This window comes from Thamnophis sirtalis, unplaced genomic scaffold, assembly GCF_051295495.1.
Source record: "Thamnophis sirtalis isolate CommonGarterSnake01/CBP01778 unplaced genomic scaffold, rThaSir2_p1.2 scaffold_1, whole genome shotgun sequence".
NCBI lineage: Eukaryota > Metazoa > Chordata > Lepidosauria > Squamata > Natricidae > Thamnophis > Thamnophis sirtalis.
The window spans coordinates 132,453,621-132,525,709 of NW_028261381.1; the positions used below are offsets into that span (position 1 = coordinate 132,453,621).

General features: G+C 36.1%; 1 long non-coding RNA gene across 1 annotated transcript; it reads right to left on the bottom strand.

The window, feature by feature from the left end:
- Positions 1–9,054: 9,054 nt before the first annotated feature.
- On the bottom strand, positions 9,055–41,995 carry LOC148049737 (uncharacterized). Its single transcript, XR_015698239.1, has 3 exons — positions 41,862–41,995; positions 40,973–41,052; positions 9,055–9,129 (listed from the first exon to the last, which is right to left on the bottom strand). It is a non-coding gene; the product is annotated as an uncharacterized LOC148049737 (long non-coding RNA).
- Between the last annotated feature and the right edge of the window lie 30,094 nt (positions 41,996–72,089).

Sequence of the window (72,089 nt, forward strand, 5' to 3'; positions counted from 1 at the left end):
TGTTCCAAATATCTGAACTGTCACCCATTTTACTTTTATAAAAATGAAGGGAAAGAAATACATTGCAGTGCTTTCCAGCTGGTCTTTGTTTTATGCACATGTTCAGTCAAAATATCGATGTTATTGCTTTCTTTCTCCAATATTTATGGAAAATTCATAAAGGGACTAGCAACAAGCTGTGAAGAAAAATTGAAAACATAATATAAAACAATTCCAAACACTGCTATGATATAAAGCACTCGCCTAAAAAATGTGTGCTTTGTTTGTGACAACCCTCTGCTTGGTAATGGCTGCTTAATTCTCATACAAATCAATTGGACATGTGTGAACAACAAAGGCTGTGAGCTTTGAGGTGGATGGAAAGAAATTAAAAGCTTCATTCAGAAATAAATTGGTATATCTGATACATAAATCAACCAGTTGTTGGGTGGGCACTCAGCTGCTTTCTGCAAGGCAGCGATAACAACCTTGAAGTTGATTTTATCAGTATGCAGGAAAGTGATAAAACTGAAAAAATGTGAAGATTTAGCTGGGTTTTTTTTCCCTGCTTAAACTTCTGCTATATATAGGTTTCATAATTCACAATCTGGGAAGCCACACCACCTGAACCATAACACTTTTTGACCCTCTCCAAATTATCTATTCAATTGAGTGTAGCTACATAATATTCAGTTATCAATGTCATCAAACATAATAAGATTTAAATTGTATCCAAACTTTGTTCCCAACTCTATCCTCCTTTAGAATGTAACTCTTATACCTCATGCCACTTAAAGGCCAAGTCCCCCCAATTTTTTGTAATATAAATATGTCATCAGGGAATTATAAAAAGAAATCAAGGCCAAAGCAATGCTGGTTTAATTGAACATCTCTTTGTTTATATGCTTCCATGCCATCATGGATAGGACGCTATACCCGTGGAATACCTTTTCATCTAAGTTAAAACTGTATGTTCTATTGGAGAGAAACTGCATATGGTATTGTTCTCTGATACAACTATTGTTAGTTGCAAGGCCCACATGCTCTTTGTTCCCTATTCATTTTGAACATTTTTAAGAACATAAAAACGAAGGAATGAAGCAAAGCTATGAATCTCTACCACCTTCCAAATAAAAATGGCAGAAGAACATAAGAACAAAGTAATCAAGCTAAAGTTATGAATCTCTACCACATTCCAAATAAAAATTGCAGATGAAGAATCAGAATCAGGGGAGAGAGGGAGGGAGGAAGGAAGGAAGGAAGGAAAATGAAGCAACTGGGTAGATGTGAGTGTGGCAGAGAAACAACAACCTTTCTTCCTTGATGGGGATGGGAGGCAAAAAGCAGGACTTTCTCATTTTTCTAGTGTAAAGAGCTGCATTGTGCTATAAGCCAAATGTGTGTTATACTGCTGAGTTACATCCTGAAAAATGGGAAATAAACCAGGACCAAAGCAGGGAAATCACCAAGCCTTGACCATTACAGATTGGCAAAAGATACTCTCAAGTTTCTATAGCAAAAAAAAAAAAGGGGGGGGGGCTTAATTATGCTATTTAGAAGGCTTCCAGCCCAATATTCTATTTAGTGAGTTGCCAATATTTCTTCCATATTTTCTGAAGTACCCAAGCCCTTAGCACCTTGGCACACTTAGGGCATCCTGTCAATCTGCACATTGAAACCATGACAGAGCTATAACAAGGATCCATGAGGCAAAACAGCCATGCATTAACTTCCTGCCAAGCAGAGCAGCTTTGAGCTAGATAATTCTGAAAGCTTCCATGTATTTCTGGAAGGGAAATTAAAGTTTAATTTGACCAAAGGAAATTGCACACAGTTTAGCAAGATGCGAAATTCTAAAGGCCAGATGGGAACAAAAAGAGAAGAAATACAATAGAGAGAAAAGTCTAAAAACAGAAACGAAACCTGAGAAACAGAAGCTTGAGATGTAGATTGCTGCAGAGAAACAGATTAGTAGAAAAAGAAGAAACTTATTAAATAATAATGCAAGATTCTACAATGAAAAACAAAAGAAAAGGGAAAAAAGGGTTCATAGCAGGGTTTGTAAGGAATGTCTGAAGGTTCGTGCGCATAGAATTGGCATTGAAATAACCAAAAAAGGTAATTTATCAACAGGAGGTTGACCAGTTCAGGATGATTTTACTTAAAGATGAGGACTAGGGCTTTGAGATATACAAATTTCATACCTCTTTCTTTCTCTCTGCTTTTTGAGAAATCTTTACAATCTGGTCCATTCTGATTCAGACTGTTTATTATAAGTATGTTAGAAAATTTGCCAGATTCAATATGTGAGTATGGTAAGAAGAATTAAGAGTTCATTATAAATTTCATGAGACACATATAAGCTTTTTTTTAAAAAAAAAACTTTAATTTGCTGTCTAAAGAAGAAAAACATCTCCCTACCTCCAGTTTTTTTCTCGTTACCCATCTCAAATCTCAAGGGAAGAATAAATGCTACATAGACTATGGAGATTCTCAATCATCCAGATCATGGTTTTCCCAAAGGTGTTGTTTCAAAAGACAACTTGAGTTTCTTTATTTTTCCTTGAAGATATTTCTCTTTTCATCCAAGGAGCTTCCTCAGTTCTGGCTGAATGGTGGAGTTTGGAAGGATTTCTTTGCCTTGGGGTCATATGGTCCTTAGCACTCTTTCTGAGAGACATGGAGGCCACCTGGAGGTTTATCTGTGACCTCAGGATCACCTGAATAGTTCAAATAGTGTGGAACCCTCTTGGAACTTGTTATAAACAGGACTGTGTTATAAACAGGAGATAGGTGTAGATAAGATACCATTAAGATTGAATAGTCCTCTCTCAACAGAAGGAAAGGGATTCAACACAATCCTTTCAGCTATTCTAGAATGAGCCTAGAAAAGCATTCTTTACCTGGATGTACATGCAACTATAGTTTATTTTAGAACTTCTAAAATTATATGTGTGCTGTTTGGATGTCTTAGTTCCTTAGAATCAGTATGGCTGTAGCAGTTAAGATATCTGAGTAGGACCAAATTCAAATTCAAAACCAAATTCAAATTCAAAACCAGCTAGGTAAACTCACTGCTTGACCTTAGGTCAGATACTCTTTGTACCTAATACATTGTGTCTAGTGTCAGGAGAAAAATGGAAGAAGGGATACTAAACATGCCACATTAATTTTATGAAGGAAAGAGGGGATGTAGTCCTACCAAAAAAACCACATAAAAAGTTGCATCTGATTTATCTGGATTCACCCATCCAGCTACTGTTGTAATATCTATAGAGCTTTCATTGGTGTTGTTTCAACAAATCATACATGGCTATACATCCAATGGAATAATTTCTACTTTTAATGTTAGATTTCTTTTGAAGTGGGTTGATAGGAAATATGGGCAGTCTTACTGAAAAAAAATACATTATTTCTAACACTGTAATGCTGCCTAGTATTAGTATTACCAAATTTTATTTCTACATAGTACAGTATTTGATATTATTGGATTACTTTCACATACTCTTAACACTACAGAATTAAATAATGACTCTTAATCATAATTGTTACTTTATATCAGTAATAAACATAGATTTTTACTCTAAATGGGCTTTGGTCATTTCTACTGCAAGTATAAAAAAATCATGGAGAAATTTAAATATGCCTTGGTCTAGGATTTAGTTAATAGAGCATAATAAGGCTCGTCTGCTATTAATGTGACATACCAGACACCATAAAGTACTGCATGATAATGAACAATATTTATTTGTATGTCAGTTATATTAATCTTACAATAAAACAGTCAAATTTAAAGTATACCCCGGCTGTAATTAACTCCATTTAAGAAACAGTAATGCTGATATCTAGCGATAGTAGTATAGCTGGAACCCTGGTATATAAGATAACATCATATCTTCTTTTTTTTTTTTTTGCTTGTTATTGTCGTGTACTCTTTGGTAAGTAGGAACAGTGCCTGGTAGTCTGATATCCAGAGCCAAGAGAACTGTTGGACTGTGTCATACTTCTCTTCTTCCACAGTACCTCGAAGCAGATTATAAAAATAATCTCTAAAGTTGCTTTATTGGTACCTTTGTTGTAGTAGTTATAGTGCTGGACTAGAAACAAAGAGACTGAGTCCTATTCCTTACTTAAGCTCAGAAACCACCCAGGTAACTTTGGACTCACTCACTCACTCACTCACTCACTTATTCCAAGGATTTGTCAGGGTTCCAACTGATACCCTAATAAAAGCAGGAGTATCAAGCCAGGTTTCAAGAGAAAATCCAGTTGTTTATTATGAGTGCCATGTCGGCACAAACCTAGTGAAGCCAGCTTTGACCCCATGCAGTTCGAGCCTTGGCTCTGACCCTGTTTCCCACCCCCAATGTGTATCATCACTCACATTCTCCAACAAAGGAATGTCATCGGTCATAGAAATCACGCCATCTAGCTCTTACTAGTTCCTGTGGAGATGGTCTTGATATTGGCCAGGATGTGCATTGCTTTGACTGATGTGCAAATTCTTTGATGCAGCTGTGAGGCTCAATTCCCTATCCCCCTGCCTATGGCAACTCAGGAGCAAGTTAGGGAAGCTTTGTGAGTTGAAGGGTTATTGTCAATAAAATATAAATTGAGTGTAGGAAAAGAGTAGGCAGAGCTGAGGAGTAGAGATCAACAGCTTAGATTCCTTATACTTCCACAAACAATATAAGTCCAATCCTTTTTGAGTTCCATTGACTTTATTTAGCACCAATATAATATTGAAATTTAATTGACTAAATTCTTGTGTAGAGACTTGAATAAATCTTCTGTATTAAAACTTAAGGAATGATCATGTTCCTTTACACCTGAAGTGAAAGTATTATGTATGCTGCATATATTATACAAAATAAAGTTGGGTTATACATTCAATAAAGAAATAAAATATTTCACGATAGAAGAGTTTTACAGAATATAGAATAATAAAATAATATCAAATGTGGATCTACCTAAATTGTGAATAATATTTCTTCGTATCATTGAAGTTCTAAATGATTACATTTTAAAGTACATCTCTACCAATGGAATTGGAATAAATATATCTTCTTTCAAAAATGAATTTTAGCACAATGTCTTCTTAAAATTAGAAGATCAGAAATTCAGAATAATCTGTATGATTTCAGTGTTGTTGTCATCCTGCATGGGGCAATTTCTTCTCCTTGGAAAATCACACAGATTTCTCTTATCACACAGATTTTTTTTTAAAGTACATATTTTGTACTTTTTGGGGTTTTGGAGTTTGACATCGTTGGAAAAAATCTGCTTTTATCACTGCAAGGTCATTGTGAGCTGCTAGGCCAATGGTTTTGAATGCAAATTTACAAAATGCAAAACATTTTATGTTTTGTACTCTGGCATCAGTTCACTTTTTCGTGGCATTGTTTCTCTAGTAGAATAATGTTCACAGTATAAACCTAATGGTTGCTTTTGATTTGTACACAATATTAAATTCAGACTTTAAAAAATTGTTCAAAATCATGCTTCTTAAGCATTATTGCAATATAAACACATTTGAATATATCAGCAAAAAGGTTGTGATGGCATATGCCTTCATTGCTAAAACTATGCTATAAACTTATTAGATATCAACTACAGTAATGTGTTTTTCCTTATTCAAGTTTCAAGAGATTTTAAGTATCAAAATAGCAATTGGTTAGTTCCAGAGACCTTTGACTATTGTTCCCAGCATTCCCTCTTTATTTTTTTTATTTTTTTTAAGAAAAATGACACTTCATTTTGGGCTGTTCCATACTTCCCATAGTCACAGATTTCACTCTGGCATGCAATAATAACATGCATATCTAAAAAGGGTGCATGGGAACAAGGAAACAACACATACATATGTGAAATTTGTATAGCAGACACTATACAGCTGGAATAATTACTTTTAAAGAAATGTTTATTCTGTGTAAGATTATCACCAAAAATGCCCTCAGCAAAGTACTTTTCTAATATCCAACAATTTCCAATTTGTACCATGATTTTCCGTTGTGGAAAAAACAGATTGGGAACTCTAAATATCTGAGCAATAATAGTTTACCCTTCAGATATGCCTAGATTCCATCCTACATTTTTCCCTTAATAAGGCTGAGGAAAAAAATAATTCAGCCACTCCATACTTGATGTTATAAGAGCCATGGTAGTGTAGTGGTTAGAATGCAGTATTGTAGGCTACTTCTGCTGATCGGTGACTGCCAGCAGTTTTACACTTTGAGTCTCACCGGTTCAAGGTTTACTCAGCCTTCCATCCTTCAGAGGTCAGTAAAATGAAGACCCAGATTATTGGGGGCAATATGCTGACTCTGTAAACAGCTTACAATGGTTGTAAAGCTCTGTGAAGTGGTGTATAAATCTAAGTGCTATTGCTACTACTACTTAAAAGATCATGCAATCATCCAGTTGAGTAAAGGATGGAAATATAATTTACATGCATCTAAATCTTACCCACCATTATTGTGTGCATTATTAAGATAAGAAATATTTCAAGATAGATACTAGTAGATTCCATAAATCATCCATACATTTGTATGTCAACAGGTTTCATTTTGATGGATTGTGTCATTTTCCCTGAAAATATACCTGTGATGGATTTATCTTATATTTCTTGCCACCATTTCAGGAAAAAAAATGAATTAATGTAAGAAAAATGATACAAAACCTGCCCAAAGGATTTCAACATTATGCCATGTTAAATTTAAATATAGAAACAAGTCAGAAATAATGTAGCTTTATATTGAGAGTATGTGTAGTGAATAGACTTGAATTTAATTTATCATCAGTGTGACCTGCAGTGATTTCTATATAAGCAATAAGTTTAATATTTACTTAGTCAATTTGTAATGTTCAAACGAAGCATATTGATGCATATTCTAAGTATTTTGTAACAGAGTTCACAACTAAAAATGAGATTCTTTTTTTTAAAAAAATACAAATTGATATGGAAATAGAATGAAATAAGATAATAAGAAAGATGTAGAGAAACTCAGTGAAATTGGATATGATATATTCTATAAACTTGATAAATACATCTGTTTAGCAAAATTGAAAATGCAAGCCTTCTGCAGAGATCCTGATGGCTGGGGAGAAAAAGAAATCTCTAAAATTGTCTGGCATGTGTAGATATTGCTTATGATATTCTGACTTTTTAATTACGAAACAAACACTGTGAGCCACTTGTAGTCTATGAAGCAAGGCAACAGAGCATGACTTGCAAGGGGACCACATTATTAAAGTTATTCTGTGTATATTTGGATTTTCTATTTGAAAGAAGCTTTTTTTTAAAAAAAATATTGCTGGGCTTATTCTTGGCTCTGAAGTGGTAACTGGGTCATGTCCTTATGTAAGAAAGAAGAATTTCTTATGACTAATTTATTTGTTTTTAACTGAAAATTTACTAAACAAGTCACCATACAGAATGACTGCCTCTCCTGGCAATAATATGTTACTTTTCATGAGAAATTGGCTCTTCAAATATAGTGAGATAGGAAAGAATACCCATGCCATATTTCTCCATTAACACCCAGAAGCCAATATTGATCACTCTGGTTTCTACTTCCAGTTTAAATAGGTAAATAAATAAAATTAGCCTTTTTTGCTTTAAATTATCATTTATTTCTTAATACATTTTGTATTACAAGATTCAAAAAGCCCTGTGAAAAACTACAAGAGGAAAATGAACAAAAAGAAAAAGAAAAAGAAAAACCTCTATCTGTCGGTCTGTCGGTCTGTCGGTCTGTCTATATATCAGAAATGAAACAAATGTTTAAATCTACCTCACAGAAAAAATAACAATTAATGATTATCTCATTAGTTATAAAGTATCATAAAATGTATGCCATGGAATAATATAAATAGCATTAGCCATGTGGCATTAGACATTATCTATAGTAATATTGATATGCAGATAGGTCTGAAAAAGAGGATGAATAAATAGAAATAGCTCTAAAGTCCTAGAGATTTCAGCAGCATTATTCATCAGCCTTAGTTAACATCTATTTGTCAGGATTACCCAACACCAAACTTGAGAACATCCTTATTATTATATGGATATATTTGATCACTTATTTTAACCAGTGCTAACAGCCAATGAATAAAAAGATAAAAGCACAATAAACAAACTAGAACTAATGAAGGGTTTAGTATTACATAGGTTGGATGATTATATCGATGAGGGAAACTTTTGATCCAAATTATTCAGAGCATTCCCAGCTTCTCTTCTCATCTTTAAGTGGAATGACATTTAAGCACTTTCTCTCCCATTACAAGAAACTATTTGGATTTGGAACAATTTGTAAAATAGAAAAGCAAAAAAATGTGGACATCTACATTTTCCCCAGTAGGACCTGTCAGAATGCTCTGAGTCTGTCAATGTGATATTTAAGCCTAACTAAGGTGGGATTCAGCTAACTAACTAACTAACCTAGAGATCTACCATCAAATTAACCTGTTAGTTTTACCATTCTGACTTTTATAGAGCAGCTGCCAAATTCTGCCTGAACTAAATTGGCGAAGACAACTGAGATTTCTTCTAGAGTCAAATGTCAAAGAACATTCAACAGGGACCAAGGCAAATCTAAGTAGGTTTTGGAAATTTCCCAGAGAGGAATTCCCAAGGAGGTTCCATATATTCTTATTTGCGATACACTGAAAATTTTATTGGAATTTCTTAATTGGCTTATGCTTTGGATATTTCGTGATAGCATGTCTATCTTAAAGACAAAAGTTTGAAAGTAACAATTGTCCATTTCATTCCTTTTCGTAGTAGTTATTAGAATCTCATGATTGTCAAATGGAAGCTTGTGCCCATATGTATCTGGGAGGTTGGTGGGGGGTTAATCCACTGATAAATTGGAATGTGTATTTGCTTTCAAAATGAATGAAAGCAATGAAAAGCCCCTCTTGAATAATAAAATCCAATCCCCATTTTTTTTACATTAAAGCAATTGTAAAAACAAATTGAATGTGAACTGTAAAAACAAATTGAATTTGATGCATTCATTTTCATGTTTGATACTTGTTTTCATTTTCAACTTGTTTCAACTTGTTAGACTCTTCATCCAATCTGTTTGAATTGTTGCAAAGACAGACATCCCCTAACTCTTGCAAGATAGTTGTAGAAGAAAATGTGAGCTGTTGGGTAAAAATAGTAAAGTTACAATGCATTCAGATAAAAGCAATTGGGAACTTATTGGAATCTCTAACTGAGGTTTTAATAATAACTTAGGTTAGGTGGGATATGGAAAAGACAAGAGCAGTATTATTTGGATGAAAAATTAAGAGTGGCAGAAGATAGGATAGAAACATGGGGAAAGTGTAATTAATATTTTTTAATGAAGAAACAAGCATGTTTGACAATAAAATTAATACTATTTCATATCTCTAAAGGCATGTTGCAAGGTCCAATCTAGTCTTGGATCCACCAATCTTTATTATGTATAAAGATTGCTGTCTATTTTTATCTTGTGGAAATTTTAAAATGAATCTTTGGGCATTCTAAGGAAAGCTAGTAAGGTTAGTGGGAGTTCTGATAAGCATTTCATTATTTCTATTTTGCTTTTAATTTTAAGTATGCAAATTTGTAATTGTTTTTCTGTTTTTATGCTTTTTATTATTGTGATATTGTTTATTGTTTGGATTGAGTTGAAAAGCTATAAAATTTAATTAATAAATATGATTTATTTAACAATTTAAGAATCTGAATAAGACTGGTTTTTGCATGGAGATTAAGCCAAAGTTAAATTCAGTAGGTATCTGCCTCAGTTGGGCTCATATACCATCAACCAACTTATACTGGTAGCTTGAGAAATAATGCTTTCTTTGGTGGTTAGCATAGGTCAGGGCTGTCAAACTCCTAGCCCACTGGCCAGATGCGTCACATGCTGCCCACTCCCATACCCAGTTTAGCAAAGGGGAAAAAAGTCCCAATACCTCATGTGATGCCACCAAGACAATGTGAGTTTGACACCCCTGAGATAGGAGAACAAACAGAAAACCTCATTTGTACCTTGAGGGTACCTTCTTGGAAGTGAGAGAATTACTTTTTTCTTCCTATAATCCTGTCAGAAAAAGAACAAAGTAGCAGGTATTTTTTCCATCTAGGATTAATTGAGTTACAACTTAATTACAACTCCGATGAACAATTCCAATAGAAAAAATTATTACACCAAATCCAATTTTTCCCTTAAATAAATTGGTTTTCAAGCAGTTTGCCCCAAATGTATTTTTACTTTTTATTCTTTTTGTCTGCATTTCATCAGCATTTGCAAAATTCATTCTTTAATACATTCTTGTGAGTATAAACATCTCATATTCAGTGTTACATACCTGATGGTAGTATGTACATTGACATGGATAATATAGTTGTAGGGAAGCCAAAAGATCTTAAATTTATCTGCTATAAGTGTGTAATTCTGTGAATTAGTTCATTCTACTTAAAACAATGAAATTCATGTGTTTTTGAGAACTTGCTTTAGGAGCTTTTGTTTTCAGACAGATTTTTTTTCTGTATATCACAAAGCTGTCTCCATGCTGATAATGTATTAATGTAAATCTAGTTTAATATTCCTGGAGACACCAGGAGCAACTTCTGCCTTCTAGATCTTAGTCTAACCATTGAAACACCAATAGTTTAGTGGAGGAGCCAACATTGCAACATGACATCATGCGGACTCGTCAGTCCAAGTCCGCCGATGGCACTTTTGCCCTGGATGGTCCGGCAGGACCTAAACCATCCCGAAGAGATGATGACTGGGAAAACAAGACCTTGCTGGTCGCAGGGACACCACAAAGTCTCTGATCGACCCAAGGGAAGCGCTTCTAACCAGCAGCAAACAGGCAGCCCCCAGGCTGACATAGTCAGACACGACTCTGGAAAGAAAGAAGAAGTGAAAGTGTTCCATCTGGTGGGGTTCTTTTTTTTTACTTTTAGAAGATTGCACTAAGAAACTTTTTTAAAGCTAAATTAGCTCTTTAAGCAAGAACAAAGAAGCAAATTTAATCTCTATTGGACTGCCTTAGAAAGTTTTTTGCTCTTGCTTGTAACAATGCTTTGTGGATTGAAGTGATTGCAATGTTTCCTATTTTTCCGCTTGAGGTGAATGGACTGACCTTTTTTCCTCTATTTCTTTTTACTACTTTAATTTTTTTTGGCTTAAACTATTTTTTAAACTTCTCCTTCTACTTGTTATAAAATTATTTTAAAGATACTTAAGGAAAAAGTATTAAAAATAGTTGAATCTGCCACTTGGAAGCCTAAGTTTGATGTTTTTTCCTCGTTGAAACAATGTATCCTGTGTTCATTCCTATTTGACTACATTGACTTTGCAACAGAAGGGTCTGGAACTTATTTTTAAAACCTGATAAAGGCTTATAAAAAAAGACTCAAGGACACAAAAACAAAGATAAGACGTCAGATGAACTTACTAATGGAGTAAATGTGAGCAAAGGCAAAAAGAAGGTAAGCTGGAAAAGTGACTTTGATAATTTGGTGCTTCATTCCAAATTCCAGGATACAGGAGAAAAAGAAAGAGTGAAAAAAGATGGAGTTAATAAGACAAATCTATCCAGAAATAAGTTTGACAACCAAAGTTAAGCTTACATTAATAACAATTCAAGGGCAACAAAACTACATGAGAGCTCTTTTAAACTACAAAGTGTGGAAAGAAGCCTTAAACTCTGGAAAGGTCCTGAAAAGAAAATTGACACAACAGCTGACAAGAGAGGAAATACCATTTTGTTACTGGAAAGACACTGGTTAATAATGCTAATTGATGAAAAAAGTTAGGTAATTATTTATGATTAATAAGTAGAGATTTTAGTACTTTGTAGACTGTTCTAGATTATCATTGAATCTTTATTCATTAACATATAATTTACTATGATACTAATAGTGAAATGATAACCTTAATTAGGATAAATAACTGGACCATAAATTGCAATTTGGGATTTGGCGAAAAGATGTACAAATCTTACAAATATTTGTTTAGATCTCGTTATGAAGATATAAATAATTTGAGTCAGAGGAGAGGAGATGTGATATAAACAAGGAAATGCTAATGTATACTTTTGGTGATTATTAAGTAGAAATGTTAACATCTCTTAGATTGTTCTAGATTTTTAATGTTTATTTTCTTAACACGTAATTAACTAATTTGGGACTAAGGGAAAAGACCCATAAATCCTATTAATAAACCTTTGTTTAAAGATGGTTATAAAGGTATAATCTCGTATGGGCCTGTGGAGAGGAGAGGTGAGATAAACAGTAAATAATCTTTAGTTAACTACAATAATAACAGAGAAATGTTAATGGATAATATTTAATGATACATACAGGTGTGTTATGGGGGGGATGCTTAGATATTTTACTGAACTGAATTTGTTTCAGAATATGTCATAAAGGGGTAATGTTATTGGAGGTTTATTGAAACTGCAAATGAATGCCAGTAGGTGGTTGTGTCTTTAAATACAAATGATATTAGATAAAAACATGTTTAAATAATTGTAACTAAATGAGAATTGTGGTACAGTGATACATAAATTTTCTTTTTTGATTTAAAATGTACAATTCAATTTGAATGAAGTATATGTAAGGATTGTGGGATACACACGAAATGTATTTGTAAACAATCTATACATTTTCTACAAGATGTAATGAAAGAGGATTCTTTTTTGTGTTTTTGTTTAATTAAAACAATAAAAAATGTTTTAAAAAAAGAAACACCAATAGTTTAAAATATAAAATTTTAAACACACTGCATCAATTCAGTCATTTATTTATGCCTTCACCATTGTTCGTTGATTACTAGCTCCTTGATGAGGGTTTCCTGGTAAGAAGCCTACTTCCTTTTACACATGCCACATCACATTGTTTATTTTCACTTATACTCTTCCAGATCTCCCATATATTTTGACTGTACATCCTTCCTTCTTCACTTACCACTGGTTGAACTGGACAATTATATTTTCTTGGCATATAATAACTGTAACTGCTCAGTTGAAGTGTCAGCCAAAAATCGGAAGAGAAAAGCCGGTTCAGCTGGGAGGAAAACAGGGCTTAGAGATATAGGTTGTTACAAGAATGGAGCAGGTCAAAGAAGGATGAACTGATCAAAGGAGGAAAAGGAAAATAACTAGGAAGTAGAAAATGATGATGTTGTGGTTTAGCTAATCTAAATTACAGGTAAGCAAGCTGATATGTGTGTGGGAGCTGCAGTCTTGTGATTTTTATCCTAATATCACACTGCTTTAGTAAAATACCAATGTACAAGATTGCCAATCAACTGTCTTGAGTAGTATGGCTCCAGGACATGTGGCTCCAGGACATGTGAACTTTGGCTCTCCTCTGAAATAGACTATCAACATTTAAATACAATAACTCAATAATCAATAATCTTTCTACAATTTTTGATTCAATCACTGTGAATTTGGAGGATAGGGATGTGGCTTTCCTGCTTCTTTGGTAAATGAACTTTATTTTCTGGTAGTGAATGACTAAGCAACAAACTTAATTTGAGCTTTTTAGTGGAATAAGAGATTTAAAAGGGGAAATGAACATAATAATGAAACAAAGAATAAAGCAGTTCTGAAAATTAACATAGGAAGGCCAAGATAAATGTGTTTCATATTGACCTGTTTGATTAGAGAAAAAACAATATCTATATTTATTGCTATCTAGAAACAACTTATGGACTTTTTGAGCAATAGAAGAAAAAATGAACATATATGATCTATGACATTGACAATTAGATATGGTAGATTATAGGAAGAAGAGAGTCAGATGTAACTTTGGAGAAATTGGTAACTCTACAATTATACTTATAACTGCTATAAAGAAGATCAGAAGGCACTTCTTTATAACTTTTTTCTTTTCTATTTTTCTTCTGTCTTTTCCTTCTGCACTTTAACTTTCTTTTTTATTTCACCTTTTTATTCTTACTGTATTTTAGTTTATTTTCATTTTTACTCATTTCCCAAAACTTATAATAAAATTATATAAAAATAAAATAAAAATATTTAAAAAGTTTGCCTTAAGTAAATACATTTTTTTTTACTTTTTTTATTCCCAAATGTCAACTGAGTTAACTTCATTCATCATTACCTTTTGCTTTACTACACTCTAAGCACCCATAGCAAGTTTCTGCATGGAATGATTAGACAGAAGAACTATACTATTTCCCACTCTCCTGCATTCTAAGTTTTAATTTGCCAAAGATATGAGGACAGATAAAAATAATCAAGTTTCCAATGCCCCCACAAACATATTTTCATAGTTCTCATTACAATATCATTTTCTCAAGCTTCCTTTTTAATAAGACTCTTCTTCCCTTCTTTCTAGGTAATTGCACCACAGCTGTACATATGTAGGAACATAGATCTACAATTTAACACATCACAGACCAAGGAAGTTGCATTGGACAAAAAAATAGAGCACATATGTGTGTGCCCTGGAAGGATGGTTGTTTAAGATAGGAAAATTGAGAATTTCTAGGATGTACAAATAATGATAAAAAAGGTAAACAACATGTGGTCAGCTACAATGAATTACACTGCTAATACAATGAAGGGATAGAGAAAGTGTGCCTATAAATCAGACCTTAGCCTTCAACTTTTCTGCAAAAATAGTCATTCATACTGAATACACTTATAGCCTGCTGGAATTCCTATTATATTAAATAAAAGAGAAGTACACTGATTGCTTATTTATTGACAAGATTAGTTCAAAATGGTGGTGCACACCTTTAAAACCTGAAATGATCTGGTGCAGAAATATTTCAAAAAGTGGGCTTTGCTAATATCAGATTGTCCATAACTTCACAATGAGAACAAGGCTTCCTTCCACCCAAAGTTTTGAGCCATTGGGTACTATAAGCTGTGACACACACATCAGAGGTAGTATTCGGCTGGTTTACCCTGGTGCAGGCGAACCAGTAGTGGCATGTCATCAAGGATGCTCTGCATATGCACAGAACCACCACATGCACACGTTCCTGGTTCTGAACTGGTAGCAAAGATGAGAGGATACCATTATTGATTACCATTATACTACAGATTTGTCCACAAGATGTGATCCACTGGAGAAGGAAATGGCAACTCACTCCAGTATTTTTGCCATGAAAACTCCATGGACAAGGTTGTCCATAGGATCCCAATGGGTTGGAATGACTTCGCAACTAACAACAACAACAACAACAATAACAACAACATAGGTTTGTCCAACTATTTTAAAGATGTTTATGATTTCAATCGTTTATTTTTATCTAGGTGTTCTACTATGGTTTATCCATCTAGCTAGCAGAAAATTAAAGGCAATATAAGCAAGAAAGTAACTTGATAATAAATGAACAGGCTGTGCCTTGTTCTCTGCATTTTAAAGAGAGGTTATAGAAAAAGAAACAAAAAACTGAAAAAGAAACCACAAAAATTGTATCTGTCTTGGGAGGGTTAGGGGGTAGGGAAATCCTAATAAGTGTTTTTTTTTTTAAATAATCCCATGAAGCAGAGAAAGCCTGCTTTGTTTGAAGAGCAAGAAAACAATATTTTCAGAAAATGAACAAAGTTCTATTCACATAGAATTCTATTGCATTAATACATACAGTATAAATGACTTGCAAGATTCACTATTTATTTTTTATTTTTGAGTAATTGTTCCTAATCTCAGGGGGGGGGGGAACTAGAAATGGATAAATACAATGTAATTTATAAATAATATTAGCTATCTAAAAGAAATCTTGCTGCCAGTATAAAAAGTAAATTGTTCCATGCACTGAGCTGCTTTACATAAACAAGTCATTGCATGTCACCTACAGAGATGGCAACTTGGGCTGTTGTATGTAAGAGATGCATGCTAATAATCTCACTTATATACTGTGCGGAATTATTTGAAAATGATGACCAGGGAATAATGGAAGTTGGAAGTCCGCTCTTCCTAAACTTGCTGAGATTGAGAAACACTGAATAATATAAGCATGAGCGTCCTATGATGATTGACATACCAATTGAGAAGAGCCATGCAGTGTTAAGATATGGGAAATAAATTCTGGCATATGTGGCTATAGCAAGCTCCTAGGTAACTTATATTTCAGGTCAAAATGGTAAGGAATCTATGGGACTGAATATCTCCACTTACATTACAGGTAATCCTTGATTTACAACTGATCATTTAACAACAATTCAGATTTATTGTAAAAGAATCCAGAAAGCACAATCCAAAAGCATTTCCAGCCATCAAAAAATGTGATACCTTCACCCCCACCACTCCCCATGGTCAATTGACTGTGTTTCAGTCCATGACAACTGGCTCACATTTACAACTGGATGTAGTATCCCATAGTCGTGAGACTGCAATTTGGTACTTTTTTTGCTAATTTCTGTCTTTTCTTTTCTCTTTTTGCCACTTTTCAGCAAAAGTATTCATTTGGGAGAATGGGTTTGTACTTACAACTACATGCTTCATTTAAGGCCTGCCATAAAAATGATTGTAAAATTAAGTCTGGTCACATTGGTCTCTCAACAGATGACAGTCAGACTGTATGAAATTCTGGTTGCAATTACAGTCATAAGTCAAGGTGATATAACAAATCCATTAATCAATGATTGAAATAGCCCATGCTAACTCTCTTACTTCTCTGTTTTAGTGGGACCTGTATTTAGAATAATAGCTCAGCTTCATAAAAGATGAATCAGTGATGATTTATTAATAGGCTATTAATGGAGTCACATGCATGCATGCTCACACCTTCTGATATGAAGGCAATTCTTTGTTTAGCAGATAATATACTTCCATAGAATTGGCACTGCTATAGAGCATCATAAAATAAATGTTTTCTTCTCTTACAATATGTTTCTATTACATAATTCCTTTTCTTTGTCAGTGTAGTATTTGTGATTCAATGGGTCATAATTAATGCTATCCATGAAGTATGAAGTATGAGGCATGTTTTTTTCTTCTTAACCTTTTCCACAAACACTTCATTCGCTAGTAAGGATTTCCAAGCCATGTGTTTGAAAGGGGTTGAAAGTTTTCTTGGTAAGCAAATTTCTTGACATAGATTGAGTTCTTATTGTTCACAGTGGTTCTGCAAGTATGTTCTGCTTTAAATTTATAGGTATAATATGATATAGACCAGCAATGACGAACTTTTTTTGGCTCGCGTACCATAAGGGGGGATCACAGGGGGGGTCATGCGCAGGAGTGCCGCACCTTAATGCAATGTGTGACCCACTCCAGTGCGCATGCATGCATGACAGGAGTTCCCCCATTTTTTTGCACGCTTTTTTCATTCTCCCCAGGCTCCAGAGGCTTTACAGGAGCCCAGGGAGGGCAAAAACAGCCCCCTCCGGAGGCCCTCTGAAGGCTTCAGGGTCCTTCAGGAGCAAAAAACGATCCTATGAGTAAACCAAAAGTCACTTCCGGTTTGCTCATTCGTAGGGTCCTTTTTAGTCCTCCGGAGGCTTCAGGGAAGCCTCCTGAAGGTCTCTGAAGCCTCCAGAGGGATTAAACTGACCCTACGAGCAAACCGGAAGTCCGTTCGCAAACTTCTGGTTTGCCCATAGGGCCATTTTTTTTTTGCACTCTGGAGGCTTCAGGGAAGCTCCTGAACCCTCCAGAGGGTCTCCGGGGGAGGGTGGAGGGCTCTTTTCACCCTCCCCAGGCTCCTATAAAGCCTCTGGAGCCTGGGGAGGGTGAAAAATGCTTTAAAAAAGGCTGAACACAGCTAGCCAGTGCATGCATACCTGCTGGCCAGCTGACAGGGCAACGCCTCATGTGCCCTGACAAATGGTTCTGCATGTCACCTGTGCATGCATGCCATAGGTTCACCATCCTGGGTATAGACTATACAGTAATTAAATTTGTCATGGAAATAGAATTGATCCACCTTTAAATGCCTGCATTTTATGTATTTTAAAGAACATATTAAAAGAAGTTTTAAAACTATGGAATTGTAATTATGAAATAGCATCCTATTCTTACTTAATGTCTAACAGATTTTAGGTATTTATGTTTTGACCATATTTTATGGTCACAAGTATCTGGATTATTATTTTTTCTTTAATATTATATAAGAAAGAATTGTGCATGAAAATACTATATAATGATTTTTTTTTGAGGGGAGAAGTGTGCTTAAAAGATCTTGTTGATGGAATGCAAATGCAATTTGCAAATTGTGGGGTCTTTGATGCTCTCTGAGCTTGGTGGTTTTCTTTCAGACGTTTCATTAACTAACTTGGTAATAACAACATTGCTAGAAGGGAGTGAGATTTGCTTATATTCTTACATACTAGTGGCTTTTCTTTTCATTGTTGGTGGAGTGTTCTTGATGGTTCCTTGATTGGGCTTCTGTTTACTGTTATCCTGTTATCAGCATTGGTAGTTCCATGATTGGGGTATTTTTTATTTGACAGTTGGTCTAGTGCTAATATTGGTGTTATATCTTCTGATATTTACGTTAATTGTTGGTGAAAAGATGACAGAGAGGACCAAACCCTACAGTTCAATCTTAAACTACAAATATTGTTTTAATTAGTAAATTATTGCAATTCTTAAGAACAATGTACATATTGCACAATGTACAATGTGCAACTAGCATATGTTTATTTATTCACAACCTCAATCAAGCACCTATCATTATGAAATAAACTGAGACTTAAAAATTAAGAACAGTGATTATTATTACAAGAGACCAATTTTATATTGGGTATAAAATTTGGGATTTTACAGAGAGAAATCTATCACAGAATACCAGTCTTGATCAACTTTGGAAATCTGACATTCCGGGCAGAGGATATTTTCAGAAGTACTGTATGTTTTAAAATTATAGATAGAATTTGTGGTATATATCTTTTATTCCCGAACCTATTTTTTTTTTAAAAAAACCTAAATATATACTTTATTTTTGTGTTTGTGAATTTTATGTTTATGGATCATTATAAATTATGAGTTATCACATTCTGGTAAAAGTTCAAATCGATTTTGATACTTTGGGCATTTTTTTAATCTTCATACAAAGCTGACTAAAAGGCAATTGGATCAAATGTTCCTAAATTTTGTTCTGTTAGCTAAATATTACATGAATAAGACATTTAGCTTATTTTATGATTGGAGTTTGCAATATTTGTATTCTGGGTATATACTATTTTTCCAAAGGATTTGCCATTATTTCTGTTTAATTTAAGTTAAGCTAGAAATTGGTCCTTTAAAGCTAAGCTTCTGCAGGCAGCTCTATATTATTTTTCATTTGTTTGAATTTGTTTAACCCCTATAACAGTAACTTGAACCATCATGCTGATAATAATGATACATGAAGATAAAAGGCAGAAGGAGAATGTTAGAACAAAATAGATTAAGCTCCCCATATGAGGAGCTAATGTAATTGTTCTATACAGTTTATATTGCATGTATATTAATACCCTACATTAAGAGCACATTACATAAAGTATGATCCAATAAAAACAGACAACCATTAATCAAGCATTAGGACTGATGGTTCTTCTTATGTCTAGCATTAAGGATGTGCAGATACATCTTAATAATCTTTCAATAGTTAACTTAAAACAGAAGTTTCAATTTAAAACGGATGTTTTATTCTGTTTTAATTCTGAGAAAGCAAACGAGGTACATGAAATCATACAGTATCTGGAATTAAAGGAGACATTGTTCAGAATACCAGAGATACTTAGAGAAATTGTTTCCTCCTAGCAGAATAGCAAATGATGAACAGAGATATCACATGTTAGCATATTTACCATTCTGAAATAATAATAAAAGCTCTGTACAGGAAGACTAGAAAAATAATGACAATGAATTATGCCCTTCAGCAGTAACGTTTGACAGACATTACTTAGCAAAGAAAACAGATGGGCATGGAATGTTGCAAATATATCAGTTGATTGATGAAGAAAAAGTGCATTGGAAGAATAGTTGAAGGACAATGAAGAAGATTGAAGCTAGTATACCCTAAAGGCAAACTGAATACTGGAAAAACCAAACAAAGACCTACAAAAAAGACCAAATGAAGAATAGAAAAGATATATGACAAGGCAAGTATTACATAGTCAAACAAAGAAGCATGTTATCCATAATACCCAAGACTTAGTTATTAATAAGAAAGTCTAGATAGTGGACATGGCAGTAACTGAAAACAGAGAAAGAACTGGAGAAAATCACAACATGTGAAGACTTGCAAATATAAGTAGAATGTTTGTGGCAAAAGAAAGCAAAGACAATACCAGTAGTAATGAATGCTTTTAGGTACAATCCCAAAATATTAGTAGTCCTTAGATGCCATCAGCATTGACAAAATTAGCACGAGTCACTTGCAAAAGGCAACTTTTCTGGTAACAATTTGCATCCTGCAACAATACCTTTGATATTATTAAACAACAATATTTGCTTATACAAGGTTCTTACAAAAATTTGGTAAGTGGATAAAAATGCTAAATTCAAGCTAAATACCTGGTGATTGTGTGACCAACCATAATCATAATCTAAGCTTTGTTTGATTTATAGCTGAACTTTACCCCTGTTCCTTCCCTCCCCTCAGTCTGTGTTATACATCACATTCCCCTATAAGATGCACCCCTACCAAGCCTGCTGCAGTAATCTGAGATCTGACTTCATCTGACAGTATGCATGGAATACAATCCTCCCTTTTATTACTAGGACAACACTGGGAGTTGACACATTTAGCATCTGACACATCACTTGAACACCACTTACACTTGGAACAACTTATAGTTTGTGCTGATACTATTAACATAATCAACCAACCACATCTACAACACAACAAAATCTGCAGAAGCCTTCATAGGACAATATAAGAACATTTTATTCACACATTTCTCAATTATACAAAGTCCACAACTTACAACACTTCATTTAATAATTTATATGTGATAGCAATTTGGACGCTTGGCAACTGGCTCAAAATGATGACTGGTTGCAGTACTGTATTGTCACATGATCATGATTTGCAACCTTTTTTTTGCTGGTTTACAGCAAAACTTTTGAAAACCTCTCCACTTTTCAACTTCAATCTCTCAACATTTCAACTTTTGAATGCTCTCCTAATCCATGCCCTCCTAAGCCAGCCTTTTTGCTAATTTATAGCAAAAGAAATGGCAGAAAACATCCATTGGAGAAATTTGATTTCCTTACCAACTGAGTTGCTTAACATTTTACTATCATTTCTCCTGTGATTTACATAATAATCACAATAAAAATGGTAGTAAAATCAAAATGGGTCACATGGTGACTCACTTTATGACTGCCCTGTCCTATATGGAAATACCAGTCCCAATTATGGTTATAAATCAAGTACTACTTCTAATATATCGCATTCACCCCTGCTTAAAAAAAGCTGTCCTTCCTGCTTTTTAACTTCCATGCCCACCCCAGTTCCGCGAAAGGAAAAATGTTGCAATACGCCACATGATGGCAACATGATGCCGCACGTTTGACACCCATTTGCTAAAGAAAAGTTCCCTGAAGATGGGCTGCAGCAAGAGTCCGAAAGCTTGGAAGACAAAACCTCTGGTATTGGTGACTGACCCAAACTGGATCCTGCAGCATTATCCTGGGACACATATTTGCCCTCATTTGTGAGCATTTACTGGCTGGATGCCCTTCCTGATGTATACGTGGGGTTCACAGCAGATGGTGGTTTTTTTGCGCCCAGAGAAAAATAACTACTGCTACCTTCCGATTGTGAGGAGAGAGCTCCACCTCTAGGCCACCATGCCACTCTCTGAAACTTCTTCCGTAAAGTTCAGTTATTCCTTTTTTGTTCCATAAATTTTGCCCTATGGTCTCATGTTTTCATATTTTTTACCATCCACAACTGTTAAGTTAAGCACCAAAAAATGATATATATATACTTATGTCATGTGGATGGACTAAATATTATGAACAAGTGTCTTAATGCCAACCTGTTTAGATTTCTGATTTTTTCTATAATATGTCCCTCAGCATTTTTCATTAGGCTCTTTCCTGCCCCATAATTATTTCTGCCTGACATGCATTCCCAGCTCATCTAGTATGAACAATTTATTGTGCCAAGGGGACTTCTAGAGTAAAATGAACCATGTGTTCCTATTTTCCAAAGACAACTGAGTGATAATGTATTATATTGCTGTGTCTGTGATATAATGGTTGTATTTGGCATTTGCGCAAATGTTTGATGATATATCATTTAGTGTTATGTATTTTTCCTCCTCAAGGAGTGCCATGGGGAAGGGATTTCTTCTTTTACTCCCACTTCATAATTCATTTAACAGGAAATAAATTTTTCACTGAAAGGAGTTACTTGGTGGCATTTTTCTGGCACTATTCCAGTACTCTAACTGGCACTATGAAAATATTACACATCTGGTTGCATGTCAAAATGTTCATATATTGCCTCTGGATAATGATGAGAAATAAATGAAAAGAGAAGCAATAAAATTGGCAATCCATAGATATTGTAAAATGTTCTCTGTTTTCTAAAGCTTAAAATCCAAAAATCCTTTTAATGGACTTCATTTTCTACACATTGCTTTAAAAATGTAAATGAATCCTATCTCAAACGATCTGCTAATCCAAGGAGTTCAGTACAGGTTTAGGACCTAAAATCTTTTGGGTGATGCCACCAAATGATCATTAATATTGTAACTGCTAAAATGAAACATAATGTCCATCCACAGTAGAATTTCCCATAGAAGTGAAAGGAACTGCAGGAGCTAAGATTGCAACAGACTGAATACAGGTAATCCTGAATGTATGGCCAAAATTGAGTCCATCTTTGCTTGTGAGAAGGTCACAAAAGATGTTTACATGACCCCAGGACACTGCAACCATCATAAATATGAGTCAGCATGCCAAGGATATTTGATCATGACTATGAGGATGCTGCAACAGTCATAAATGGGAAAATGGTCCCTTTTTTTGAGAGCCATTATAACTTCGAACAGTTGCTAAACAATCTGTTCTAAGTCAAGATTCCCTATAGCTACAATATATTTGCATATGGGTTAAGACAATGTGAAAACAATATTTTATTTATGCATACTTTATGCACTAAACAAAATCTTGACTGACCTTGATTTTTTTTAAAAAAAATCTCATTTTTATTTACCTTAGAGCAATTAAGGCATGTAAGTAATCTTGATATGGTATTGTAGCATTGACATAATAATGCAGCATTTTTCAATTTACTTGATCTAGCTCAGTTTAATCCAGTATAATTTAATAGATGCTATGCAAAAAAGAATAAAGGAATATTAAATTAGAATAACCCACTCATAATGATATCCTTATTAGCATGTTGATCTGTTAGGTGAAGGATTACAAATTATAGTTGTTTTAAAAAATGAAAGATGATATATAACAGATGACCTGACAGCTACAGTATTAATGCCAAGCTGACATATAAATTTCACATTAGCTTTCTGATTCATTTAATGTGAAATGCACTATGCCCTAAACTGTTGCATACATATGAACAGTTGCATATACAAAACATAGTCTATGCATTCTAAAGATTATATCCAGAGGTAGAAAATTCCTCTCCTTTGAAATTCAGATTAATTCCAAATGTAATTTATATCTTGAGAAAAGGTCAATCAGAGCCTCAATACCTGTTACTTTTGATATTTGAAGGGTGAAACAATTTCTTCATTCAATGAAGAAAAACTGTACTAATTAAATCTAAGGATCAGATCCATGGAGTACATCTATATCTGTAAAAATGACTTAGAGGAAAGAGGAACCATTCAAATGAAAATGCCATGGAATTATGCCAGTGGTAATATTTTCAAAGTAAGAAAAAACCAAGTTTGCATGATTGCTTATTTGGAATGAATCATCTGTGGTCAGTGGAACTTATTTGTTGGCACAGTTTTCATCAACATATTCCTTGCAACATGTTTGATTACACTTTCCATAATTCCCAGCCATTATTGCCAATGGCCTAAATTAGCCTAAAATCTTATTCATAAGCATGGAAATGGTGTTATTAATGTAATGTAATTTAATTTAATTTGCCATCTAATTCCCATACAATTGATGGCAGTTTACAACTAAGTACCAATTTATACTGTATATATGTTTGTATGTATACCTACAAGAGACACAACAGACAGAATAAAAGTAAAGATAAAGGTTTCCCTCGCACATATGTGCTAGTTGTTCCTGACTCTAGGGGGCAGTGCTCATCTCCGTTTAAAAAACGAAGAGCCAGCACTATCTAAAGATGTCTCTATGGTCTTGTGGCTGGCATGACTAAATGCCGAAGACATACAGAAGACTGTTACCTTCCCACCAAAAGTAGGTCCTATTTTTCTACTTGCATTTTTATGTGCTTTCAAACTGCTAGGTTGGCAGAAGCTGGGACAAGTAACGGGAGCTCACTCCATTAAGTGGTGCTAGGGATTCAAACCACCGAACTGCAGACCTTCTGATCGACAAGCTCAGTGTCTTAGTCACTGAGCCACTGGGTCCATTGACAAAGAGAATAATCAAACCCAAATATGATTTGTCATCCTCCTACTTGCTGCATTTAAAATTCCAATAACCTTTCTATGGAAGGAAATCAGAGATATTATGTGGACCCAAAACCTTTTCTTTATTGGAATTTTGTACATAGGTTTTGTGACAATGAATAGTTTAAGACAAGAGTTGATTCCTCTTCTACAAAATGAAATTGGTTTGATCTCAGAGCATATCAAAGAACAAATAGAACACCACAGATAACAACTGACTAGTTATATATCATTACTTACTTTGCCATCCCAAGAAAGATTCTCTTTCAGTGTGAAGTTCCAAATTTTAACCTCAGCACTTTTATAAAGGAAATTCAATACAATCCCTCTGGGTTTTGGAACTGTGCTTTTGGCTCCAGTGCTGTTGAATCCATCTTTCATGTATTATTACCTTGTTCCTTATATAATGATATAAGGTCAGAGACATCTGGTCTTATATTTATATTTTTTATGAATATATTTTATTTATATTTTTGACCCACAGAAAGCTGTGGGTCAAATCAAGATGACCAGAATCCCAGTTATTTTCTATGTGCATGACACACTTGATTTTTTTTTTAAAAAGGGTAACACTTCCGTTGCAGAATCCAATCTGCCATCTTGATTATTTTGACATTTCACTCACACAGGAATCCCCCCATTTAGTACTTACATGTTCCAGGTTAAAGTGTCAAAATGTCTGCTATTTTTTTTTTAAATCAGACAATAAAGCTTTTGTTTCACACAATATTGCAAAGTTTTGTACTGCAGCTGACAATATCTACAAGTAAGTAACCTTGGGTTCGTTTGAATAATATCTCCATATGTGTTTCTTCAGAAGGATTTTTTCTTACATTGTTGGTATTTAAATGCCATTTTTTTATCTTGACTGGTTTGTGCAGTGTTGATCTTTGATTAAAATAAATTGCATTATTTCCCTTTTCCTTCTTTGCTTCCATCAGCTTTATCTGAATCTATCGACTGTGGTTTGTCTTCCCAAACAAGATTTGCAACCCACAGTTTGAAATGAGGAGGAGCGTGGAAAACAATGTGTAAACATAAGGTTTAATTCACTGGTTATTTCATTATATACAATTAATATGGATGATATTAATATTATCTTTTATTATATAACAAAATAATAATATTTATAGTATTACTATGATTTTATTTATAACTTACCTGAGAAACAAAATTAAAGCAGAGGATTTTTTACATTAAATATTTTTAAGAGATGTGAAAGAGAAATAGTACCTATAGCGTCCAATATTTTAAAAACATACTGATTTGTTATGATAATAACAATGAAAAATGCATAAGATTAAAAATAAACCATAGTTTAGAGTTACACATGGTTTACCACTACTGGTATGTTTGCCTATATAATAATGCAGTTGTGTGGCATTGTGCAGTTTTGCGGAGAAGAAAGGCAGCCATTTTGATAATTTGTAGATATGGACCCCCTATTTCTCACTGGTTTTTAAATGAAAATCTTTTGACACAAAGCTGAGGAAAGAAGATTTTGAAGCAGAGTTATCGGTCCAGTCCAATGCATACAAGATTAGTGCCAGTTCTATCAAACAGATTTTGTTTTCAATCTTTGATGGCAGTTGTTATGAGCAAATTTTGACCTCCAAATGTCAGGATCTCTTTCCAGCCTCCTAAATGGAAATTCATAATGAATATAGAAATCGCAATATATCTCTGGAGCCAAAATGCTTGAGACTTACATGGTTAGGTGGTCAGTGCCAGAGAGTTCATCCAAATTATTCATCTTAGCAATGCAAATAGCTGCAAATAACTATATTCTTGTAAGCACATGTACTCTATAACTCCATTGTTGATAAAGGTCTTTGCCCTGAAGCATCAACGTTTTATATTTCCCACAGTAATCTGGCAGGCATACTGTTCTACAGCAGATGTAGGCTCTTTTTGTTCTCATAAATGCATGGTGCTTAAAACCAATATTTCCCCCCCACTATATTCTATATATTACTGTTGGCTGTGACAAAAGATAAGAAAAGGAAGGAAACGTAAGGTAATCCTGTATAATTTATAAGTAACTGAACCAAGCAGCCATGGGCTGTGGTAATTCTGGGCTGTAATGCATCATAAGTCATCTGACTTGTATTCTCATTTAACAATACATCCCTAATATCCCTACTAGGGTGATGAGTACAAAGCTGCCAAGATCAGAGATGTCATCACCCAAGGAACAAGCTAAGAGGAGTCCTCAGAGTAAGCAGAAACCTTCTATTTTCCTTGATGAAGTGCTGCAAAGCCTCTCCTAAACAGCACAGAGACTTCAAAACTAACACAGGTGCTGGTTCACACCACTTTGGGAGAACTTTCTGAGCAGTTTGGTTGTTGGAAGAAATCATTAGGGCAGAGAACCAGTTGTTACATTATTTGAATCCCACCACTGAGACCATCCAGATCACATTACCAAATCTCTGTGTTTTGGGTGACAGCTTGAAAAGACTGCAGGACTGCCACCTCTCAGTTTCTGGAAGCAAGTTTGGAATCTGGTCTCGTGCTGCAAACTCTGTGCTCCAGGACTCTAATTTTTGGCATTACTTCTAACTTTGGCTTCTTCCTGAGCTCAACTTTGGCATGTTCTTCAGAATTCTATGGCATCACAATGCTCCCTGACCTTGATTTATTTGACTTTTGCATGGTAAATGCATATCCCACATATTTTCCCAGTAACCTTATTCATTTCCCCTGCTCCTTACCTCTTCCACATATACAGCCTTTCTTGTTTCCTGCCCTTGTTTCTTTGCTAATCACCTCTGACCTCAGCACACTTCCAGCATATGCTTGATTCCTGCTCCTTGAAATGTCTTACACATAGTTGCACTATCCCTGTGTGCAGTTGCCTACTCTTTAATCACTCATCCTTACCCTTGAAACTGAAACATAAAATGTTGAGCATAAAAATCCATGACACTAAGTAGTAACTGAAGGAATGTTGAAGTAGAGTTGCTTGAGATGTTTAATTCAAATAATTAAATTCTTATAGAAAATAGCCTAGTTGCACATTATACCAAAAGACTAAAGCAAAAGGTTTCTGTTTTTGCATTTCTTCAAATGTTGTGATGAAACTCTGCACTATAAAATAGAATTTAGAGTACAAGTTTGGAAATAAAAGACATTCAACAAAAATACAATTTTAAATGGCAAACGAGAATTCAGTTGCTGCTTAATAATTATTAAGATGAAAATTATATTTCATGGGTTTCAAAAATACACATGAAATTGGAGGAACAAGGCACATATTTAGTATTAGGGATTATTTTGTTCTTTCTAGCAATGCAGGTGATATTCAATGAGGGTAAAGTAGCAACATGAACCTGCAGTGCTGAATTCAGACTCTAGTAAACCTGGAATAAAAATACACTTACTCAAGTAGTTATAGCTAGCTACAATTTATTTGCTTTGACTAGCACTCTATTTCTGCAGCACATGGAACAAATTAAATCAAATGGAGTTTACCACAGAAGCGTAAATCACAAATTGGCAGACCTGGCTTAATCTCATATATGTATGACTATTTTCTCTGCTCAGCATTTTATGAAAACGAACTAAAGTAGGACTTACAAGAGACAGGAGAAGAACTGAAAAAGAAGAAATGTTAAGCCTTCACTGTGGCTGTTTGGTTGATGAAAAGATGCACCACAAATCAACTGCATATACACTGAGGCTGTGGAAATACAATAAACTTCCCCAATTTCAAGGTCACTCAGTAGAAGCAAACGTTCAAAATCTGTTTATAATACTAGCTTTGTGTAAAACCAAAATACCAAGGGATCTACAAAATGAACAAAAAAGGAAGCGGCAGGTCAAAAGATATGGCAAGATTAACTAACTCACCTGTTGTTGCAAAGACATCAGAATGACAGTAAGCCGAACTTCATGCAGCGGTATTTGCAAGGGGAAATCATAAAAGCCAAGATGATAGCTGCAAACATGCAATCTAAACATAGGACTTAAAAGGGGGTCTTTCATTACATAGTTGCAGCTACTTTCTTGACTTTTTAACACATACACACACATTTCATGGCTTCATGAAAACCGTTCTATGGTCCATTGTCAAAATCAATGGCCCCATCTTGAAGTTCCCATTTAGCCTAACTTTTGAAACCAAGGAGTACTTCACAAAATGTCAGACAGCAGTCTGCTTGGTGGACTTCTACAATCCAAAACCCTTACCACATCCAAAACTCTTGTGTACATTAGGATGAGACAGAGACACTTTAAGAATAGCAATTACTCTACTATAGTTGCCTCAGAATGTTCCTTTACAGCAATGGTGCACAATATTTATAATAGAGCTGCATACGTGTAATTCTGGACTTATGACCACTTAGTGACTGTTCAGAGTTATTCTCTCTCTGTGTCTGTCTGTCTGTCTGTCTGTCTCTCTCCATCTCCCTCTCTCTCTCTCAGACACACACGCACACACACACACACACACACACATCATATGATTGCACTTTGTGCATTCAGTAAACAACTGAGTACTATACTAGAATCCCTCTGAAAATTTGTTGTCAAATTGGAATTAGTAAGGATAAATTTCTAAGACAACTAGTGATAATTTTAATGCATTCAATCAATTCAACATCAGTTACATTTACACTCACTCCTATTTTTTTGTATGTTGCCTAATTACTTTTTAAAAACTGAGTCCCAATCTTGGAAGAACCTTTTGGCCATGGCAGTTTGCCTAAAACAGGGAAACAGAAAAACCTGTTTGGCTTTACAGTTTAAAACCATCAAAATGTGTAATTTTTAGAAGTTACATTTCAGAAATCTAGTTTGATGAATTCCAGACTTTTTCTCACACTGCTAAATGCTGACGATTGGCCTACCCACCCTGAACTGACTAGGTTTACAAAGAAATCATACAATTTCTGAAGATTAGTTAAATACTTTCCTTTTTCCCCAACCTTGAATATGGATATACTAATGTGTAGAAATAAGATATTGTTTCTGTTTCTCTGCCTTTTTGCCTATATTTTTTTGAGAATTTCATTCAAGCTTCTCTTGATGGGGCTTTTGAGTGAATTCAGGAAAACTGCAGATAGCAAAAGACAAAGGAAAGATAGGACATTGCAAGGAAAGACAGAGCATTTACATATTCTCCTTGATCACCTTGTAATTACATAAACTGAAAACTACTGGCATGAGGATTTCACTTATGTAAATGTTCTCTTTTTATCGAACAGAAGTGGGGAGCTTTGTTTTCCTGCACAATAATGGCTTACAGTAAATTTCATATCCAATACTGTGGAGATACCATGTACAAATACCCCTTTCTTTTTAATAAGGAAACAATAAGCAAACTCCCATCATGCAGCAATTTACAAACACAATACAAGACACCCAGTGTTAATATTATGCCCTTCAATGAGGTTTATGCTCAGAGCTCATATTTATCTTTAGGAGAGATATAATAAGTCCTAACACATAATGTTTTTACCTGCTCTGCTGTTTTACATTCCCCTGTCAATTGTACAACACTGACTGTAAACCAATATTGATGCATTAATACTGCAGTTGTTCATTATTTCTTGGAAACCCAGGTTTTATTTCTTCCATCATATGAGAGACAGGTACATCCTGTTTCCCAACAATTTATTCAGCATTTCAGGATGTAAGTTTTCTCATTGAACAGTTTGCCTCTCATGGCTCATAGCTGCCAGTTCATGGTTCAACCAGGACAATTCAAGGGAAAAAAAATCTTTAATGTAGTTCCACTGATGTGCACATTTATATAGGAATCACACATTCAGGATTGTCTAGAAATACTCAGTTCACCAGAAAAGCTCACTAAAGTCACTAAAGACCAGGATGAGATGAGGATTTTCAGGGCATTAGTTCTGTCCAAAATCAAGGCTCCATTGCAGTTCCCCAGCATCCTCCGCCAAACCAATCAGGAAGAACATTTTGCCAAGCAATTGACAATACAATATAAATAGAAATGGCTAAACAAAATTACTGTATTGGTGTCTTTAAAAAAGGGGGAGCTATTTTCTTATCTTTTTGTGAGGGAAGTAGGAAACAGTGTTGATTAGTTCATAGACAACTGAAGCTCTACTGGAAGTTTCTTCAGTAATTGGAAAGTCTGAAAGAGGGACATAGAATATTTGCACTGACTTTTTCAGTCGTAGCTAATTGGTTAGCCCAGCTAAGCAATGGTGGGCTAAAAATGTTATCAGCTCCAAATCTATAAGCAAAGGAGCTTATGGGTAAGGTTCTAAGGCAACTTAGATACCCCTGAAGGAGCATGGAAAGTATTATGGTGGACATTGGTGGTCAGAGGGTGAATTTTGGTCTCTCCAGACTAAGAGAGATAAAGAGATAATCCACTTGTACTTTGGATAACTGCTTCTCATGAGGAAACCACCAGAACTGAGGTGATTAGTTTATCAGTTGAGAGGCTGGGTATTGAGAGATTTCAATCAGGTGCACAACCATTGATTGCAGTGGTGCTTATAATTAATTGATCACAGGCAGTTACAGGTTTCTTTCTCCACTCCTACTGCTTCACTTGACTGGTCTTTTGTTGACCTCACCCCATTCCTAAGAGGTCTGTAAGGGGCATGCATAAGCACACCAATGTGTCTACCATCCCTGTCCTACTGTTTCCATTTATTCGTACCCATTAACTGTTTTCATGCTTATGTTTAAACTTATACCTGTTTTAAAACTAAATAAATAAATAAAAATAAACCACAATGCAACTTGTAATGGACATAAGATTCACAAATGTCTCACTTTCTTAATATCAGATGTAAACAAATTACAGTTAAAGAGAGATCCTCTGTTTGGCAGGATAAGACAAAACCTCTTGATGAATCAACATTCTTTTGGGATTAAAGAAAGGATTTTTTAAAAGAATTTGAAGAATTTGTTTTTTATAGAAAAAAGATTAACAAGCACCGGATGCAAGAAAATTTTAAACAGATAACTCAGATAGTAATTCTGAAAGATTAATTTTGTGGTTAAAATGCTTTAAAATATTAGAACTAAATAGACAAGGGCTGTATTTTAATATTGTTTATTTAATATTAAAGAATGTAGAAAATTGGTAAATTTTACAAAGAAAAAAAGTAATATGAGAAAGACTATGGTTGATTATAAGCATAGACTGCCCAATAACAACAACAACACATTGCATAGTCATCCAGATGTTCAGACTGGGTTTGGCATTTTTGTCTACCTATTGAGGCCTTACCAAGGACTTGGAATAGGCAGATCTGGATGATGCTACATATATCATCACAGGATGGAAGCTGTTCCAAGTAAAGCCACCTTTTGCAATTGACTGATAGCAAATTTGTCAGTGCCAATGAATTTATCAAATGGCACACCAGTTATATTGGGATTGAACCCAAGACACCAATTACTATTGGTACTACTCTTGCTTGCCATTGTCAGAGTTGCTCAATTTCTATCAGATGTATTTTGTGATCTTCTCCAGTTCTTTCTCTTCTATTATGCTGACTCCAGGCACTGCAACATCCACTATCCTGACTTTTTTGTCTTTCTTTTTGACAATTGTTAAGTCCAGGATACTATGTGGTAGGTGCCCATGGCAGGTGCCTATCTGTATGAATTCTAAAATCTGAAAGCAATTTAACCTCTTCATTTTCTATGTCTTCCTCTATTGTATAATCCACTAATTCTTGCTTGGAGGCAAATGACATTTCTTGCAGATGTTCCAATGCATCATTGTTGCTTCTTTGTCATGCTGCTGCTTGTAGTCAGTCTCTGTGATCTTCTTGCAGTGGCTTACCAGGTGTCCCACTGTTTCTTCAGCTTCTTTGCATAGGCAGCACTTACTGTCTGTTGCTCTCTTCTCAATTCTGGTTTTGTATGCCTTTGTCCTTAAGGCTTGGTATTGTACAGCCCAAATTAATTCTTCGGTCTCTATCTTCAACTTTCCTACTCTTAGCCATTGCCAGGTCTTGTTATTATCTGCTTTTCTTTCTAATGTTTTAATGTACTGGTTTTTTTCTTTGTTTCTATGTTGTTGTTAGGTTTGAATGTATGCTTTGTTTTGTGTGTTTGTTTTTCTGTTTTTTATTTTATATATTTAATATAAAATAATAAACAATGTTTTAAAAAGTTACAAAGTCACTAAAAATAGAGAATCAAAAACAATTGACAAAGAAACTATGTTGTAAGATATAAAAAATAATAATATTTCGATATCACTATGACAGTTGTACTTTAGTATCTTAGTATTTTAGTTCCAGAACACACAACAAATATTTAAAAAGATGGATACCAAGAAAACCATGTAAGTTACAATGTGAACAGCTATTTTATCCAGAAGAGATAGAGCGTCATGGGGTAGCTGACATCAGCAGCTTCTTCCTTTTATATCGACTACTGGGAGAAAGATGAGTGCTAGGACAAGATTTCTGCTTCAAAATGTTTCGAATACCAAATGTGATGAGTTTTAAAGCAGTCGAATACTGAAGTATGACTATATGACTTATACATTATCTATCTATACTATGTACTACTAAAACTTTTCTTGCCATGATATTTAACTGGGTGAAATAGTTCATCATAGAGCAATAATTATTGAACCAAGATACTTCAACTAGGCTAACTTATTGGATGTGCACAAAATCTGGGATCTGTGACTGCCAAGAGAATGAAATTTGGGAAAGTTGTGGCTGCTTCGCTGCTACTGGCTGCTGCTGTGTTGCTGAGATGCTTTTACAGTCATGGGATCTTCATTTTCAATGTTTCATGACAGTTTCGCACTCAGTTTCACAATTCCTCACTTCCTCCCCACCCAGTAGAAGAACTTACCTGCCTGTTGGGAAAGGGAAGCGGAGCACTGATTTCTGCAAGCAGTTCTCTATATAAAATATTATTTATTAATTCTGAGAAGTCATAATTGGAGCTTTATACCGCTAATTCTACAATTTTGCCCTAAAGATACTAGCATGTAATACTGGAATTTTTTCTTCTATTCTCTAAACAATCCCACATGTAACACTGAGATAGGTCACTGTGATTAACATTATCACTAGACAAAGAATACCAGTGGAATTAGAAACCATTTGTTCCGAAGTGTTAACTGATACCCTCTTTTGATGCTCACAGCTCTGAGATGAGAGTGGAATGCAAGGCAGGCATAATTTGATTGATTGCACCTGGAGGTTTTCTCACCCATAGCAGAGGTAAAATCTTTCTCTTCTTATGATACTACAAGGAATAATGAATTACAATTCAAAAAGGAAAGAAACATTGACATGAGGATTATGGCTAATTTTTCGTAATTGCACTTCCATTAAACATCACAATACACATACACCACACACAGTCAGCGCAATTTGGACTCTGGCTTCTTTCTTTTTATTAATGATTCCACTATACTGGACATACTATATCTGAGATGCAGAATTCTAGGCAACTATAATTCAGGCACGAAGCACCAACCACAAGTATTAATACTACGGTACCTTTCTATTAAGATTACAATAACAAAATATTGAAACTCTGTAAGTGTGTCTCCCTCCCATTTTGCCCAAGAAATTAGCAAGGGTCTCTTCTGTGATGTTTGCCATGCCTCCTTTTCTTTTGTGAGCTAAGTTGACCATTGTTTAATCTGCTGCTGCTATTCTTCATTCTGCCTCTGAAGGACAGATCATTACATCTTGCTTCGATCTTGTGGTTGTCCAGAGTTTTTCAACCCAGGGATATTAGGTTTAAATTGCACCAGAACTTCTCAGACAGTTCTCAGCATTAGCAAAAGAATACAGTCACTTGTTTTAACTTAATTGCATTCCATTAAACAGAAAATATTGACCTCAGTAAATATTTGAAAGAAGACATTTTTACGACATTTCCGTTGTCTCACCTCCAACCAGGGGTGGGTTCCTGCCAGTTCTAACCTCTTCTATAGAAGACTTTCCACAAATCTACCGTGCCATTTAGAACCGATTCCAGCTCCCTCCTCCTACCCGTCCACACCATGCTTGCCCCACCCACCACTCACTGATTGGCTGGCTCACCAATCGCCCCACCCATCTCTAAGAGTCCTATCTAAACCTTAAAGTCTTAAAGTTGTCAAGTTTGAATATCCCTGGGGTTTTTTTCTAAAGGGTTAGGAGTGCAAGAGTCTTGTAACTTGACAACTTTAAGACTGGCACACTTCAATGCCAGAAATCCTGAGCCAACATGACTGGAGGGGGAATTCTGGGAGTTGAAGTCCACAAGTCTTAAAGCTGTCAAGTTTGAACACCCTTGGGGTTTTTTTCTAAAGGGTTAGGGGTGCAAGGGTCTTGTAACTTGAACAGCTTTAAGACTTGTGTGCTTCAAATTCCAGAGTTTCTGAGCCAAAATTTGATTGCTAAGCAAGAGCGTTGTTAAGTGAGTTTCACCACATTTTACACGTTGGCCATGCCACCCAATCACATGACTGCCAAGCCACTCCCACCTGGTCACATGGTTGGCAAGCCACTCCCACCTGGTCACATGGCTGGCAAGCCACTCCCACCCAGTCACATGGCTGGCAAGCCACTCCCACAAAGCAGGCCACATCACAGAAGAGGTTCTAAAAATTTTTGAAACCCACCACTGCCTCCAACCCACCACAGAGACAGAATAGGTATTCCAGTTTGGACACTGTTTTCCCCTTCTACTTCCAATACAAGTTTTTCATTGCAAACCATCTATGATTCCTCCTTGGGGGTACTAATGATGGCATATTCAAGGACTGGAAGCGACTCAGTTACTGTTCTGTACTTTAAATGATATAAACATACCTACTTTCCTGTGCTCTTTTGCTCACTGTGGCCATTGTTTCTCGGAGTGCAGGAAAAGCTGGATGCCTGCCTTCTGCAGATGTGGCTAGTTACATTGTCTAGACCAAAACCCAAATAAATTGATGGGTTTTAGAAAAGAAGATTTACATCCTCCATAGAGTTTAGCAGAAAGAAGAGGTCCATGATATGGCTGCCTCCTTTCAACAAAAACAAAACATCTAACTGCTTATTTTAATAAAAATGAAAAAAGTCCTTTCTTAATAGAAGGTAATTAGTCTAGACCAGTGATGGCTAACCTTTTCCAGACCATGTGCCAAAGCATGTGTGTATAAACCCCCAAAATGCAATGTGGACATGGCCCTCGCATGTGTCCCACGCCCCTGTGTGTGTGCCCCACCCTTGCATGTTTCCTGTCCCCTGCACATACATGCCCCCACATGCATTCTGCCCCCTGCATGTGCTTCATGGGGCCCCACATGACCCACACATGCACACGTGTCTCCCACATATGCATGCCCCCACATGTGCCCCTCCCGCACATGCACAGTAGAGACTCAAAGACCAGCTGGCTGGTGGGAGGCATGTGTGGCAGAGCTGAGCTGGGGCAACAGCTCGCATGCCCACAGAGAAGGCGCTGTCTGCCACCTTTGGCACGTGTGCCATAGGTTCACCATCACTGTTCTTGACATTAACCTTTTCAACATTCACATGGTATCCAAAAATAGTTCACATCGCTTTCTTTCCAATCCAGTAAAATGGGGAATGCAAAGATTTTTTTATGGTAATAATTGGTTACTGATTATTGTATTCCACAGTGACAATACATACATTCTCATTAATCCTTTCCCATACATCTATCAGATCTGGGATGAAAATAAATAGATACAAATGATATAAATATGCAGATATAGAATCTTTAAGTCAGTTTTTGACTCCTAGTTTACTACCTGGACCCTGCAGTCAGCAGGATTTTGGAAATGGTTTGCTGTAACACTTTATCTTAGACTGAGAGTCCCCCAGATGTCTTTGTGCCCAAGACAGGATTAGAACTCATAGTCTAGCACCTGGTGCTTTAACCTCTATATCTAACTGGCTCTCCTATTTTAAAATTATAGACAAAACAATCAAGGTAAAACCTAACAACATTTAAAGTTACATTTCTGTAATGCCCTATAGGGGTCATACATGATTTTGAATAATAATGTACACCAAGGTGAGGTACTATCCCTGCTGCTGTTCTGCCTAGATTTGAACCTTCTCGTTCAGATAATCACAAGGATTGGATATGGTTGTAATTTCAAGAATGGGATTACCATCAACCATCTTCTCTACATGTCAAGAGTGAACGAATCATTGACTCACTAATTGCTGGGCCTGGATCTACAGTGTAAACATTGGAATGTCATTCATACAGAAGAACTGTGGCCAGACAGTAGTCAAGAGAGAAAAAGTAGTTAAGACTGATGTGGTGGAACTACCAGCATGTCATGTAGCGGACATACAGAGCAGTTATTTGGTAACTCAGTATCCCATAATCAGATGAGAACCAGGAGGAGGAGGCATGGAAAACAACAACATCCAAATACAGTGCCTCAAGGGATGAGATAGATCATGAACATCCAGCTCAGTGGAAAGAACAAGATCCATGCTATCAAGACATATGCCCTGGCAGCAATCAAATTACCTACTGGTGTAGTGCCAAAGAAGGCAGATGTCCTTATTTGTGTAAATAGAATTTAAATGTTATTTAACCAAAGAGCAATTGCAATTGAGACCTGTCCAAATATGTCAAATGAATAAAGGTTTGTAAGAGTGCATATTAAATATTTTGTACTTCTGAAAATCTTGGGGAAAGTTGTTCATATCTCCTAATAGTTAATTGGTCTTTTTGGCCCAATCCTATTAGTACTCATCACCTGAGTTTGCTCTTTCAGTATTTTATTTAATCTGGCTGTTCACAATATTATTTTTCAGTAGTAGTACCCTTTTTATGGGAATAGGAATTAGGTAGAACTGTCTCAAAATGTTCAAATAACTGTTTATATATAGTATTGTTTGTGAGATTTTGATACCTTTGGAGATAATTTATGAAATGGATTCCTTTGTAGGATCATGAACAGTGTGCTGACAGAATTTGTGAGTAAAGCAATTTCTAGGAAGGATTCCTACTGGGAAAAGAACATTAAAAGCTGAATGCAAGTGCAGAAATGAAGTAAACCTAAGCAAATTGTAATCCCTATATATTGAGTGGTGCTTTGGTGATTCATAGACATTACTGAATAAGTGAAGAAGCTGAAAGATTGTCAAGTGGAATCAGGAGAAACGATTTAAAATATCTGGCTATCACAGGATACAGTATTACAGTGCAGAGGTAAATGCTTCTTTATGGTAAAGGATGATTCTATGCATGTTGAAGATCCAGCTATCTACTCCTTCCATACTCCTTTTTAAGGGAAGTTTGTTGACAAAATGGTTGCCTTATAACTCCAGAGTGCCCTAGGAGCAACAAATTATCTGGACATTTTTCAATAAAACTTCAGGCTTGGTTATAGAATTGACACTGTATTTATTGCACTTGTCAATGACTTTAGGTGATCTCAGGATGCAGGGTTTCTCAGTGGCTTTCTATATCATTGATGATAGTATCCTTCTAGGCAGTTTAGCGGGTTGGTTGGGAGCAATGGTGAAATTCTTTTTTTTTTTTTTTTTGCTACCGGTTCTGTGGGCATGGCTTGGTGGGCAGGGAAAGATACTGCAAAATCTCCATTCCCACCCCACTCTGGGGCCAGCCAGAGGTGGTATTTGGCAGTTCTCTGAACTACTCAAAATTTCTGCTACCAGTTCTACCTGCCAGAATCTGCTGAATTTCACCCCTGGTTGTGAGTAGGAAACACCATATTAAGGTGATTTTTTTCTCCTTTTCTCAGGACTATTTCTGGTTGGAATTATTAGTGGGAGAGTGATGAAGCCTGAGATCCCTTTCTTCATTCCTATTTTATATCTACAAGAAGCTGCTGGGTGAGGAAATCCTTTGGCATGGGGTACAATATCATCAATACTTCAATGATACCCTATTGCATATATTTAACTGAGGCTGACCAAGCAATGATGTTGAAGTCCTTTCCTAGTACCCCTGGGTCATGTGGGTCTGGGTGGAGAAAACAGGTTTTAGCTCAATTCCGGTGAAACTGAATGGCTTTTCCATCTTTCTGCATGGGGATCTAGCTGGACTCTTAGCTCCTGCTCAAAGAACAGGTAGCTGCCATGGCCAATGGGGATTTTGCACAAGTTTATTGTGTGCACTAATTTCACCCATTCCTAGGTTGGAAGGCCTTGCTGTTAGCCCTATAAGATAAATCAGACTAAGAAACAAACCTAAACCTTAAGCTACTTCTATTAGAACATCTATAGTTACAGAAACTTGCAAGTCTGAATGTGCTTCCTTTTCTCCATGTTCATGTGAATTTGGGATGGGGTGGAGCATTGTCGGGTCATTTTAACAAACCACTTTCTTGGTTTAAGCCTTATCTATCTGTTGGTTGCCTTGGCAATGGAGCTTCCCTATGTCCTTCAAAGATCTCATCTATATTTGATGATGGTGACTCTTGCATTAGTCAGCTCACATATGGATTACTATAGCACAGTCTAACTGAGGCTCCTCTTAAAAGCACTCAGAAAACACAGCTGGTTCAAAATACAGTGACATGGACACTTTTTACCATTCATCATTAAACCCATATAACACAATTTCTATGCAAGCTGCATGGGCTCTCGAGTACCTATAAATTCATTCATAGCATGGAAAAGGCTACTAGTAGAAGTTCCTTTCTCCTATTGTTTCTGATTGTTCAATCAGATATGGTAGAAAGGACATGTTTCAGGTTCCTTTTCTCAAACAATCAATCTTGTTGGACTCAAAATGTGCTCTTTCACAGCAGTGGCTGCCTATATTGTGGAATAGTGTTTCCCCAGAGATTTGGATGGCTCAAACCTGTTTGCCTTTCAGTAAGCATTAAAGTCATGGCTATTTTGCCAGGCATTTGGGCCAAGTTGATAGAGAAACACTGCTGTTATGAATGCACTTTTTGTGAGTGGTGTTATTGTTTATCTTTGGGTGCCAGGGGTGTATATTGTGGATTTTTTTTACATGTTTTAATCTTTGCAAGCTACCAAGAATCACTTGTGTGGGAGGGAAGGAGGGACGGAGGTAGGTAGGTAGGGTGGGTGGGTAGGTAGGTAGGTAGGTAGGTAGGAAGGAAGGAAGGAAGGAAAGAAAGAAGGAAGGAGCTCTCTGAACTCTCAATGTTTTTATCTTCATCTTCTGGTTATTGGATTGCATAAGACCTCTACTGGTTGACCTGGTCATTCATAAATATAATCTCATCTTACATTTTTATACCTTTAAACATACTTTTATTCAGATCTGGTTTGGGGATCAATTTTTCATACCAAATTTCCATCCATTCAGTGTAGACTGGCTCCCTTGGGGCTCATTCTTATATTAGTGGATTTATAGTTTTTAAGAAAAGGTCAGTTGATTTTCATTGTATTATCTAGAAGCATCAATTAGCACCTCAGCCTGAAAAGTTACACACTTGAAGTGTGCAAAGCAATAGAGGCGATTACTTTGCAAAACAAGCTTCCTGAGCAAAAAGGGCCTTCCTAAAGGGTTAAAGCAGCTGTGTCTTCTGGAAACCTGCCCAACTATTTCAGGAGAACATGGAGCTAGCTATCCCTAGTTATGTGAGAATGTATCTACAAATTAACACTTTTCCTAGGATTGCTAGTGAAATAGTTCTGTATACATACTGTATATTTTTTATTTTTTTATTTTTGAAGCAGCTACCTTGAGACTTTTGAAGCATGTGACTGTTTTACTTCTCATAAAGTCCTTTCAAATGCACTGCACAGCTTTATAATTAGACCTTACTAAATCAAATGTGCTCATTGGTTAAACATGCATCTAGGTTCTAAACTTCCTTTCTGTTGACTTAGGAATCAAGAATTCCAGATTCTAGACACCTTGTAAGCATTAGAAGTATAGAACAGTAGGAAAATGTGTTCGATATGTTTGCCACCTTGATTTATTTGTAAAAATAATAGAAGTGAGAAAGAAAGAAAGAAAGAGAAAGGAAGGAAGGAAGGAAGGAAAGAAAGAAGGAAGGAAGGAAGTTAAAAAAATTAGATTGGTAAAAAAGTAACCTGAAATACATGTATTATAATTAAATTATTAATTTATTCAATAAAATTTAGTTACTATTAAACTTTCAAAAAGGACAGGTTTCTGAAATAAAAGGCTGTCCTTTATAATAAAGACCATATGGTCACTGTATATATAACTAGCCGATAACCCGACGTTGCCCGGGTATTTATTCATCCTAATCCTGTATATTAGGCTGGAAAAAGAATGAATTATATTTATATTGTTGCACGACACCCCCCCCCACACTCCCCCTGCCTCCTGCGAATGTGTGCATGACACCCCCTCCCCCAGGTGGCCTGTTTTGAACCTAGTAGACCTCCCTGCAGGCTCCGTGGAGGTGAAACAGGCTGCAGGTGGGCTCACACTACACCCTTTGCGCTCCCATGCACAGCAGAGACCCAAAAATCAGCTGTCTGGCAAGCGCAGTGGAGCTGAGCACACATACACACACACCACACACTGAGGGGTGTTAGGGGTGTCTTACCCCACAGTATTTTTCTCCATAGAGTAAGTCATCTGTGTACCAAGTATGGTTGAAATTGCTCAAAGGGTTTCAGAGTTATGCTGGAATATAAACACACACAGCCATTTAGATAGATGATAGATAGATAGATAGATAGATAGATAGATAGATAGATAGATAGACAGACAGACAGACAGACAGACAGACAGACAGACAGACAGACAGACAGACACAGTGATAATAGTTTTAAATGCTGTGTATAGAAATACATGGAACTTTTATGGAAGTTATTATTGCATCTGCTTTCTTTTTTGTTACTTTTTAAAATTAATTTATTTATTTTAGCCCCATATAATTTAGCAGAACTTTTACCCTGCCATTTCAACTTTCCAAAAAGGAGGTCTATGCTTTGTCTAATAACTACTTTATATGACCATGCTGATCTTTTACACATTTTTAATAGCAATAAGAAAAATACAATCTGTAGTGACTGCTTCTCAACAGGCTCCTGAATTGGCAGCCAGATGACAGGAACACTATTCATCTTTTGCTGGTTTCGGAAGCAATCGACCAAAGATAACAGGCTGAAAATTTATCTGTTGTTGTACTACAAGCAGACTGTGACCAAGTTACTGGCCCATCACTTTGACTCCAGATGGGATGTTTGCTCATAACAGAGAGAAATGTAATTGTCTGAAATCTATGAATTTCTAATTTAAGTATTTTCTATTACTCCCATGCAGATTTCAGCATTGCAATAGATAGTGTGCACAATTCTGAAGGAAAACTATTTTTAAGTATCTAACGTGCATGTATGTTTTCTTTAAAATTCCTTTTTAAACCATTACAGTCCAAATGTTTTTATATGGTATGAGCAGCGTACTTTTTAACATTTCCAATGACTACTTACCGAACATTCATACCATTTCCTGTGGGGAAACTTTTGAGCTTCAATCAGTGCCTGAAATTGCTTATCCTGGCATTTTGAGTGGAAAGTCAGTCCAAGCAAATATTACATAAAGAAATCATGTCAAATATCATCAGCGCTCATTTCTTTCCCCCTTGCTTATTTTGAAAATCCATTTATCAGCGCTTTTTTTTTTGCAGCACAGTTACATAAAGAGACAATGTGACATTGTTGTTTCTTGTCTTTGCTGTTGTGCTATATAAAGTGGAAGAGAGAGATTAGATAGCGCAAAGAAAAACACAGGCTGGAGGAGGGGGGGCAAGCTAGTTTAGACTGGCAGAGCTCCATTCATTTTACATGAGCTATTTTGATTTACACCAGATGACAATGTGGCCTCATGCTGCATTCAGTCAGACAGGAGTGTAATAAGACATCATTTGTCCTGCAGCAAGTACTCCTGAGGCGCAAATGGCTCTTTACTAGACTTGAAGGTCAAAATACATATATGTGCCAGAATCGTGTAGCAATGAACTTTATAATATCTAATAGGTCGTTCCATCACAATTGGTGTAGATAAAACTGAATTACTATTTAGTTATGCCATCATTGTGATCAAGATCTGTCCAGACAAATACATTAAGAATCATAAAAGTGTATATGAAATGGCTAGCTCCAGATCAGTAGATGTAGCTTTTGTAGGTACAAGACAAGAGTGATTAATGCAACGTTCCTAAATATCTTTCTGTTCCTTTCTTTAGGAAAAAAAAATGGCTAAGAAACTTAAAAAGAGGATTTTCAATTATTTTGGATGCAATAATTTTATTTATTTATTTAAATATGCCTGGACTTGTCTGTATATCAAGAAGACTGGCACAGACACCTGATTTTGTGTGCATGTGTGCTAATGAGTGTAGTTGTGGATTTATTTAAATATTTTCTTATATTATTCTTATCCCTATATTATTCCAATTTTACCACAAGATTGGAAAACGAGAAAGTTTCTCAGTGAGTTGGAGATGGAGGATGGTTAAAAGCCGACCCCTCTATTCAGTACCCTTTAGTAATACAAAAGAAGAAAATGTTCAATTTTCTTCAATAGGTAGCAGTGATCTTTGGTGAACAAGAACTCCTAGTGTGTGAATACAGGAACATCATTCATTACATACTAACTTGTTGAATAGTCCACTGATTGCCCCCAAGAATATGTGATGGCATTCAACACGGAATCATTTTATGTTCAAAATATTTTACTAAACAAGTTTTCAAAATCAATATAAATAAGACTAGTTGCCTTTCTTTAAGTGTATGGGAGGATATTTCATGTGGCTAGCAAACTTATTTATATAATTAAGGTTAGCCCTTTACAGCCATACAAACAAACCCCTTAACATAGAAAATGGAGAGTCGTGTTCTGCTCTCACTTTGTCTTCTCTTTGTAAATCCCATGGAGGCCTAAAAAGCCAGAAGACTCACATACGTAGGGACTGATAGTGATAGTGAACAACTTGTCTCCAGAAATGTGAATACTTGAAGTTTTTAAGAAGAGATTGGACAGCCATTTGTCTGCAACGGTATAAGGTTTCCTGCTTAAGCAGGGCATTGGACAAGAAGACCCTGAAGATCTATTCCAACTCTGTTATTCTGTCCTATTCTATATTATTCTGATCATATTACTGAAATAAGTAGCATCTTACAGCTGTTTCAAATGATAAATCTAAAACTCTGTCGGGTTCCAAAAAAATACATGTGTCACATATCACACTCAAAAAAGTGCAGATTAAAAGAACAAGGCTGATTGTGAATGCATTGCCTAAAAACATGTTTGGAGGGTATCCAGAAGATCCCAACTTGTAAATTCTAGCCTCAACTGAGGCATCAAAAGTACCTCTAAGCTCCCATTTTCCTATTTTCCTTTGCTAAAATGCAAAGCAGTTATGATCTTTCTCCACAGCCACTCCTGTTGTCCAATAATTACTTTTAACCATTTTAAACAATTTTAAATACTTTTTATTTTTGATTGTTACATATCTCAAGTGCTTTATGATAAGAAAGTTGGGGTATCAATAAAATCAATAGTCTTTCATGTATTGATGGCCATTGTTCCTGTACCTAGATTTGGAAAATTCTGGGATAACACTTCTCAGACTTTTAGTATAACAATATCTAAGTCTAATGTTGCCCATGCAACAGTTTTCCACTTATCAAGTTCCCATTATCTGAATAAAAGATTTAATTTTCCATGATAATGAGTATAATATCTAGGGCAGTAATGGTGAACCTTTTCAGATTCAGTGCCCAAACTGGAAAATGCGTGCATGTGCATACATGTGTGCACGCCGGAATGTTGGAAATCTGACAACCAGCTGGCCAATGTGCATATATCTGTTTTCTGGCTGTTTTTCTGGCTATTTTCAGGCCATTTGGGGCTGTTTTCAGGCTGTTTTCAGGCCTGAAAAAGTGGCCTAAAAATGCCCCCAAAATGGCCTGTTTTCAGGTTGGCTTTGGTCATTGTTTGGGCTGTTTTCAGGTGCTCCTACACCCATGAAGACCAGCCAAAAACCAGAAGAGCAGCTGGTGACAGCACATGTGCTCACATGTGCCATAGGTTCACCATCACAGCTCTAGGTATCATTTGGAATGATGCCTAGCTAAGAGCATAAAATTCCTATTTATGGGGATCATAGTAAATATGTGATTACAAGAAGTCAAAGATGAAACAGAAGATGTCAAACACGCAAAAAAACATTTTTTCTTCCTTTTGGTAAAATTGCTTTTGGGAAATGTACAAATATTTAAAACAGTGGAAACATTTGAACAGCTAGAGATAGTGCTTCTTTTTCTGAATAGGTATATTTAAATACATAAAAAATAATTTGCTGTTTCACTTTATTATCTCAGGGCCACATTAAGATTTTTATTTTGAAGTTCTACTCTTTTGGAATTCCTCCAAGCAGCAATAAATCTATTAATCAAGCAGATAGTACAGCTACCAGCATAAGGCATTTATGCTGGATTTATAAGGATGGGAAGAAAGCTAAAGCTACCTTAAAATACTTAAAATGACAAAATTGAACAAATGAGGAGTGGAATAGTTTGACATGGGGAGATACAATAGGAAAGAAAATTGGCCCTGGGCATAGGCAGAAAAATGGAACCATAAATCACACAAGACACTTGTGTGTGTTTATCCAGGGATCCAGATGTTCTTCACTAAATGTGTAACAAGTTTAGAATTATTTTACACATGGTTGAAAAGAAATAAGCGCAAATGAGATTCCCCTAAATTATGTAGGCAAAACATATTCAGCTATTTTCCAGAATCCTTTTTGTTCCCCAGCATCTTCAGTGAAGCTATTAAATCAGAATTCCAAATCAAGCAGCCATTAAAAAAAAAAGACTGAAAGACATAGTTTGGAGAAATAAAGTATTATATGGGTCTTGATAAAGATTTCATTTTCTAACAATATTTCTCTAACAAAGGGCTAGGAGACTACAAAAGGCTTTCTCAGTCTCAGAAAGAAAATACAGTGCAACAGTCCACATATTCTCCATGTATTTGGTTGGCATGGATGCAGTTGATATCTTCCTACCAGTAATTGGTTTCTTCCAGGATGTAAATCCACAATAACCTAAATTTATTGTTCTATACTTTTTTCTGGTATAGAAAAATGTTTTCTCACATTAAAAAAGTCGGTAGCAAGTACTAAAATCCCGAATTACCCTACATTCTTCTCATCTGTCCACTTACTTATTATACCTTAAATCTTTGGCTGAATGTGTCCAGTGATTTTACATAGGAATTGAATAGTAAAGTAAAACAACTGAATCATGTTGAAGTCCATAACACGTGTATCCTTTGTCCAAGTAGAAACTTTGTATTTTTAACTTTCTGGAGATAGTCCTTATAGATAAGCATGGAACCATATTGTTTTCAGTTCTCAGACCATGTAATCAGGGGTGGGATTCAGCCGGTTCAGACAAATTCAGGTAAATCAGATGTTAATTTTACATCTGGCTTGCTGAACCAGTAGTTTCAAGGAGTGTCTGGGCCTGCCCATCCCTCCCCTCCCAGGAGTCTCCGTGTGGCCCATTTTGGATACCAGGTAAGTACAGGGCCTGTGCGGAGGTTCTGAGAGGGAGAAAAATGGACCTCCCGAAAGTTCTAGAAGTCTTCAGGAGACTTCCAAAGCCCGGGGGAAGCCATTTTCACCCTCCTGGAGGCTCAAGAAAAGCCTCTGGAGCATGGGGAAAATGAAAAGGGCCACTCAGAAATTCTGGAAGTCCAGAAACATGCCCATTTCTGGCTTCTGGAGGGCCTCCGGAACCCAGCAGAAGCTGTTTTCATCTTCCTGAAGATTTAAATTGACTACTTAGCTACCTAGCTAGCTACATGATGATAGATAAATGATGGATTATAGATTCATAGATTGATAAATAGTAGATGGATGGATGGATGGATGGATGGATGGATGGATGGATGGATGGATTGGTGGGTGGGTGGGTGGGTGGATGGATGGATGGATGGATGGATGGATGGATGGATGGACAGACGGACGGATGGACGGATGGACGGATGGACGGATGGATGGACGGATGGACACACAGACAAGCACTCAGAAAGATCCAATCTGAGATCTCCTGTTTTGTTTTCTTACAAATAATTATGCGCAAGGTTGAATTCCAACTTAAGTTTGGCAATTACAAACTTACTGGATCTTTTATTTGCACTTTTATTCTTTTATTGGTACAATGAATTCTTTCTGCTGATGTTAATCAGGCAAATGCACACTTTTTTAAAAAAGTATTTACTTTTAGAGAGGGATTGTTCTCTACTAATAAAATACATATTTTTCCTGCAAGTGAACTGGTAAGGAGAACATTTTCTAGTAACATTTTTATTCAGACAAATTGGGCCTACCACCTGGCCTCCATTTAATTGGCAAGCAAAGAAATTACATGTTGTGTAATGATATGTGCTCCTTCTTGAAAGTGGCCGCAGGCTACTGCTTAAAAAAGAGAGCAAAAAAGTACATTCTACTCTGGTGCTGGCTAATGCTTTGATTTTTTGTTTGTACTTTCTGCATCAGCAATTCTCTTTTATTTTCTCAGCCTTTTTTTCCTTAAACCCACAAACAAAACCTTACACCACTGGAAAGCAAAGATACAGAGGGAGAGCTATGAGGAAGCCAAGGATTTTGCTGCTCTTCTGGTTAAACTAATTTCTCTGAAAGTATTTTGTTTTTGTTTTGGGAAGGCGGGAGGGAGGTCAAGTAGCACATTCTTACCCTTCTTTCCTATAGCTCCTCAATTGTGTATTTTAAAATAGCTTTCTAATAGGACTTTTATGGGGGCTTGGCATTTAGCAGCTGAAGGGGAAAATAACAGAGTGAAGGAAAAAAAGAACGAACTGCCTGAACAAATAGGTTTGTAGACAAGATTGTAATGATGCATACACAAGGTCACCTGGAGCAGTCTATCCACTCCTTTAAATTGCTTAAGCACTCTTCAGAACCAGAGTCAGAGGTTTTAAGAGGGCCAAAATTAGAGAGGAGGCTTATGTCTATGCAATTAGGGTGTATGACTTTAAAACCAAAAGAAAACAAAGAGAAAAGTAAATAGCAATTGTAAAGGAGAATGCAGAGCATGGAAAGTGGCAAGCAGGCTTAATCTTTCTTTCTTGTGGTTAGGAATTAGATTGTGGCAAATTGTTGTCGAAAAGGAGCCCCTGCAAAAGCCTTCAAGATTCAATCTCATACATTTCCAGATAGAATTGGGACTTGGAACACTTTTAGCATTTAGTATATTGAAAGATATGGACCCTATCTATGCCTTTTGCACTGCAAAACCATTTTCAGAATCTATCCAGAGTAGATCGGGCTAACATTTTTAACCCATAATTTGAAAGTTTAGAGAGCAGAGACATAGAATCACAAAAACATAGGAGCTGTGGTGGTGCACTGGTTAGAATGCAGTATTTCAGGCTACTTCTGCTGACTGCCAGCTGTCAACAGTTGTGCAGTTTGATTCTCAATGGCTCAAAGTTGACTCAGTCTTCCATTTTTCCAAGGTCAGTAAAATAAGGACCCAGATTGTTGGGGGCAATATGATGACTCTGTAATTTGTTTAGAGAGGGCTGTAAAGTACAATGATATTGCTATTGGAACAGTTTTTGGAAATAGTTTTCTGTTTCCAGCTACTCATGCTACCCCAGACAAATAAAAGCTCAATCTTTGTTTGAAAATGTCTATTGATGTTCATACAGGTCCAAGAGCCAGGCTATTCCATGACTTACTAATTCTCATGGTCAAGAAATTCCTCCTTATTTTAAGTTTAAATTCTCCTTTCCAAAGCTTTCATCTATGTTGATAATCTCTCTCTCACCTATCAATCTATCAATTTAACAACCTATCAATCTCTCTTTCTATCTATCTATCATTTTTCCAATGTGGAAACTAAATCTATTTAGTTTCCTTTGAATTTTTCAGGAATCTTTCTTCCCCTGCCACCATTAATTTGATATTTGCATCTTTAGGCTGCATTGCAGAGTACTCATCTACAAATAAAATCATATCAGTTTTGCAAAATTTATTGCTACAAAAATTGTCTTTAGTAATTATATGATGTTATCTGAATCTTAACTCTACATATTCCTTATAACAATTGAATGAAAAATGTTTTGTTTAATGTATTGGGTCCTTATATACACTGTTACGACCCAGGTGGTCAAGGCAAGGCATGTCTTTAGATACTCCTTTATTGCCCTCAAAAAGTGTTCAACAAACAGTCCTTCAATGACCAGTAAGGCTCCGCCCCATGCTATCCTCAAGGCAGCCACCCTCAGTCTCCCAAACAACAGCCCACATATTAACATGAAAGTCCACAAGGCAAAGTTCTTGCATAAAACAAATGGCAGTCCTCAGGGCAACAACAAGGTACAAGGCAAAGACAGCTCTGAAGGTAAAGAAAAGCAAGGGTCAAGACAAATGGCAGTCCTCAAAGCAAGGCAAAAAGGCACGAATCAAAGCTGGGGGAATGTCATTCAAAATAAACAATTGTTTCTTGCAAAAAGTAACTCCCCCTGCTTTTTCTTAAGTTACTTCACTCCAGGTGTTCCTTGAGATGAGAGTGGGACAATTTTCTCCCAAGTAGCCTTGCAGCCCTTCTTGAGCTTGCCTATGCTTCATTCTCTGTGCCCTTGGATCGAGTAGAGGAGGCAATCGTACCTCATCAGAGGAGATCTATTGCCTATCAACACTACTGTCTGTCAGCAGCTGATCCTCCTCTATGTCTGTAAAGGCAGGCAGCTCTCTGTCTGGTTTACACCTTACCAACTGCCTGAGGGGCCAGGGACATGTCATCCTCAGCCTCTGGCATCTCCAAACATGCCAAAGGAGACTTGCCATCCTGTTGGATGGCCCCAGTTCCAACTCCTCCTCTTCTTCTGAACTGGGCTTCAATGGGGTCATGATACACAAGTAGAAGAGTGAGGCTGAAGCCCAATAAAAGTATTGATCAGTATAGGATTTTGTTTTGGGGAACACTGGGAGTTTTATCATTATTTGTAAGCTGGCCAGAATGAGGGCATTTCAATTAAATATAAATAAATACATTTGTGAGGATGTTATTAACATTCTCAAACTTGTCACTTCTATGCACAATTGTTTGTATTGTTTCACATAGGGAAGAGTAAAGTCATTGAGGTATCTCTGTAGTTGTTAAAGATTAGCAAAAGACAGTTTAAAACTGAATTAAACAAAATATTGTACATAACAAGCCAACAGATGCCAACATTCTAAAGTGAAAAGTAGGAGCAGATGTTATCATAGGCTGAATTGTAAAACTGTTAGCTTTGTGAAATGATGTGTACAATGATATGTTAGAAACAAATACAAGTCTATTGTTAGCATCATAGTCAAGAGTTGTCGGGACTAGACATTAAAAAAGTTGTTTGCCTTTTATTTGAGTTTTTCATGTGGGATGGCTTAGACTCTTAGTTGTTTTATAAAATGGCTAGTATATAATGCTTAGATTGTTTCATCTTGAATCATTTTGTTGCAAACCATCTTGCTGGGTTTATTGTACGCCTACCCACACTAGCAATATGGATAGGAAACAGACTTTGGGTGTTATTAAGGTTACCAGATTGTTAAGTAGTCTTTTATTATATTTGTTTGTTTTAACTTCCAGATTGTCATTTCATCATTTTTTTTAAAAAAAATTCTAAACTTATTACTCACCATGATTTTTGGGGAAAATGTTGCTTTGATTATTGACCCAAGTAGAACTTCTAAATCAATGCCCCCAACAAAGGAAATAAAAGACCAATGTTGTTTGTTTTTGAGATGTGAGTATGATGAATGCATAATTCATGTGGTATAGTGGTAAACATGTCAGAGTAGCTTCTGGCAGATTTTGAAATTCTTGGATTATTTGCTGAACTTGAATTTTTCTAAACTCTATATCATTACGTCTGTTTTTCAGTGTCTTCTTTAGCAAACTGAGAGGATAATATGGGTAATAAGGCATCTATATATCGAAGACAACAGTTCAACGATAGAATATATATATATATATATATATATATATATATATATATATATATATATATATATATATATATATATATATATATATATATATATATATATATATATATATATATATACTTAGAATAAAAATAATCCTTGTCAATTCCTGACATCTTCATATCTGTCTGAGATTTTGGAGAGTTGTTTCTAATTTATGTTGATGTTTTTGAGCTTCTTATTTAAAAGGATCAACAAATCTGCCCTAAGGAAATTGTTGCCTTTGTGTAGCCTGTATGATGTCCAAGAAGAGAAACAAAAAAGCATTGTGAGTCAATCTGTACTACAGATATATTTGCTATATGCAAATTGTATGTTTATCATGTAATTATATACTTACATACACACAGCTTTCTGATGCAACTGAAAAGCCATCATCTTGAATAATGATAGATATAGAAAATATTGTCTCTATCCGGATAACTCCTGCCTACAGGGAACATCTTCTCTATTCTGTTAACTACTGCCTACACTTTTCTACCCACATATCCAATTCGTTTGTCAAATGGCTCTTTATTTGTTTATTACATTACCTCTTGCAAACACATTGTAACCTGAGACCTTTGAGAAAGCCAGAACAAAGTCATTTGCATCTCTGATCTACCCACTACTAACACAGGGCCATTGAAGAAGTGGGATATAATTAGTTAAAAGTGCAGATGAACCAGTGGGTGAATTTGTCACTAATTCTAGAGGTTAATAAATAAAATTAAAATTAGTTCCCTGGGTTGCCACTATAGTGATTCATCTCAGTGAATTTTTGGAATGTTATATTTAACCAAGCTTCCTCCACCTTTCTAAACAAAAGCACAATAACTATGAAAAGTGGTATCTATTAATGTTTGTGCAACAGTGCAAGCTGTTAACGATTTCATGAAGCTATAAACATGGAGTTCATTGTAATTTGAACTAATCAGCCATCATGTTTCTGTAATCATTTGATGCTGTATACCAGGGGTGTCAAATTCAATTTCATTGAGGGCTGCATCAGGGGGCCGGGGTGGTGTGGCCAGGGTGGGCATGGCCAGTTCGACATCAGTTCGACATCACTCATGTCAGAGGTACCTGTGGTGGCTTGAAAGTGTGTTCCCGAGCTCTGTTTAATTCTAGAGGTTAATAAATAAAATTAAAATCAGTTCCCTGGATTGCCACTGTAGTGATGGCCTCCTGTAACCCTCTGCCAACAAAAATGAAGCTCCAGAGGGCCCCTTGCAGCCCTCCTGAGCTCTGTTTTCACTGGCAGAGGCACTGAAGATTAGTCCTTTGCTGTTTCCGGGCAGCCCTATGGGCCAGATATAAGCACCCTGTGGGCCAGATCTGCCCCCCAGGTCTTGAGTATGACACCCATGCTGTATACTTTTGAATTTGTGAATACACAGACTGTCTGAGAAGTTACTTTCATCTTACTCTTCTTGGTATAAAAGGGCAACAGGTGCTGTAAACTTAGCTATATATATGTACTATAGATGGCTTTTCACTACCTAAAAACCAATACAAATGTTCTCTAGATTATAAAATCATAAGGGGAACTCTGCTGAATCAGTTAAGATTAAATTCAGGTGCTTCCCCTCCCTGAATTCCATAACCAATTCTTCTACCATTTAGGAAAGCTAACTCTTCAGTGGTGCTCTTGAATCTAGATAAGGAGACATAAGAATGAAAAAGTATCCAATTACATTCCTTGACTGCTTTCTGTCTGTTTGGAGTTTCATTAATTTAATGTTTAACTTTAAATTGAATCAGATTAGTTTTGCCCTAGCCTGTCACTTTGTCCCCAGCATGCCTACTTTTTGATATTCAAAAGGGAAGCACAGCTCTCAACCTAAACACAATCGCTTGATCAAACAGAGCAAAGCTTCCATTTGAACCATTATGTCAATCAAATAATTTCAGCTAATATACTCCAACAGTCTTTGAAAGACCAAATAAACAAGATCCTGTACAGATAATACCAACATATAATTAATGTACTGGTAGCCTTGAACTTAACTGTATTTGCTGGAAGGCAGGAATCTTCTATGGCTTTTCTATTCTCTTTAGGAGAGACATGTTGTCCAGGGCTGAGTTGCTGCCAGTTTTACTACTGGTTCACTTTTCTACTCGCTTTGCTCTTGTGTGAGCATATGCTGTTCATGTAAATTGTTCTTCACAGAGAAATTTACAGTGAACTGTGCACACGCAGTCACTAAAAAATAAAATGGTAGCGCCCCAGCAGAGGAGAGGGAACTGGTTCGGGGGCGTGGCATGTCTGGTTACTTCCAGTTCTGCGACCCAGACTCAGGCTGAACCGGGAGCAACCCACCTCTGTTATTGTCTATCACCCAGCTTTCAGATCAGTGCATCTTCTGCAACAGTTCTCCTTTCTCTCTATTTATATGAAGTCAGTGAGTAATAGTACAAACTAAACTTCTTTCTTTATAAGGAGGTATCATGTATTATGGAATTAGATCAAGATTTGAAAATTGTTATTCTCCTGTTGACATGAAGCACTTCTCTCTTTATCTCTATCTCACATTTCATTTTCTTTTCTTTCCCTATCTAAGTAAGTTGTCATTTTCCAGTATTTTACATAAAATATCATAAATATAATATGTATTGCATAACTTAACTGAAGAGCAATGAAGAAACATTATAATTAATTTCAATTCATTATTATTTTGCAGCATAATATTCTTATTTAAACCACTTCAGATTTTTCTTTGGAACAGAGCACACCAGGGTAAAATTTAGGAAAAACTTCAAAAGTATATGATGAAGATGTGTCAGTATATTGTATCTGCCTCCAGGTTGAAGAGGGGGAGTGGGTAGCAGTTTGTGGGTTCCCCACCAATGTCACAAAGTTGCAATATTAAATAGTAATGTCCTTACCATCTGTGCTGTGCTGTGTGTGTGTGCATATATATATAAATTACTAAAAATGGTTGTGTAAAAACTTCTATTGATCAAAGTCCAAATATGGGAAAAATAAGCTATTGATTTACTTGAGAAGAATCATAACATATGGAAGATTGTGAATTGAGATGAAAGAGGAGTAAATGGTAAAAATGGGAATGAGAGTGGGAGTGAGGGAGGGAAGGAAAGAAGGAAGGAGGGAGGGAGGGAGACAGAGAGGGAGGGATGGAAAAGAAGGAAGAAAGGAAGAAAGAAGAAAAAGAAAGAAAGAAAGAAAGAAAGAGAAAGAAAGAAAGAAAGAAAGAAAGAAAGAAAGAAAGAAAGAAAGAAAGAAAGAAAGAAAGAGACTGAGCAAATATGACTTGAAATTTTAAATGGAAATGATAAATACATACAGGAAATTGAAATATAGTTTTAATAATGAGTGAGATAACTGACATTTATTTCAGTAAATATGAATTGAGTTAATTTTTATTGTGAATACATGGGAAAGTAGAACATTGGTGAAAGTTTAATGTTGTACCACCTATGTTTAGCATGGGGGGGGGCAGGGAGAAATACTAAAAAGTCTAAATGAATGTCATCAAGGGAAAATTATTCTGTTAGAGGTCATAAATGGATGGATTGATGGAAGTAAAAATAATATTTTGAATGTATTGGACTCCACCATATTTTTATAGAAGAAGACTAAGATAGCATTCTGTTGGAGATGTAATAAGCATAATGCTTCTTTAAAATGCATGTTTTTACAATATCCTATACTTAAGTTTTGGCAGAAATTAATGGACTATATAAATATGATTGTGTAACAAAAGCTAAAAGCTAAAAATTTCAGAAGAAATATAATATATATATATATATATATATATATATATATATATATATATATATATATATATATATATATATATATATATATATATATATATATATTAGTTATATGACAATATCTATATCTGTATCTATATCTATATCTATATCTATATCTATATCTATATCTATCTATCTATATCTATATCTATATCTATATCTATATCTATATCTATATCTATATCTATATCTATCTATCTATCTATCTATATCTATATCTATATCTATATCTATATCTATATCTATCTATCTATCTATCTATCTATCTATCTATCTATCTATCTATCTATCTATCTATCTATCTATATATATATATATATATATATATATATATATATATATATATATATATATATATATATATGTTATATTTATGCTGATAAATAAATAAAGGGAGACTAGTATAGATCTATTTCAAGCTATTTAGCTCTCATCAGCTAGCCATACCCAAGTTTTTTTGGGAATCGAACCTGTGCTCTATTGCCTCCCAGGCAGGGAGTTAACCATTTGAGCTACAGAGAACGACTCCTTTATCAGCCAGCCAGGGTGGGAGGTATATACTTAAAGTCACAACCCCTGGTATGCCCAAGTATGGGAGGAAGGTCACACTTCCACTCTCTGTCATTAGGCTCGTCACAAGAGTCCATCCAGACAGAAACCCAATATTTTTTACTGTTGCCTTTTTTGTTACATTTGTTATATTTATATATATATATATATATATATATATATATATATATATATATATATATATATATATATATATATATATATATATATATATATATATATATATATATATATATATATATATATATATATATATATATATATATATATATCTATCCCTGGTAAGCCCCAATTATTTTATTTATTTATTTATTTATTTATTTATTTATTTATTTATTTATTTATTTATTTATTTATCAGCACAAATAAAACACACACACACACACACACACACACACACATATATATACTTGAATAATATTTATATTACATAGGTGTGCATAAAAGTGTAGCTGCTAACTGCTAAAAAGATATACTTTACTTTGTCTCTCTTTGTCTTTTTACTGTTGATACTTTCTTAAATTTTTTAAAGTGCTCTTTATGCTTTTCTTTCTTTGTGAATGTACTCATTTGCATTGTAATCTCCGGGTCCTGTTCTTTTTCTGCTCCTATTTTAAAAGCAAATCAATAAACAAATAATTGATAGATGTGTAGAATAAGATAAGAAACTACATAAAAAGGATTAGACTATTCAAAAACCCAAGAAAGAATTAGAAATGTGACTGGAATCAAGTCTGTTGTGACTTGTTATGAATATGTGATATAAGCATAAGCTTATTCATACATGCACATATATGAATGAATATGGATCTACAACTATGACCAATATTTTTGTTTCTGGTGAAATATTGAAAGAATCTAGGGAAATAAGTTATTTGGTAGGGTCAAGAATGGGCCTAAAGAAATAAAAAAGGGGTGGGGGAATGTTTGCAAGCAGAGAAAGTTTGAGCCTTTCATCTTTTGTAACTGCCCAGAATTGCCTCACTGCAAGATTGCATATAGAATGCAATGGCATGGCACGGAATGCATAGAATAGAATAGAATAGAATAGAATAGAATAGAATAGAATAGAATAGAATAGAATAGAATAGAATAGAATAGAATAGAATAGAATAGAATAGAATAGAATAGAATAGAATAGAATAGAATAGAATAGAATAGAATAGAATAGAATAGAATAGAATTTTTATTGACCAGGTGTGATTGGACACACAAAGAATTTGTCTTTGGTGCATAAGCTTTCATTGTGCATAAAGAAAAATAACATACATTCATCAAGGATCATAAGAAAGAACACTTAGTGATAGTTATAAGTTACTAATAAGCAAACAAATAGTACTAGGAAACAAATAAAACAATATAAATTGTAAAGATACAGCAACATGGTTATAGTCATAAGTGGAAAGAGATGGGTACTAGGAAGGATTAGAAGAATAATAGTAATACAGTCTTAGTAAATAATTTGACAGTGTTGTGGGAATTAGTTGTTTAGCAGAGTGATGGCATTCAGGAAAAAGCTGCCCTTGTGTCTAGTTGTTCTAGTGTACAGTGCTCTATAGCATCATTTTGAGGGTAGAAGTTGAAGCAATTGATGTCCTGGATGTGAGGGGACCGTACATATAATTAGTTAAATTATATCTATTAATAATTAGTTAAATTATAAATTTTAAAAGTTAAAGATATAACTTTTAATTAGTAAATAAATAAATGTCAAAATATGGAAAATGACTATTGCAAGGTCTGTTCCCCCCCCCCCCCACCTAGTTATATGGAAGTGAACATTGCTATAGAAGTAGAAGCATAATGCCAAGAGTGGGATAGTTAAGAAGTGAAAACAGGTTTTAAGGTTAGGAAGAAATGGGTATGACTATGAATGACCTGAATAGAAGAAGTATGTTAAGGAGGTTTGGTTATAAGGAAAGAGTGAATGAAAATTGAATAGCAAAACAAGTACATGAAGAAGAATGCTGCATTGAGAGGAAGAAAATTATAAATTGGGCAGAACTGACAAGATCTTCCAAAGCCAGGAATTGAGCTGTTTAAAGAACAAAAGGAAGTTTACAATCTTACCTTCATATTTTAAATTAGTAGTGCCCTGATTATCTGTTTGATATGCACTTCTAGCTTATTGATACAGCAATTGAAACAGAACTACAGGATCACATACATACTGTGTGTTAGAACTTTAAAGCATATCTCAGCTGAAATGACTGCACACCAAATAGTTTGTACACATAAAGCAGCCTGTTATGTTAAATATATGTGATATATAGATAAATAAATAAAAAGGTCATGGTGTAGTAATGAATCAGTCTTGTTCTACCTAATTTCATTGGGTTTCAATCTGTCTAATTATGTGAGTATATACTCAAAATATGTGAAGAAACCTTCTGTTTTTTGATCCACAGATGCTTCCAGATGTTTCCCACTCATTTTAAAGAAACTTTAATCAAGAGCCCTACTTATTAAAGTCTAAGATTGGAGGTGAGGGGTAGAAGGAAAGAAATAGAGATGCCCTGAACAGTGTGAACTTTTCGTAAAGTAGTCAAAATGATGCCCTAATTTGTTAGAATTACATTTCCACAGCCCAAAGCAATTTCAAGAAAGATTTATTTTGGAGGCTACCAAGCAAAAAGGGAAGCACACATAGCAGTATGTGATTCTTGCACACATACACATAAAATACTCTACTTCCCTAACTTGCATCTGTATGCTTCTATGGTCATCTATGGTGGCCTTTATGCTTTGTCTCAATATTTTTATAAGTAAAGGTAATCTGAAACAGATTATGGGGGAATCTATCAGAAAAATAAACAAAGAATGTCTGGTCTGCTGTGCCGATGGCTAGGAGTTGGGCAGCTGTGTGCAGGAGAGGTTATTGATTTGTGTGTTTGTGTGTGTGAGAGAGAGTGAATGAGTGAGTGAGTGAGACAGAGATGTTTCATACACTTGTGGTTTTGTCCAGTCTGATCAATGCTGGCCTTGTTTCTTAGACTCTTGTTGATTTCTCTCTCACACTTTCAGAATTGTGGGCGCCAATCACCAACTATGTGGCAGTCTGCCACATTGAGGCGAGGTGGAAACATTCTTGGATTTGATAAACAGAGCAGTGTTTAAAACAGATATGTCAAAGCACTGATGCTCATAGCAAATCTATGTGCATAGAGCAGCAACAAAAGGAGCTGTCTCTTTTCTGGACAGTATAAAAATATTTAAAGTTTGTAAAAAAAATTTCACTTAAAAATTTATCTGATTTTATAATGTAGGTATGGTTGTGCCTATTTAAGGATTTTATTTAGGAAGAGCACATGAATATGATAAACCTTTGCCTGAAAATATTACTTATGGACAAGTTGATCTTGGCAAAGGCAGTTATTTGCCTTGAGTAGAAACTTTTACATCCCGGGTTTTCTTCAGCAGAAGTCTACTAGGTCCACTTTGTGTTGCTCACTGGGACCAGAGGTTTAGTTTTTCAAGCTTTTGAACACATGCTGGAAACAGGGGTGGGTTTCTACCAGTGTTACTGCTGGTTCAGTGCATGTGAGATTTGCATCCACTCCATGCACAGTTGCTTGTAATAGGTTAGCACATGTGTAGAACATTAAAAATGTCAAAAAACATGCCGTGGCAACTGGGGAACCCAGTCGCAATTTATATTACTATTTCACCCAATCTGGTGCAAACTGGTAGCAACCCACCTCTGGCTGGGACTCATACTCAGGCAACATATTTCTACCAGAATGTGTCATTTTGGACTACTCTATCTGTAGTATTTATGTGATACCTCATTGAGTGTAGATTTTTATTTATTGATTGAGATCAATCACTCAGAATAGCAATAGCACTAGATTTATATACCACTTCACGGTGGAGGTGAAGGAACCTTGGAGGCCAGATATTAAGTTGTTTGTAGTTATTTCCTTGTGCTGTCACTTCTCTGAAGCTGGGCTCCAATGTAAATCCAAAACCCTGGAAGACTAAACTTCTGGACCCAGTGACTGACCTAGATTAGATCCTGCAATATTATGGGTGAAGAAGAAAAAAATACATGTAAGCCAAATGTTTAGTAAAAAAAATGATAGGAAAGATGTAGAAATATACAAAATTAATAATTATTACATTATCTACACACACACACACACACACACACACACACACACACACACACACACACACACACACACACACACACACACACACACACATATATATATATATATATATATATATATATATATATTTGTGCTGATAAATAAATAAAGGGAGACTAGTATAGATCTATTTCAAGCTAAGCTATACTAGTCTCCCTTTATTTATTTATCAGCACAAATATAACACAAAAATATGTAACAAAGGCAACAGTAAAAATATTGGGTTTCTGTCGTGATGGACTCTTGTGACGAGCTGATTGACAGATAATGGAAGCTGTTAGCTTCCTCCCATAATTGGGGCTTACCAGGGGTTGTGACACTATATATATTATCAGCTGATAGATATATACACAGGAGACCTGTGGCTTAATGGCTAAGAAGTTTGTCTAAGATGCAATACAGCCCAGGTTCAAATCCCAGTAAGGGTATGGCTAGCTGATGAGAGCTAAATAGCTTGAAATAGATCTATACTAGTCTCCCTTTATTTATTTATCAGCACAAATTAAAACACACACACACACACACACACACACACACACACACACACACACACACACACACACACACACACACACACACACACACATATATATATATATATATATATATATATATATATATATATATATATATATATATATATATATATATATATGGCTTCAGCTGATAAGGAGGAGACCTGTGGCTTAATGGCTAAGACGTTCGCCTAAGATGCAATACAGCACAGGTTCGAATCCCAGTAAGGGTATGGCTAGCTGATGAGAGCTAAATAGCTTGAAATAGATCTATACTAGTCTCCCTTTATTTATTTATCAGCACAAATAAACACACACACACACACACACACACACACACAGACGTACGTACGTACGTACGTACGTACATACATACATACATACATACATACATACATACATACATACATACATACATACATACATATGAAAGTCAGGTACAATGAATGCTTAAGATTAAAAGAAGCAAAAGAAATGCCAAATGGTGTGTACTGAATGGGGGGGGGGGTAAGCAAGAACTCCAGCAAAATAGATGAAAAAAATGTTATAATAAGCATAACATAATAGCACTGAAGTGAAGGGATGCACCAAGCTGGAAATGCTAAAATTAGACATATGTGAATCAACTGTGCTTTAATTTGAATTAAAGAGTTGTGATTAAAAGGAGATAATTTCATTTGAATTTTTAGTTTGAGCTAATTTGAAAACATTGTGGTTTTAATGGGGGGAAAGCATAAAAATAATTTCCATTGCTTAATTCTTTAGAAGTCTTTAGTGTTAGGACCTTTTAAGTTGATAGTCCCACTACCACGATTAAGCTGGATTTCTTTTAGTGATACCTTTTTGGCAAATTTGGTACCCCCTGGAAAGCCATTCTTATCAGCAGCGGGAATTGTTTACCTAATTATTGTGTCTTCTTGTTAATACTCTTTTAATTAGGGAGGCAGCAGAAGCTGGCTGGTACAATGATAAGCCAAAGAGAAAGTGGCTGATGAAGAACACCTGGCATTTAGAGCCTCGTCATCCCATTCCTAAATACAGATATCTCTACTTTGCTTGTAACTGTTAGCTCACATCCATTTCTGTTTTTGCCAAGAATCTTCTGTCAGTCACAGACACTCAAAACTTAAAGGATAAGTTTGTCTCAAGAGTTTGGATTGCACTGGTTTCCCCTGAGTCCATATTCAGAGTCTTGAGAACTGAGTTGAAATCCTACTTGTATTAGCATAGACGGCTGCTAGCATGAGAGAAAGGAAATTTACAATTTCATTTATTTATTTAAAACATTTATATAACTGTCCATGTTATACCAAATTCTGGATAGTTCCCTATCAAGAATTAAATCTGCATAGAAGCATATTATAACTATTAAAACCATACATATTAATAGCAACTTATGATGATCTTATTAAAGAAAGGATGCCCTAAAAAGTAAATGATATTCAATGCAGTGTTATTCTTGCTACTGCAGAAGAGCTCTCGGATTTAAATGAAGTGATAAAATCCATGCCACTGTTGGAGACCCCATCACATCAACTCCAAGAACTATTTTAGGTAACAGTTATCTGTTCTCTAGCTACATGGGACTCGATTGTAAAGTGCACTTTAAATAGAGTCACATTTGAGAAGTGTTTGAAAATTGATAGATAATGTGGCAGCTCAGCCAATAAACGGTACAGAAAACATGAAGGAGATTATTTCTATGTGGAAAAAACTGCTGCAACATTTAAGGTGTTGGTTTAAATTTCTTCAAATTTCTAAATTAGTCTTGATTTGGTTATCTATCTCAGGATAAACCTGATACTGAATAAAGATGGTGACTGGGAAGGTTGTGGCTTAGCTGAGGACTTGGTGAAGTTTTTTCTTTTAATTATTATTATGTTTGTTTGCTTTTTTTCATGGCCCACAATCACTGTGGGTGTGGGAGTTAACCTTTAGCCAGTGAGAGAGGAGATGAGAGGTTTTCATACAACTTATTGGCATCCTGCTATGGCACAAAGCTCTTGGAATATCTGGAACAAAATGTCTCTCTGTGTTTGTGTGTGTGTGTGTGTGTGTGTGTGTGTGTGTGTGTTGGGTGTAGGAGTTGTAAGTTGCATAGCTATCACTGAAGGCACAAATAATTGTGGAAGTTTTGGATATTTGGGCAGCAAATTACAGAAATTGGAGGCCAGAGGTGATCATCCATTAATGGGACTGGTGGGGGTGAGTCCAGTGGCTCTGCCGGGCTAACCGGGCATTTGAAGTCAGCAGTATTCAAGGAATCAGTGATCTCATTGGTTGGAGATGGTGTGGTAGACTATAGGGGAAACTGTTGCTTCATGGCTGACACACCAGGCAACTACATGTAGCTTCTCATTCCTTGCCACTACTCTGAATTTTTGGCTTTTGAGGGCAGGGTGGCACTTGTGTCCCTTGGACTAATCTAGTTGTGTGGGGATAAGGCTCTATAGAGAGGCCAGTAACTAGTGGGTAGTGTTCTATTTCTTAATGGGGAGGGTCTTCTTGTTGCTGTGTTTATTGCAAGGCGTCTGTTCCAGCTCTTGTTGATGGAACCCAACAAGAGATTTCATCCACATAATTTTTTATTGATTTCAAGAGAAACGTGAGAGAGAACTATCCATGAGTGCTGAGGAGTGGTGCCTCCTTTGCCCTTTTAATACATTGGGGATGTAATCTCTCTTAATTGTGGAGAGTGGGTGGTTTCTGTGCTTTTTCTGTCATGGTTGAGTGGTATAAGATATGGTTCCTGGCTGGGTTAGATACCCTCTTCCTCTTTTCAATCTTTATTGTATTTCTTTGTCTTGTTTTATTGTCCAGTTTCAGTCAGTTAGACAGAGCCTTGAATAAATACAATTTAATTGAACATATCTAAATATTAAGGACATTAGAAATGACTCTCTTGAAGATATGCTCACTTTCTGAAGTCCAGTTGTTGAACACAGCCAAGGGCTTTCCTCTAAGTTCAAGCTACAGAGCACAGTCCCTTAAAAATTAGCCTCCCTCCCTCATCCATCTTTTTCTTTTCTTCGGAAATGGTGGAAAGATCTTCCTCTTCATTCAGAGCCTTTTCATTTACAGTTTATTTATTTAACTATTATTCACATTTATATGGCTATTCATCATACATTTATATGACTCCCCATCTAACACAAAATGACACTGAGCAGTGCACTTAATAATTACCAATGATTAGGAGTTCATTTAAATACCGATTTAACCCTTTGCTTTCTGGTTATAAATTTATAAAGATTGAAGGCAGTTAAAGAGAGCTTCTTCAGCAAATTAAAATCAATATTTTATTAAATTAATACAATTTCTGGAATAGGTTTTCCTCATTTATCTTTATTTTCAGCTTTAAAATCTGTCTTCCGCTCACCAAATCATTTTAATGCAATTGCTTTCTGTTCAAAGTAGTACTTTCTTTATTTCTCGTCCATTCACAGGAAAGCCAGATATATTATTCTGAGAGTCACTAACATACTACACCACATTTCTTTGTCATTCAATTTGTGATTTGTTGCATTGCTCCTTTCAACAGGACCAAGGCCAGTTTATTTCACAATAAATAACAGTTGCCCTGGGTAAAAATGAACTGAATGAAAGGGCATAAATACTAATAAGCTGCTCTAAAGACAAGTGGGTATCTGTCTAAGGAAGAATAATCTTTTGAGTTTTGTATCAAACCTCTTGAAGATGTTGGATTTGGAAACAGATACAGTTTTAATATCAGTAGTCAGCTGTTGTGGCCCAGCAGGAGCTGTTGGAGCTGCCACCAGACTCCAACAGCGAGGGGCCCTCTGAGTCAGCTCTGGAGGAGGTGGAGGACCCTGGACAATGTTCCGACTCCAAGAAGGGTGCAAAGAGACTGGTTGGCCACCAGATGGTGCCTGAGCCTTGGACCAGTGGGGAGGAGACAAGGGACAGTGATCCAGAAGCCAGCAGTGAGTTGTTCCTGGATACATGTCATCGAAGAGCTATTCGGCGTCAGGAGCAATTATGCAATTACAGGAGGTAATTGCGCTCAGCTGATGGTCATTAGGCTCCTCTCCAGACTATAAAAAAGACTGTTTGTGACGTGCCCTTCTTGCAAAAGTCAACGCATTGACTAAAGAGAACTTAACTAACTTGGCAGGCTGGATTGCTGCCAAGGTTTGTCTGAATTGCTGCCAAGGTTTGTCTGACTTACTGCCAAGGTCCTTATCTGTTTGTTTGCTTGGCTTTCAGCCACCAAGATTCTAGTCTTGTTATTAAAGGACATCCTAATTAAGCTCGTCTCGGCTTTCGTTACTGAATGGAGGAGGGGGTCAGAACAGTCAGTTATGAGAAAAATCATTTGATACAGTGATGAAAGCATCACATGTTCTGACCCGAGTCAAAAAGAGGAGGTGCTAATAAAATATGTTTATTACACAACTATACATGAATCAAGCAGTTCCCCAAAACAACCTGACATCCCCTAAATGTTTTTGAAGTTATGCTGGTTAAGTCCAGCCCCAATTTCTCGGAGAGCAGTCCCCCACAAGCCCTAAAAGCACAATCCAAGGACAAGTTCTGATATCTACAAGAGCAAAGTCCACAATTCCACAAGGAAGAGCAAAGTCCACAGAGAAAAGTGAAGTCCACAGAGCAGGGTCCAAAAGCCATAAGACAAGAACAAAGTCTGAAGTCCACAAAACAAGGTCCAAAGTCCACAAAGCTAATGCAAGATCTATGAAACAGGATCCAAATTTCACCAAGTTGGAGAAAGTGCATTGAAGAAGCAAAGTTGTCTCCAACAAATGCATTTTCTCCTCCACCTGGCAAAATCACCCCAACCCTAATGTTTCTCATTAGGAGGGGAAAGGCTGCTTCCTCATGAGTAACCTTGCCAACCTCCTCTGTGGCTCTCTATGGTCCTCTCTTCATTTCCATGGATTGGGTGGGTTAGCAATAGTAATTGCTCTTAGACTTATATACTGCTTCATAATGATTTACAGCTCTCTTAAGTGGTTTACAGAGTCAGCATGTTGCCCCCAAAAATCTGGGTCCCTAATTTAACTGACATTGGAAGGATGGAAGGCTGAGTCAACTTTGAGGTGCTCAGAATTGAACTCCTGTATTGAACAGTGAGTTAGCCTGCAGTACTGCATTCTAACCACTGTGCCACCATGCCTCAGGAGGCAGCTGTTTCTCATCAAAGGTGATTTATTGACAATCATTGACACTAACCAATGGCAGCCAATACTCCTCTGCTGCTACTACAGGCAGCTGACCATCCGGTCGACCACTCTCTCCGATGCCAGGTGGATCTGAGACCACAACTTCCTCAGCCCCCAGGCTTTCTGGGTGCTACTGGGGATTTATGCCACTCCTGCTGATAGCCCTGGTTCAGGCTCATTTTATTATCTGAAACAGCTTCCAATAGACCCATCATATCAAGGTAGAAACTTGATCTGTGCACTGGTGGCCCTTCAGACACAAAGCCAGTCATGTGACCCTTGGGCCAATTATCCTCTCTCAATCATAGGAAAAGACAATTGCAAGTCACTTCTAAAATCTTTCCCCAAAATAAACAAGAGAGGGGGAAATCAGTTTATAAAAGATAATAAAATGAAAATACAGCCCAGTTGATGGAGCACAAGAACAAATAAGTTATCAATTACTTTAGAAATTGGTGTGATTTTTCCCCTTTACAAACTTTTGAATGCAATATTTGAAAAATCTAGGAGTGAGTTATCTTTCTGCGGCATTAATATTTTGACATTTTTAGGATGTTTAAAATTAAACTGGATTGGAATATTTACATTTGATGTTATCATTATACTTGTGAGCTCCATTTATTGAAGAAACGATGGACAGATGTCTGATAACTAGAGTCAATTTGAACCTATTGGAATAGCTGACAATATATATTACAAATAATCTTGAATAGTACTGAATAATAATGATTTTTTGTATCTTACAAAAAACATTTCCTTAAGAAATTCCGTACTTATTAAATAACCAAATTGCATTTTCACTGCTCTACCCCAGGCATTAGGCATAAAGAACACGAAATCTGAGGATGCCCTCAGGCTAGTGATTGACAACATGTTTATATAACCGTCCATATACCAATTAATAAATAAATACAATTTTCTTAACTTGTTATTAATATTTTCCATGTCTTTCAATTGTACCTGTTTTAATATTTTGATTTTATGATTCTTTTTATTGTGTGCAATCTAAAGTCACTAGATGATTAGTCAATGCCCAAAATCTATTGGAGCTTGCCTGAGAGATTTGACTGTCTGAGTGAAACTTAGTCACTCTTGTTCTACATACAAAAGTTAGTTAGATTGGCATCTGAAATTTTCTTCTAGTCAGTCAATGAAACATGTTCTCTTTTTTGCATATAGTTTTTTATTTTATTTTCCAGTAATAAACATACATAATTTGTGGGCATTGCACCGACTGGGTCAAATCTTTTTTTGGACAACATTAACAATAATAATACAAATACTATGGGAAATTCTTATCTTCCAACTTCGACAATATTTATCTCATTTCATATTTCTTTTACATTTCCCCATTTATTCATTTAAACATAAATAACATTTCTTTGCGACCTAGATTTGTTATCCCTTCCTAGGAATTATCCTTCAATATTATGAAAATCACTCATTATTCCACCATAGCTTCAATTTTCCAAATGTGTAGGATTACTAATTACACCAATTATTAGCAATATTCAATCTACCATGGGAGTACAATATATTTTAACACACTATTAATAATACAATTACATTACCTAATTTTAGATTATCATCTACTAATTTGCATTTATTGGGATTATGGTATTTTCCCATTTTATTAATATATTTTCTCATCATTTCTTAATCTTTCTAGAATTACATCATTTTTTGGTCAACCTTTTGTCTTTCTCTCTTAAGCTCATATCTTTATTTTTAAAATGTATCTATTAATCTTTCCCTTTTGAGTGTCTTTTATATCTTTTTGTTGCGTTATTTGAACACCCATCTGCAAGATTTCCTTTTGTTGTTTTTTAGTGAGATTCTTCTCTTTTCTCTGTAATGTAATACATTGGGGGACTTCTTGCTTCTCATTTCTATTTTCTCCTCCTGCTTTTTCTAATTTCTCATCTATTTCTTGCATTCAATGAAACATGTTCTTCACTATAGCTAAAAATGATAAAATAGTTTATGATATATCAGGACAGGATGTATATGTGCCACCTGCTATTATCTGCCACCTGGATAAATGTCTTCTCCTTAGTGGAAGAACTATGCACCAGAGTATAAGACACACCATGATTTTGAAGAGGTAATTTTTAAAAAAAAGGTTTTGCACTCTGTAGGCCTCCCAAACCCTCTGCAGGCCTGTGTTTTTTGCTTTGGGAGGCTTGTAGAGTCTTCGTGAGGGGTGTGGGGAAAGGCAAAAATGAGAAAAAATGGCTCATGTTTAAAGCAAAAATGAGCCATTTTTTTGCAAAAGGGGGGGTCATATAGAGCTTTGGGAGGTTGTAGAGTGCTCCTGGGGATTGGGGGACAAAAATGAGCAAAACTGGCCCATGTTTTGCTCATTTTTGCCCTCCCCAGCTTCCAGGAGCACTTTGCATACTTCCCAAACCCTCTGCAAAGGGGGCGGGGTTTGGGGAGGCCAAAAATGCTGTATTCAGTGTATAAGACACACCCAGATTTTTACCCTCTTTTTTTGGGGGAAAGATGTGTCTTATACTCTGAAAAATATGGTATATCTTTTCCTCAAGCTTGAAGAACAGTTTCTTCAATTGTAGAGCAGAAATCTAGGTTCATTGCAAAGCTTTTGTTATATTGCTGCTATCAAAACATCACTCAGATTATGTTACCTCCATATACAGACAAAAAAATAACAAAATGTTAAAGTTAGATAAAATTTATTTGATTTCTTGTGAGATTTTCATGTTCACAAGTTGAAGTGGGGAGGTGTTGGATTTTTGCCTAAAAACATGAATAAAGAATTGGAACATTGAGCACTGAGTAATGTTTTTGAAGATGATGACCAAAGTAGAGTTCCATAAGGCATGTCTTATGGTATGATTGAATAAGGAGTGTTGCCTTTTGTGAAATAACCCACATTTAGTTTTTGTCTGGATTAGCTCAAAGGGCTAACAGTAACTCTAGGCAGTTCACAAAAATTAAAAACCAGAATAAAATTTAACATACAAAACAAATCATAAAACTATATTAACCATAAAACATAATGAGCATCATTTACACTATGATCAATAAACTATCTAGCAGATATACACCCTTTATATCTTTAAGAACAATAAAGTTCACAGTCCTTCTAGAGCAGCATTTCTCAATCTCAACAATTTTAAGATGTGTGGACTTAAATTGCCAGAAATGGAGTTGAAGTACAGACATCTTAAAATTGCCGAGGTTGAGAAACTCTGCTCTAAAATATACCATATTTTTAAGATTATAAGGCACACTTCCCCTCCCCAAAAGTGGGTGGAAATGTATGTGCATCTTATAGATGGAATATTGTGGTGGGCAGGAGGGGGGTTGGCGCAGCACCCATCAACTGTTCTAGGTGGTGAGGATCAGTGGTGGTTGATCAGTGGTGAATGGGCCGCAGTGAATGTGTTGCAGTGAATGGGCCATGGTGAATGGGCCGTGGTGGCAGTGACTGGGCAGTAAATTCAATCACCAGAACAGCTGATCAGCTGTATTCCAGGAGGCAAATTGAATCACCAATCAGCTACTCGGCAGCAAAGGCTCCAATGTTCTCCGGTGGCAGTGGCAGCTGAGCTCAATTGACTGGTGGTGGGCACAATGGAGGCCTGATGAATCACATGCCTAGGTAGCGATAATGTGCTGAAGCTGTTTGCTGTTTGCTGCAAGGATGCTAGCTGGATGAATACTGGATGGATGCTGGGAGGCGGGCAGATTTTTTTTCTTGTTTTCCTCCTCTAAAGCTAATGTGCGACTTATAGTCCAGAGCATCTTATAGTCCTAAAAATACAAATCAGCACTAATATTGACTCTCATTAGAATAATCCATTAATGTGTCTTGATATCAGGGGCTAAACAAAGAAACATTCCAGGTTGTGAGATATTTAAAGCCCATGTACCATTTTAACAATCTTCCATATCCTGGGACCCTCGGCTGATTTGGAACTGCATCTCCTAAAATTCCAAGCCAGGTTAGCTATTGATCATGTGGCATGACATTCTGGAACTGTACATATTATGAGGTTACCATGTTAGGGAAAACTGTTGCATACATATACATATGCAAAATACATAAGAGTACATTGCATTGTAACAAATATGTACTGTGTGAAGAAAAGGGTTAACCGAACTGTGCTTTTTAAGTCAAGCCAACCAGAATGCTTGAGCCAACACTGCATCTTATCTGTTTTTACAAACACAATGACCTCTTGACAACCATCTTACACTTGTCCCTGGATGCAGTATATTTATATAAGAGATCATTAACAGCACAGCTGAAGTGTAATTGAATGCAGGATTCAATAACAACACAGAATTTAAAATGCCATCTAAATATAAAATTCCATCTCCATCTTGTTCTGCTTAATTGAGGGCTACTCCATTCTTCCTGTCACCCCTCCTCTTTCTCCAATCAGAACCAGTCTACTCTTTCAGTTGGACTAATTGTTAGGAATGGCAGCAGTGGGGAGTGGAAGAATGAGTGACTGTTTGACAGGTTTATTTTGATAACATTTGCGCCCATTTCAAGGAGGATAACATTACATGTGCCTGAGGTTCTCTGGGCAGACTAAAGTAATGGATCTCAATTATAAGCAGCATTCCATTTTTACTCTCAAAGGAATAAAAACACAGTGTGGCCAAATAGAGCAGGTCCCCCAGTGGAGAATGTGGTTTTGATAATTGAATTGCATTAAGGAATTGATCAGGAGGAAAGTTAAGTCCTTTGTGAACAGGTTCAGAGAACCAAAAGGATAGTTTTCTGTTTATGATCACCCCTGGGCCAAACTAGATGTGACATTATTCATTTCTTTAGAATTTAGATTTTTTTTTCCTTTTTAAGAAAACAAATAGCTGCCCAGTGGATTTGAGTTTACACACACATATACACAGACACGTTCTTTCCATTGTGAATATCAGATACAAAACTGATCCAGAAATAAACCTTAAACTTTATTTGACACAGTCCTGTTCAAGACATTCATCATATGGTGGTGACTATGATATATCTACGCAGGCCGGGGCAGCAGGATTGTTCATTGGAGGAGGTGGGGGGGCAAGGCAGTGGAGCGCGACGGCGGCAAGAAGCAACACCCCTGCCACTGTGTCCGACAGGCGTCTCACATTTATGTCTGCCATAAACGTGAGACGCCTGTCGGACACAGCGGCGGGGACATTGCTTCTCGCCGCTGCTGTGGTCTTGCCTCACCAATGGTAACCCTCACCGCACGTCACTGGTTATAGCTATGTTGTCAGTACAACAGAGGTTCTTTCCTGATGATCATGAAAGGGCTGACATATAGAGGATCTTCTTTAAAGCTCATAATATAAAATATAGATTATTACAATAGGAAGCAATCATTCTTATTGTGGTACCAAAATTGCATAGTACATCAGTATTGTTACTGTTATCAGCACTAACATATAAAACACTACGCAATTTTGGTACTCAAAAATGGATTTCGTAGTTGTATCCTCAACTATGGTTGTTAGTTTTTTTTTCATTTGCTTTGCATTTTTCATATCAGATGCTACTCCACAATGCTGTTTATAGATTTGGCCACCATCTTTATAAACTTGGAACTATGATTTATTCTGTCATGATACAGAAGGTTACACTAGACTAGATTATTAGTCCACTCAAATAAGGGCAAATGTGGTCTTCATTTGATTCATTATATTTTTAAAATGTTGGAGACAGCACATATTCTAAGGAAGTAATCTGTTGGGGGCTGCATTGCATACCATTAGGTACTGTTTCAAGCAATGCCTAGGCTAAAATAATAACAAAAAGGCACTATTTTCTTTTCCTCTTTTTCCTTCCCCATTTTACAGCATCCCCTCCCCCATTGTTTTCTCTCTTCCTCATGCAGAAGGGACAGATTATTTCTGACAGAGATCTGAATTGATTGCTTACAAAGTGTTTTTGAAATTAGTCCAAGAGCCACATATAATTAGTCTAAAGGCTGCAGATCACCAGTTCATGCCTGCAGTAACACAGGGGCTGATGCCCTCACAATTGTATGTTGAACATTTAATATACCCTGCCATATCTGCATCACAGGGCACTGGAAATTAGATATAGGTATTTAATTTGCTCAGTGGAAATGGCTAAAATCCAAATCCAGATCACTGTGTTGTTTCTTTTGAAAGGTTCTTTCAAAAAGCCAGAACCATTTTTTAAAGAATAAAGTAAACACCAGCCTTCGCAAGTTCTGTCACAATGTTCAGTCCTTATTAACGAGACTGTATGTTGGAAATGCCAGTTGGCATACACTTTCCTGCCTTCTTTTTTTTTCATTACAAACTATACAACAGCCTCACCAGTCTGTCTATTTTGTTGCTTGTTAGACTTCTGGCTGATTTCCAGCCAGTTCATTATATTGAAGCAGTCATCAAAACGTTAAACTCTCACTCATCTTCTGCTCTGAAAGGGAGCTTAGCTGAAAAATGTGGTTGTTTGTATAGCTACATCCTATACACATTTGCTCAGGAAATGATAAACCTGACACAATTACCTGGTGAGCTTCTGTGGAACTTGTGCCAAGAGGTTTCCTGCCTGATTACAAACAATGGTTGAGGAAATCAGCCTCATGGCCAGGAAACCCTAATTACTTGCATCGTTTTTTTCCTCACAGATTTGACTGTTCCTAAAAACAATAGACCCAGCCTCCTCCACCCCAGTGGGAACGCAATAATGCAAAGTATGTTTACTGATAAGTGAACTGGATTTTCTCTTTTTCACTAAGGGTGCCTACAATTACATCCTTAACTCATTTTGTGCTGAGGTAACACTAAACACTCAGCTTTTTCTTTTCAGGCTGCACAAAGGAATTCCAGAAGGGCCTTGTGTCCTATTTCATAGTAAACCATTCTTCCTCCCACCCCCAAAGGGTCGGTAGGCAGCAGCCTTGTATTTGGAAGTGTCTTACATTGGAGGGACTATCCAGGAATGTTTATGGATAAACTGTAAGAAAAGAGAGAGGGGCTTTGAAGTTGTCCATCATCAGTCAACTGCAGGAAAGCAGATTGAGCAGACAGGCAGCTTCTTTGGTCAAGTTTTCTCCATTATGGCAAGCTTCACTATTTCATTTAGTTGAGATCAAAGCTTAGAGAAATGCCCAAGTTATTTTCTTGACAGCAATCTGGAGGGGTTCATAATTATCTTCTTGAGGGATGTTTTTTGGCTGTCAAGTCTACTCCTGATTTTTACTGATGTCTCAAATCCAAGTAGTAAGTAAGATTGACCCAGTTGACCTTCCAACCTTGACAAGGTCAGCCACCTGCTCCCACCTGCTGAGGACTATTTTCATGAAATCCTAAATTCAGAAGACTTTGTCACCATTTTTGAATGGAGATCTCAGATTTGAGTATCAGTTGGATATGCCAATCTAGAGAGGCAAAAGTGAAAACAGTGTTGTAAGTGTATCCCTTCTGCAAATGTTTAAAA